At 37.6% G+C, this 62,587-nt stretch overlaps 1 protein-coding gene across 1 annotated transcript; it reads right to left on the reverse strand.

Moving 5' to 3' along the window:
• Window positions 1-8,302: 8,302 nt before the first annotated feature.
• On the reverse strand, window positions 8,303-39,008 carry LOC110452789. The gene is made up of 3 exons (XM_021501465.1): window positions 38,942-39,008; window positions 12,845-13,260; window positions 8,303-11,953 (listed from the first exon to the last, which is right to left on the reverse strand). The coding sequence occupies exons 2-3, from the start codon at window positions 13,071-13,073 to the stop codon at window positions 11,238-11,240; spliced, it is 945 nt and encodes a 314-aa protein (XP_021357140.1). The 5' UTR covers window positions 13,074-13,260; window positions 38,942-39,008; the 3' UTR covers window positions 8,303-11,237.
• Between the last annotated feature and the right edge of the window lie 23,579 nt (window positions 39,009-62,587).

Consider the following 62,587-nt stretch of genomic DNA (forward strand, 5'->3'; position numbering starts at 1 on the left):
GTGATACCAGAATATAGGGAATGACAGCAATGACTGAAGGATACCAGAATATAGTGTCGACAACAGAGACAGGAGAGTACCAGAATATAGGGAACGACAACAGAGACAGGAGAGATACCAGAATATAGGGAACGACAACAGTGACAGAAGAGTACCAGAATATAGGGAACGCCAACAGAGACAGGAGTGATACCAGAATATAGGGAACGACAACAGTGACAGAAGAGTACCATAATATAGGGAACGCCAACAGAGACAGGAGTGATACCAGAATATAGGGAACGCCAACAGTGACAGAAGAGATACAAGAATATAGGGAACGACAACAGGGACAGAAGAGATACCAGAATAAAGGGACGACAACAGTGACAGAAGAGAACCAGAATATAGGGAACGCCAACAGTGACAGAAGAGATACCAGAAGAGAGGGACGACAACAGTGACAGAAGAGTACCATAATATAGGGAACGCCAACAGAGACAGAAGAGATACAAGAATATAGGGACGACAACAGAGACAGAAGAGATACGAGAATATAGGGAACGACAACAGAGACAGGAGATACCAGAATATAGGGAATGACAGCAATGACTGAAGGATACCAGAATATAGTGTCGACAACAGAGACAGGAGAGAACCAGAATATAGGGAACGCCAACAGAGACAGGAGTGATACCAGAATATAGGGAATGACAACAGAGACAGAAGAGATACAAGAATATAGGGACGACAACAGAGACAGAAGAGATACGAGAATATAGGGAACGACAACAGAGACAGGAGAGGACCAGAATATAGGGAACGACACCAGTGACAGAAGAGATACCAGAAAAAAGGGACGACAACAGTGACAGAAGAGAACCAGAATATAGGGAACGCCAACAGTGACAGAAGAGATACAAGAATATAGGGACGACAACAGAGACAGAAGAGATCCAAGAATATAGGGACGACAACAGAGACAGGAGATACCAGAATATAGGGAATGACAGCAATGACTGAAGGATACCAGAATATAGTGTCGACAACAGAGACAGGAGAGAACCAGAATATAGGGAACGCCAACAGAGACAGGAGGGATACCAGAATATAGGGAACGTCAACAGTGACAGAAGAGATACCCAGAATATAGGGTGCGACAACAGAGACAGGAGAGAACCAGAATATAGGGAACGCCAACAGAGACAGGAGGGATACCAGAATATAGGGAACGTCAACAGTGACAGAAGAGATACCCAGAATATAGGGTGCGACAACAGAGACAGGAGAGAACCAGAATATAGGGAACGACATCAGTGACAGAAGAGATACCAGAAGAGAGGGACGACAACAGTGACAGAAGAGATGCCAGAATATAGGGAACGACAACAGTGACGGAAGAGATACCAGAATATAGGGTGCGACAACAGAGACAGGAGAGATACCAGAATATAGGGACGACAACAGTGACAGAAGAGATGCCAGAATATAGGGAACGACAACAATGACAGAAGAGATACCAGAATAAAGGGACGACAACAGTGACAGAAGAGAACCAGAATATAGGGAACGCCAACAGAGACAGAAGAGATACGAGAATATAGGGAACGACAACAGAGACAGTGTAAGTATGAGTAAATATCAAAACAAAAGGAAATGCGTCACGCACTCCTATAGTAACAATAGATAAATCGGATATTGTGAAAGCGTGTAAACATCCCTTGTCATACGTAAAAATCATCGTAGTGTCTCCTCTCAGATCTCTATAAAGATGTTTGTCACAGACTAACTGACAGTTAAAATGGCTAAAACTGTAAATATATTCCTGATGTAGACCTGATCAATTCTATTTATGGGCAAGCTATAGATTTGTTTTATATCTGGGAGGCGAAAATGGCTGAGATTTACGAACATAGAAGCCATATATTATGTTAGTTACAGAGACTAAAGAAAAACAAAAAACATAGTCAAACAATGGACATAGCGTTAGAAACATGTAAAAGTCTAAGGATCAAACGTTACAAGCAAATTGAACGCAGCCAGTCTAGGGACAAAGAGAGAAACACACGGATTGTAGTCAATCTAGTGATACAGAACTAGAAACATGGCAAGTCACTAGACAGGGAGTTAGAAATTTAGGGAACATATTTGCGTAGATCGACGTTGCTCTGGTAAAATACCCTGTATACCTAATGTATTGATCAACATGACGTATCGATCTAGCATACACAGTTAATACTAGTATATCCAACTGATGAGTCGGGTACACAACGTGATAACCAACGAAAATTTGGATAAAACTAATAGATTAATACAGTGCAATTAAAACATGTGATATGTCTGATATCCAGTTTTGTTATGTATACGGTTTTTCTATTTAACCGAATATAATTACATAAAATTGACTCCAATTACGCCTCAATTGTTAATCTAGCTGTGGTTATTTATATCACAAATGCTTTTATATAAAATGAAACGTGTGCAGAATTATTACATTAAATCACGATTTGATGATTAGCGAACTCCATTCGCTCGGAAAACACGTTTAACCTTGGACCTGCTATAAATACCATGTTGTTTGTATACATTGTAAACATATAGTGTGGCATCTATTTTCAGTTCATCGATCGATATTATATTTAAGCTTTAAAAGAAAACGTATAAAATAATAAAAGTAACATATGTATTGTTTTCCCTGAAAAGACTTTTTGAAAGCATCGTAAGGACTAGTATAATATTAGGATGGGTCTACCTTATACTGTTACCCGTGTACAGATTGTAGACTCCATGTCAATTTCGTTTCCTTTTATACACCTTTATCTTGACCTTTAGGATAAACAGTTGACATATAATCCTATGAGTGAAATACTGGTCAAATGTCCTCGAAGCTATCAGTCTGCGTGTTCGATGTGTTATGAATACCGGGATCACGATTTCCCACAATTCATCACAGCTTCAATACATGTTGCAAAATGCTGCCTTTATGCTCATTATACACTACACTCTTAATCCGATGACACCTAAGGTGTTCAGCCTAGTTTAGACTCCCAAGCTAGGAAATGCGAGGCCAGCAACAACCTGTCTAGTCGTTTGATTGTATCGTCTTTGATCGTGCTTGGTTCCCTACTGTTTCAGTGATTTTAGTATCGATATTGATACAAGGCTACTGCAGACTTCCATCATCATGTCAGTAACGGAATTAGTGTGTGGTATGTTATTTTCCCCCGTAGAACTACGTTTGCTGTATATTTGCATGATGTACATGAGGAAACAATAACGTAATATTGACTGGCACAAATACATGTATGTAGAGATGTTGGGCTGCTTAAAAGGCGTATATACAAGATGACATCTGAACAATAATGAACGCCATTATTCAATGACATTATAAACATCGTGACGTCGTTTCATTGCCTTAATGAACGATTCGAATTATGGGGGAAAACTTTAGTACAATAGGATTTATTTCTGGTCAAATCTAAAATGTATAATAAAGCCGTTGTCGAATGAGTATACGTAATATTAATACTATTAATGCTAAATTTGACAGGGAACGTACTATCTTCACTATTTGGTTTCCCCAGTAGTTGACTGTCCGCAATGACTTCTCTGGTACCGCTGTGGTTTATTTCTCTTGTTGATCTCTATTAAATATGACTAACATTGACTAAATAAAAACTGCCACATCAATAGATGAAGCAATATTATTTTGTTTTTGTTCTTATTTTCCAAATTCCAACTCAGTTGCTAAAAACTGTACCATAGCCAAATATTTCCTATGCATAGATACAAGATACGTTTTGAGCGACATATGTACATTAATGTGTATTATAATACGCATGTAAGTACATATGTAATGGAGTTGCCAGGTGTGACAGGTGAAAGGTCATGACTTTAACATGACCTCCCATTGTAGACTCATGCTATCAGCTTTCATTCGTTATCCTGTGTGTTTGACATCACTGATGGTATGCAGTATGGATATTTCTTAATTTTTACACTGGCAAAATATCCAGGCTCCGGTTACACAAAGGTTGGCTGACATTAACAAGGCGTTAGTAAAATCAGGAAATGGTATCTTATGTTCTTGATTTTGTTGTTATCTTATTTGAAACTTATTAACTCTTACCAATTGGGGTCAGATATGATTCCTTTCCCACAGTGAACTTTTGTCGAAAATTAACAAATGCCGTAGCAATAAGTGTCTCGGAAGTTATCTTATTTTCCTAACACTCTTTAATTATTGCATTTAAGCAATATAAATCAAATTATTTAGCCAATTCACAGTTTTGACCTATACAGGAAACGCTAACTCTAACTGGTGCTCCGAGGATCATGAAATAACTCATCATAAGTCCAAATTTAAATGTTGCTTGATATCATCTTCCATGTCAAATTGTGATTTTATGTGTTTTGTAATTATATATATTGTCAATATAGACATTTACACCAAATTAAAAACGATTTCCATAAGAAAAACGTTGTACATTGATGAAAGATTGTGCTGTGATCCTGGGGCTAGTTCCAACCCTGTTATATAGGAATTCATGATGGATTTTTTATTGGTTTGCTGTCTCCTCGTTTCTGTTGTTGTCCTGGAATTTGGTTGTTGCCTCTGTCTTTAACCAAATGTGTTTTTTGTCTTGATAACCCCTGCTTGCACCACACAAACACATGTATTTCCTTTGAATCGTTCCGTATATAAAACCACGTGTTCTGTGATAAACAATCTGCTCACATCATGTGTGGCAAAATAACATTGTTATTCGTGATAAAAGCCTACACTCCCGTACCAAAGAGGGATATAATGAAGAACTTCAACACAAAAATCAATTTCATTTTTTTTATTAATATTTTAATAATGATGTCTTTTTATTTACATCATTATAAACGCCACGTACTTAGCTCTCCTTTCAATAATTTATAACTCGGTTCAATTTTAATTTACAATAAATAACTTCAACATGTATTCATAAATCTCGTGACTCGACTCGCAAATATCGTGACTCTGACACTCTCTTCCATACAATATTGGCCCTTAAATGAGCAATTCGGTCTCTTATATTAACAAAAGGTGCATGATAATAATAACATATATATAAACACGGCGTGCAATGGTTGGTCGGAAATCTCATTCAGCGTGAGTTCAATTAGACACTAGCGATACTGTAACCTAATCTTCTACTAACGACCTCGTAAAGTTGTATTTAAACACTTGATAGCAAAATCAATACATTAAAAGAAACATAGTCTATTTTGTAGATTTAACATCGAAATGTCATTCAGTTATAGCTGTATATATCTGTAAAGACTGTGTGCCGATTTAAGTTTCAGGTCTGAGGTAAAAAAAAAAAAAAATGATTAAAATTACAATATATTTAAAATATTCTAGTTCTTAGCATCAGACAAGTTTCTCTTTGTACTATTTGAGTTAAAGAGAATTTAAAAACAACTAAGAAACAGAGACTATATCATGTGGTGTTGCATGTCATTCTGGCAGGTACACGTAACAATAAAACATGGTCGATGACTTCTGTCCTCGATGTAGAAAGCTTTTAAATTATTTTACAATTAATATATTATAAATTACATTGTCCATACCAGGAGAGGGCTTGTATGGGAATTACGCATGTTGCTCAATTTCTTTTGAATTTGTATAAGCTTCAATACTTAATAAAATCTTTGTGAAATGAAACAATAAAACATGAAAATGTAACTAAATCGCATGTACACAAAACGAGTTATTTCATTATCAATTCATCTTTCTTTTCTCTCTTACTTTTGATATGTTTTTTTATTAATATTGTTTGCTTATAAATATATTTTCACTAACGTTGATACGCAGGAGTCCATCCTACATTATTATTCTTTCTCTAATCTTACATCCCAGAAAACGGTCCCACAAAAAATAGTTTAAGATATAATTAGTTTAAAGAAACATTTTATGACAAAGGCCAATTCATAACGAGACGTGTAAATAACACCGCTGCTATGTAGACAAAAGAGCACTAACCGTGTCGAGATCCAACATAACGTACTCTAACAGGAAAACACTGCTGAAAACACAGTGCTGTGCGTCTCTGTTTATCATCAGTAATCTCACTAACTACAAGCTTGGTTACAAGGCTCTACGTTACACCAGTGTCTTTGTACTGACAAAATGCATGACACGCCAGTTGTTTAAGTTGTAGAAACAAAATATCTGTTAGCAATCCTACTAAACAAATGCATACTCCAATAATACAGTTTTATTACACGTTCACGTGCTGTCTGTCTCTGTATATAAAGCAGCAACATGTTGCATACTAAGCACACGGACCGTGATGAAATCGATGCATATATTCTACGCTAAGTATTAAAAGTAACAAAGATGTAATCCCATCTGTGTATACGACAGAGACCACAGTGTCGACTATTGTGAAACAGTGTGTATAAATGACTTGCCACATGTTCGCTTACTGATCATCACTGGAATACTCCATGTAGGGAAGTCATGTAACTATTAATACAGATTTATTAACGTAAAACATGTTACAGAATCGGTACCTTAAACAAAAAATAAATCGGCCCAACAAAATAATCCTTCCCTACTAAAATTATCTGTTTATAAACTATTAAGATGTCATGATTTCAGCTAGAACCTGATATTGATAGAAATGTCATACACCGATCACTTCAAAACGTAATATTTCTTGCCATTATGTAATAATTAACGTTTATAAATGTTAAGATAAATTACACAAGCACTTGAAGGTCAATGTCTACATCTCTAAACGTGATAAATCCAAAGCCAATGGTCCCGGGTTGTATGTTTTGTTTTCGCCAAAAAAAAAAGATCAATAATATCTTACTAACTCATTTTCCGTGGGACCCAGTGCTTATTTTTATGCTTCTCGACAAAAGAGTGGTAAGGTAAGAGCGCATATATTTGTAACCGATGTGAGAAGGTATATGATACAGTCCTAGAGGCAATACACGGTGTGGGTAACAGATGCCGGGCCAATCCATCAGCATGTTCAGCTACGTGTATACATACGGGGCAATGACTTGTGAAATATACTATAAGTGAAACTCGTGTGAAAGCTAGAGGATATTTTATCGCCGATGTGGCAGTCATTTTTAAAGCAAGAGATCGGTAATGTGATCCTGTGAGAATTACCACCCATAACTACGTGATCGATATAGCGTTACCTCGACAAAGGATTCCTAAGCATTTGTGTAGTAAGAATTGTACAAAAAAAAAATCTTAATGAAGTTATTATTAGATTAATATTGTACTTCCACGGTTTTATGTCTTCTAGTCAAATATTTATAAACATGTGGAACACAAAGCATTCTAATTGAAAACAGTTTCACTAATATTCGCAACAAAAAATCACGTAATTGTAAAGGTTGTTACATCATGATGTTTCGCTATGTCAGTCTGGAACGGAAGGGCGGTTGATATTTAATGGTTTAGAATAATCTTCCGAAAAACACAGAATCCATTTTACATCAGAACTGTTTTGATGTTATCGATGTTCGCAAGTGTATCCCGTAAATGTGTTATCATAATATGTGAAGGGTCAGGTCTAATAGGAAACTCGTCATAACCAATTAATACTAACAAGTGCAATAAGGAAAACGGTTATGTTAATTATCACGGAGTGCAATTGTACGGTTGGAGTCGGCACGATCCCTGACAATTACAGAAATTAATCAGCTAAGCACGTGCTACCGTTAGTGGCGACACCGGCAATAATTCATTGAATACAGAGAGTTGGACATGCGTCGGGTTACTGTTCGTGTTCACACGGTACCACAGCCAGGGGCTATACTTATTCTCACTTTCTCCGGCTCACTCAGACGGACAAGTACGGGTTGTCGCCCCTAGGCCTGTGAACTTAACGTATCTAGCAATATCGAGTCTGGTCGTTGTGTCTTTTCGTTTAGATTAAAGAAACGCCATTTAATGGATTTATCCCACACAGAATAGTGCTTGTATTTACCTAGGAATCAAAGAAGTCTGATAGAAATTATTAACGTAAAATCAAAGCAATATACGGCCTATTGTAGTATTATTTCATTACCCTTTTAAGTATAGCATCTCTACTTTACATGTATATGGACATAACTATACCAAGAGAAAGAATACAGATCAATATTACAATGCCTTTCATAATGCTGGCTAGGCAGGCAAAGATAATGCAATGCGCGTGTAAAGCATGATATTGTAACAGAGGAAAGTTAAGCCGCTTTAACACATAGCTACTCTTATCAGGGTCTAGTGGATGGTTGACAGCGGTCTAGCCGTAATCTATTGTACACCGGTGATCGTTAGCTGTTGTCGCACAATTTAGTAACCTTCAGAGTGCTTCCTTTCTTCGCTCTATACACCTAATGTTACCTGTATGGTACACCTGTATAGACGGTAATGGCACTAGCTGAACTTTGAAGGCACCTATTACACATACAACTTAACAAAGTATGGCCATTTTCACATGATCCACGTGTTTTACGACAGCCAAGTACGGCCTTCTTTGAAACGTCAATACATACCTAAGTACGGAACAATGCGATCACGTTCCAATAATATAATACTACCTGTAGTGTCAATCATATCTTTATCATATACAAAGAACAGTTAAAATAACAAATTACATTTTAACTAAAAATATCATTTCCGTTTAAACAAAAAATTAGGACCGTGATTTATTGATTAGAATCTACGTTAAGTGTGTTTTACAAGCGCTCTGTACTACGGTATAAATATCGTTAATGGGGCGACACACTTTAGCATACATCTCTCTGATTGAATTGTTTGGTAGACTGTTTGTAGTCGCTATCAGTTTTAGATCTAACTATTTATAACTAATTATATGTATCCTTTACCGATCCAGTAACCATGCTTCTGTTTCCCGTCGGGTTGTAATCTTAACTCACATTTCCCCCTAGGTAATACTCCATATCCACAATCACCCCCTTGCGTTCTAGTGTAGAAATGGCTACACTGCTGTTTTATAGCTGCTTATCAGACTAAAAAAGGAAACCGTGATGAAATTGTTTTTATACAACTGTAAGTCTGTTGCAATAGCTGCATCTAAAAAGGGGCATCAGACCTCTAAAACACATGCATATGTGTTTTAATCTAAACCATTTATTGGCATATATAACGCTGTCATTTTTTCACTAAAATCCCGCTGTATATATTACACGGTCTCCAGTCGCTGTTCAAACGTTAATTGTAGTTGATACCTGTTAAGAAATATTCAGTTACAAGTCTAAAAACCTGCATTGAAAGCAGAAGTCTCCTAACCCCCGCTATAAAGGTAACCCCGCATTTGAACCTTTACAAATAGCTGTAAAGACCAGCTGTCGGGAGGGGTGTCACGCATGTCTTGTTATTGGTGTTTAATTATTAGATCCACAACTCAATAGGGTGAACTCGCGACGCCTCGGCTACCTAGGGCTAGTCTGTAGTTGTTATTGTTTAAAATAACGCGCACCCATACACAGAATGTAAACGGCAATATTTAATTTAATTTTATACATGTAAACAGTTAGTATTTAAATAGATCCCCTTATAACATTTTACTTGTGTGTTCTTGGTTTGTCACATTTGTCGCATTAACAATCAGTTTAATCACCTGTATTTAATTCTAATGCGTGCGTCGGAGTGTGGACTGGGTCATACCATGACAGTCCAGTACATCATTCGCACGCACAGCACACTTCAATACCTAGGTATAGTACGTAATACCTGGTTATGACGTACCCAACTCTATTCTGGGTGACTTGTAACATAGACGCGAAACCTATTTCATTTAGAACGATGTTAGTCTGTTTGCATAATTAACATGTACATATAATATTTGTTTTGTATATTGATGTCCGTGTCTTACACAGATAGGGAATACATTGACTGACCCGGCATCAGTTCGCCAGAAAGGAAAGATATTGTGTGACGGATCACAGAACACGGAATGCGTTCCTATAATCAATTATATCGATCATCAAGGGAATTATAACAATACGTTAAAGACAGAATCAGCCTACACATTAGATATTAATAGGATGCTAACAGAATATTTAACAGCACAGTAAAATATGGCAACTGCAAATAAAGAAATCGTGTATGCGGCAATAGCTCTGTATTAAAGTGTATTAACGTTAAATGACAGACAGAGCCGAAACATAACTACACTTACATTAAAACCCGATGTTAAGTACACAGCGAGCGACGGTAGGGTATATCCCGACATCCAAGTGTTGTCAATTGCAAGCAAAATCAAGTGATTAATGGCCGAGACCAGGGCTGTCTTACATCAGCCGCAGGCCACTTAGTGATAGTAGAACGACATTTGGGCTACTACTACGGGGATAATGAATTCAACTGTCGCTAGCCCCCCACTCGGCAAGATAAAAAAAGTTAATTTTAATTAATCTATTTGCAGAATTAAAGTGGATATCAACAATAATGCATACAAAATAACAAATAATGACACATGTTGAAAAGAAATGATATTTTTGTTTCCTAGAGTATCTTGCCCTGTCTTGATTCAATTTGTCTAGTATTTTAAATTATATCTAAAATACAACTTATAAATAGAAAAGGGAAAACATACCCATTAAATAACATTAACTTAAAATAATTTATTTTGTTTTCATATCACATTTTAAATATTTTGAGAATAAGACCGTAGCATTTTCATTTACAAGTTTAAAATGCCTAGATTTTATCATTTTTAACAGATGCCTCTGACAGTTTGATAATTTAGGTCATGTGTCGACAGAAATATATCTCATATCATATGCGTAAATATATTTATATAAATATTATTGTTTCACATAATTTAGCATTTGTGTTTTCATTGCAAGTCAACATATAATAAATATAAATATCACTGCTGAATTAGCCCACCAATGTTAGTGTCACTACCGTACCGTGGCAAATAAAATCCAAGTTCGATTTGTTCCACTACTATAATAACGTAGAAGCTGAGTAGTAAGTATAATCCCACCATTTAATTAACAAGTACTCCGAGCAGATGATTTTCCTTTCGGACATTTCTTTGCACACATGAATATGCACTCATCCTCGAGAGATAATAAATTCCAGATTCATATAATGGCATATTGTGTTTTTGTCTTTGCATCCAGTGATAAAATTAGCATACATCCAACATGTTGAATACAATAAGGGGCACCACATCCACTTGTCCTACGTGGTATAGTACACACTTTCTCACACACAGTGCTGTCTCGGCAGTGTTCCGCCGCTATGTTTCCCCGAGAGCACGTATCAGATTATTAAAGACTGCGTCCATGTCATTACATATCTGTTTCTCTCTGTGACTTTCACTGGTGGAAATGTCAATTTCTGTCCTATCGTCCATATTAATCCCGTGGGATTCCGTCTGCCTCGAGAGCAGAGGTGAAGACGAGTTGGTGGAAATGTTGTCTTTAATTGCTGAGGTCTCCTCTAAACTCTTCACAAGAGTGTCAGTAATTTCGTCTTGGAATTTTTCCGACTCGTCAGGGTTGGAATATTGACCCTCGAACATACTCATATATCCATTGGGAGAGGCCTGTAAGTAACTATTGTTTAACACATCATAGCTGTAATGAGGGCGAAGTCTGTAGATACAGCTTTTATATCCTTGATAACTTTTCTGTTTTTCCTCCCGAATTTCTTTCTGCACTTTCTTTAACGTGTTATTGATCAAGACAGAACGCCGTAGAAAATGCTCGGGGTCCTCCATCTGTCTTAATTTTTGAATAGATATTTTCAAAACTCTCCTCCTTTCTTCCTTGCGTTCTTTGGGTGTATTGAGAAAAGGCGAGATACGCTTAGGCGGTATCCTGTCTATCAAGTCCTCTGTGTTGGAATCTAATTTCCTTTTAACCCCGATAGTCCTCCTTTCATCCACTTTCATTTCTATCTCATGTGTATCATTCTTGCAACAATTATTTGTGGATTCCTCTTTCCGCAGGCCTATATAGATAAAGAAATACAAGTGTTTTGTTTAAACATGTTACATGATGTACATAAGAGATAATACTAATGTTTACCTGTGCCCCGAACAATGAGAAAAAATTGTACAGGTGATTTCCACGAAGTAATGTCTTACCACGATTAAACTTAATAAAGATAATAATATGGATCCTATAATTGATATTGTTGTATGTTTGTATATCGATAGTACCTATATACACACATATATACGTACTTAGCCGGGCCGGTTACGGCTCGATAAGCACTGCAAGAAACCTGAGTAGATCGCTAACAGACGTACTGCCGAACAGTACAGCAAACAAACAAAGCCTTGACTTAAAAAATCTCGTGTTGTTTGTACTGAAAGTCCGAACCAACCCGGCTTTACAAAGATATTCATCTGAAGATCAATAAAGTGGCGTTACCGGTCTAACCCTGGAGGTACAAGAAAACAGTAATTGTATCCTTATTTAATATATAATAGATAGATGCAGGTCGAAGACTAAGGTAGAAAAGGCTGTGGGGATTGATGGTAATTATGATAATAAAAAGGGTAGATTGTGAATCGATCTAACGCCTCTCCCATGTTATTGACCGTAAGGTGTCCCCACTCCTGTCAGGGCTATCCACAACACACTGGTATACATATCTGTCTGCACTGATCTGCTTTATGTAGCAACTCATCATACACTGTCACAACGCTACAATTCATACCCTACGTCAATATTGGATAACTTTAAAAAGATAATAGATTCAGATTTTACCGATGAGGAAGAGAAAAAATATTTGAGAAAATTAATTTAAAACATCGATAAAAGTAATTGTTTATTGTTTGTGTATACACATTAAACATTACTGAATGTCGATAACGAATAGGTACAGTTAACTTACCTGGACGTTCTAGTTTGGCCGGAGTTCGACTCAATGTGGTCTGCTTGTCAAATCGACAAGAGCATGTGGTTGTTCCCGTGTCTGTAGCTAGCCGGGGACTAGAGGAGTTAATCCAGTGATAATCAAAGTCTGTTTGGGAGGCTGTTTCGTCTGTTCCTCCTCCTCCTCCTCTGAATCCGCCACAACACGGATTGTTATACACCGCACTCATCGAAAGAACACAGGTCATGACTTACTGGTCTGTTCCGTTATATAGTATAAACAAGGCTGTAGAGACCAACTAGTGATATCTTCTTTTGTTCATGTAAAGTTACAATACAAAACGCAATCAATGAATCCTTGATGATTTTACAACTTCGTTTCCTCCATAAGAACAACTTACAGGGACCCGTTAGGTCGTCTTAGTCTTCTCTATCCTGTTGTAAATAAATAAAAAAAAGAACCACGTTACAAGCCATTGATTAAATGAGTGGACGGAGTGGTGGGTCTACCGTCGACGCTATGCTCTAGCGACTAAATGACTATAATCCTTACAGTATGTACACCACATCCAGTGCCTCCGCTATCTTGTAACGCACTGAGAGTGAACTGCGCCTGTATCGTATATAGTACCCCACAGTGGGCTGGCCCTGACTCGCTACGCTATACAGGCAGGCGATGGCAGTAGACGACTCTCCGCTCATAGGCATAATACAACCTAGTCACAACTAACGTAAGTGTTCGGGCGTAGATTTTCAGACCTGCGATAAACTTGTAAATGGAAATGATAGATAACCTATGTTGGATGATATACGTCCCGGGCTTAGTTCGGATAAAACGTGACAGTTGGGGTATTTAACCAACAGCGCTCGTCACCGTACAACTTTAAACCAAAGACATGAGCGTTACGGCCACACAATGTATTATTGTATACTTTACACAAATGAAGAAGTGAACCGTATCAATAAAGAAGTAAGTTTTAAACAGTTCAAAGAAACAACACCTGAACTTTAAAGCTGTTAGCTAATTACCTATGGCAAATGCACACAATGAGGGGAAATAAGACCAACGTTGAAAGAGAAAGCAAACACTTGTCTGGGGAACCTAGTCATGTAGCATTTATATCTGGTTAGGGGTGATAATTTCCTGGTATAAGAGATAGCTATCTCTAAATATGTTTTAAGCGTGGAAAGGAAATGGAAGTTGTATACACGCAGTAATTAATAGAGGCTACGAACACTGCGGGGCTTTTAAACGAGCGTCTGATATGTTAAACATTTGGCATAAAAAGGTTGCGGTAATCTATAGCTAGTGGCATTCAAGTGAAACGTGAATAGGGTTGTTTTAGATAGGTATATTATAGAAAAACAGTACAATATACAAGCAAATCTGTAAAATTAATATGTTATCTGAACGTGGTATCATATTATTGTAAAATCGACAAGGCGAGTACAAAAGATTAAAAGTGTTTTTCCAGCCTTCCCCTATGAATAAGGTTGGTGGGTAAAAATGTGTATTACACAAATACATAGAAGGTAGATAAATCACAGCGTCATTTCACAAGGACAAACGCGGAAAGCAGGGTTGTCACACAAGGAACGTAGACATCAAAACAGTAGGGAAAACATTATAAACTGTCATTAAAAGGAATCAAAAAGCTAGCACTGACTATCGTAATCACAGAGACCGGACAAGGAAATACACACATCCGTCATTATATACATCATACAATCATATCGATTGTGTTTTAATTCGGCGTGTATAATTCGGCACAGGGCTAAACTCGGCGGCTGCTGGCGGTGTGTACTGTATACGGGTGTCGTGGCTTATCTGTTAACAGTTTGATGACGTCGATAAATGAACACATCAATAGGAATAAATCCTGTTTAACTGTGTCAACTACCGTCTACACACACGTGGTCAACACTGATCGGGTTGTGTATCCAATACGCCGTTCACGGCTGGTAGATGTTTTATACTATTTCAGGTTTTGTGTAACATGAAACCATAATAACCTATTTTTTAAAAGACAATAGTTAAATAATAACTTGACGAGGAAGCATATTACAAATAGGCAAATAATAAAAACAGAACCCTAGAAAATAATAACATCAAATTTTCCTTATAAAGTCAAAAGGCAAATTTTAAAAACTTTCTTATCAACAGTTTATCCGAATTTCATAAAAAATCCAGTTAAAAACTATACAAATTTAAATCTTTCACCTGCCAATGCGCTAGGACAGATCATCAGAGTGTACCTGTAGCCGTGATGACGCGATGTTTGTCCCTACACGACATGCAGCTGTTGGTTCGTTTTACAGCCCCTAACACGTCGCGCACAGGTTAAGACGGCACGCGTCCATCTAGTACTCAATGTGTAGGCTGTTCCGGTAAGTTATGGCTTTCCCTATTATCACACCACTTTTGTATCGCCAATTGTCATCTTCCCTTGTCGGCTGATCCGAATAGTTCTACTGACTGTATTGGCCACCCGTATTGTTGAGCCTTTAAAGTATCTAATATAATGTACGACAAACTATTTTTTCTGTAAATATCGATAAAACTTGTCGAAAGAAGGATCCGTTGGTGTGTGGTTGACATTTCAGGAATGAGTACACATATGGTCTGTGAGATTCATTAAGAAACGGTCGGTGCATTAAGGTAAAATTATACTGGTGGAAAATTATCGGGTGAAGTTTACGCCATTGCTTTCTAATTTGTAGAGGGAGAGAATTAGCAGAACGCTATGAGGTAATCTCCGATTATTGACGCGGAGGAAGGTTTTGTTGGGTTATTTTGTTGCTGAGAAACATGAAACTAAAGAGAAAACTTGTGATAATCAAGAGCAGCAGTCTATTCCATCTCCCCATCTTGGACCACTCCATCTTACTACATACAATACTACACAATTAGGTTTTCAATTGCACTTGGGGATATTGTATATAACTATACCGGTAGTTGCTGGAGGCTGGCGGTGGTAACAAGTAATCATCTAATGCTGTTTGAATGAAGTGGCAATAGGAAGTGCCATTCGTGTCCTTTAAAACATGCAAAGGCGACTAGCAGTGAAAGTTGCTTTCATGCCAGGAATAAATCAGTTATCAATGCAAGTCTCTCTATTAACGTATTGTTCCTGCTTAACCGGAGGCTAATCAGAGAAAGTGGCTTACTTTAGATGATATTTTTTGTTAAAATTTGAGTTATTTATGATATCGATCTGGTAAATGTAGACCTCGTCATGCATTGTAAACACGAATATCGGCTCTCAGAGGGCGGTGATTAAGACCTGAAGCTTCAGGCAAAACGAAAATTGAAAAAGGCTTTAACAAGGACAAGCATGCAAAACCTTTGTCCTCAAATGTTACAGCAATATTCATAACAATTAATTCCACGTGAGAATCTTAAATTAGTGCAGACCTTAGCAAGCCTATACCGTTGAACATCTGGTATTGTTTTTTCAACTTCGGTTTTGTTTTAATTAGGGCTTGTATTTCAATTGATTACATCAGGATACATCTATAAACTACAGGGTAAACATAAAAGGACAACACCGAAACAGGTGTTTATCAAGAAAAGACAACAGGAAATGAAACACTAAAACAAAAGGAAAGACAACAACAGGAACCGAGAAGACACTAAAACAAAAGGAAAGACAACACCAGGAACTGCGGACACAAAAATAAAAAAGAATAACACCGAAGACACTAAACCAAAAGGAAAGACAACAACAGGAACTGAAGAGACACCAAAAACAAAGGGAGAAACAACAGAAACTGAGGAGACACCAAAACAAAAGGAGAAACAACAGGAACTGAGGAGACAATAAAACAAAAGGAGAAACCACAGGATCTGAGGAGACACCAAAACAAAAGGAGAAACCACAGGATCTGAGGAGACACCAAAACAAAAGGAGAAACCACAGGATCTGAGGAGACACCAAAACAAAAGGAGAAACCACAGGATCTGAGGAGACACCAAAACAAAAGGAGAAACCACAGGATCTGAGGAGACACCAAAACAAAAGGAGAAACCACAGGATCTGAGGAGACACCAAAACAAAAGGAGAAACCACAGGATCTGAGGAGACACCAAAACAAAAGGAGAAACCACAGGATCTGAGGAGACACCAAAACAAAAGGAGAAACCACAGGATCTGAGGAGACACCAGAACAAAAGGAGAAACAAGAGGATCTGAGGAGACACCAAAACAAAAGGAGAAACAAGAGGATCTGAGGAGACACTAAAACAAATAGAAAGACAACAGGAACTGAGGAGACACCAAAACAGAAGGAATGACAACAACAGGAATTGAGAAGGCACCAAACAAAAAAACATTATCAACATTATATTAACAAAAACGAACCATGTGTTTTTAAAGAGCAAGTGATTCCTGCACCTGGCGTTGAATCTGGCATGACCTCATCCATCAAACAATCATTCTTGATAATCATACGGTTTAATATATATATTACACGTTACAAATCTTACAACTTAAGGGAAACCATGAGGTACTTTTTTTTAACTTCAATCTGGTATACAAAAACTCCCAAGACGATCGAGGGAAGTACATGATTCCGTTTCAAATTCGAAGTTGGTTAGAAGTGATTATCTGTGATGTTGCTTTAATACAATTTTACCATTTCTTAATTGTTTGATCCATTTATGATTCGAGAAATATTTTTTTCGATAACGATAATAAATTACCTATCATGTCGACTGTCACATGTGTTTTCATATACATTCGTACATAAAGTGAAACACTTCTGAAAGTCCCTCCGGGGGTTTTGTATAAAAGACGGATAACTGATATAGAATCGATCACAACCCGATCGACAAAAAATGATCGATTGTGTTACACCTGTCAGTGTTAACAAAATATTACCTTACAGCAGGCAAACAACTTACCTGTGTTGACGAACTCGGTCCGCTAAATCAAGCAGCCATATGTTTTGAATCACTTGCGATCTAACAAAGCGATTTATTAGGCTGGTGACTTTGAAGTGATTTTATACACGCCAATATGTGTATGTGCATTTCTCAAAATGATTAATATTGATATAAAGCCATAGACTAGTGTGGCTTCAGGTAGATGTTCATGTGAGGTAGTGCCACTACAATTAACGGGAGACATACAGAAGAGATACGTCAAGGAGATAAAATTAAGTAACTGTTGGTGTACTTGAGTTTAAATATTTTCTATTAAAAGTATGTTACTCAGGGCAAATAAACTTCGAGGAAAAATGCCTCTTTATGTTTCATAATGGAAAATGCCAAACAAGTTTAAAATTAAAAGATGTCCAATATTGTAAAAAAAAATGTCCCACATGAAATAGCTATTCTTAAAAAACGTGAAATTTATATTGCAACAAAAAATAAAGGATTTCACAGTTTTAATAACAAAATTAAAACTAACTCACGTTTTCTGTCGATATCAATGTATCATTGCATTCATACAGCATTTTAGAAAAAAAAAATGTATTGATTAAAAATACATTCACTATTATATTAACATCAGTTCTATAACTTTTTCCTCCCCGCGCTATAATAAATGACGTTATCATGTCTTCGTTAAAAATAATTCACTCGATGATAATACCTCCAAGAGACATATCGTATCATGTACATATTGATGGTACTTTGATGGAGCATCTGTAAGATGTTTTGCTAGACAAATGGTTGGGGAAATGGTTGAATGTTTTCAAATGGTTACATGCTTAACACTGTTTTCATGTACAAGTCCTAACAAGCATTGGTGAAAATCTGAGGGATATCAAAGTAGATCTATTTCAGACATAACAATAAAAACAAAATGCTGTATTTCATCTAATAAGTGCTGCTCACAATTTACTTTCGTATAAAAATACCACTCGTCCTGACGTATTTGCATGTTCTCCAAAACAAACCCATAAGGATCGCGTCATTAAATATTAAAACTACAATCCTAAATGTATTGCAATGTATTAATGATGTCCCCTGGCTGACAGTTTCGCTGTACATGTCATATGACTGTAAACTACAGGGCCAGGAACGCGGAACACACTCTCTCTCTCTCCCTAATACAACGTGTGACTGCATGCTCCCCGGAGGCATGGCTGTCACTGAAGACATCTGACATAAATGGACAATACTAATATGCCCCGTCTGCTTTTAGATGATATCTGATATCAAGTACAGTTATTTGTAGTTAAGAGCCCAGTATCATCACTCTTAAATGACAATATTATAAAATATTAGATAACGATAATAACTGCTTTTGGTTTTAAATGTCCTGATTAATACATACTATATAGTTTATACATTATTTTAGTATATGCTACAACAATATACTGTTTATTTAATATTTAAACTATATTTTTGAAAATACAACAGTTAATATTTATACTTTATATTTTTATATACTACATATTATACCGTTATTCAAGTATTTATTCCTTTTATTTCAACATATACAACATGTAATATTTATTATAGACTAATTATTTAAAATACATATTTTGACAAACTACATATTATATTGTACTATAGATAATAGTCCATTACGAAATGTTACAAGAAAGTTTTAAACGTAAAATTAAAATAGTTACTCAAAATTAATTTCCTTTTGACCAAATCTTAATTTGAGCATGACTGTATAGCAGTAAAGCTATCTGTAACTCATAAAATATATCAACTATTCTTACACCTTTAAAACAAACATATTCCCCCGAGTTGCACAAAGACAGGCATACTCACGACACACTATCCTACTATAGGCTTAAATGTAATTAATCGATTTATATTCTTCATAATAATATACGTACGCTTCACAGCAAAGTTTACACAACCACAAACAAGTACAATACACTAGGTCTTCTGCTACAGGAAAACTGTTATTTAATTCTATTATTAACATTAGATGCCAATGCTAGGGAAATATGTACATCTATTGTTGATGGATGTATCGTCGAGAGCTAACTTTTTAACAAAATACAATTCTCGACCGACTATACACTAAAGCCAGTGATAAATAAAGCTCGGGGTCTTCAGCTAGACACTGCCGCACTCCGCGCTATCGCTGTCTTTGTTAGTGGCCGAGATTACAAGCCAGGGCCGATTATTCCCTGGTGTCGACACAACGACAGGAGACCAAGGCGATGCGGTGTCGATGCGACCCCACAAATAGGCCCTATGTATAACAGTCGTGACAACATTATATAGGAATTTGTTACTGTTGATTTTGATTTCATCAATGACGGTTTGATCTCCTTGCAGGCATTAATGCCACTGGAATCAAAATAAATAACAATTTCGCCTGTACAGACGTCGTCCAGATCTTAGCGTTATTTTAATGAACATTTTTAAAAACTTTATATTCTGTATATCAGTTTGTCTCGAGACATGCCTCTTGATTTTAAAATCTATTTTTAAATGCTACTTCCAATATACGACACGTTCATTGTGTAGTACCTAGCCTACCTTTCCAGCTTTCTAAATATGTGAATTGTACTGTATAATTTATAAGATACTTAATCTGAAATTAATGACTTCGTTCTTTGAGATATTGAGCACAGTAGTTATGATTAAATAGTCACAAAATCAGCACAATGGCGTTACCGGACAGTGCATCGGGTGCTTTATTGATCGACATGTGTAACGATAAGATCCGTGTAACGATAAGATCCGTGTAACACACGTGAAAACACGATTGAACGCAATTATTGTAATATCTTTATTCTATATGTATTTTTTTTAACAAACAAGCTATATCACTTTGTAGGTTTTATTTGATGGTGATGGAAAGCCGCGGTGCTCACTGGATCGTGAAAAAGGGTGAAACAATTTCGTTAAATAATCCTTTAGCTAGAACTGAACACACCGACATTGTTAAAAGTTATCAGTTGATGTAATCGTATACTTAACTAAGAATGCGTTATGTTCTAAGGGCTATCGTAGTTACACAAGAACTTCTCACTGCTGTGTGTACCGCATGTATGTGACTGGCTCATTGACCAATACTACTAGGCTGAATGAAAGGTGGGCGGCCGGCCAAACGTCAACTCGTTCACCAGTATCCGGCTTAATTCTTCAAAGCTGATAACATGCTATTTATATAAATACTGTAATAATGACACGTTGTATTGAAAAGACACAATTAGAGATCTTAATAGCCATCTAGTACACACATTTAATTAATGATTTACAAGTAAACCTTACAAAAGGACAGGGAGCAAACATATATCAAAACAGTTGTAGAACATTTCTACATGATTAACGTTAAAAAGTCAAAACAGAATATATATTTGTGCATCAAATCTCGATAATTATTCAAAGTTATGTATAAATATGTAATGTATCAGAAATATATAATACGTTGCATTCGTATTGTCCTATATTTGCCAAAACAATAGTAACATCTAGAACATCCATCCTTGTCAATTACAATTACAGCATGCAATCATCGCCATTGTGAGGACTATTCCTACACCATCAGACCTGCCGCCGTAATTCCTGGTTCACTGGACAATCTGTCACAGAACCGATAGCGTAGTGCTAACATACAGTCTCATTTACAATTAAAAAGGGTCAAAAGAATTTCCATATGTTTATCTTTTTTTTGTCAGGACGCAAAATACATTCCGAAACTGTATCATTATTTATATCAGTATTGCCTCTATACTATCAAACATACACCTGTCGTACGAAATTTAGGAGACTTACGAACGAAGATGGGAAATCAGTATTTGGTTTGGTAAATATTTAAGCCCTGTGTGACATTCAAACGCAATCCGGTTAACTACACTACCGAGATTAACTAAAATATAAACACACAACCCTTCTCTTACGGAAAAGGAGGCACTTGATACGTCCCCCGGATATTACACCACACGGCCCTACAGCATACGCATTTCCTGTTCCTCATATGACGCTTTATACAAACTTTGAGAGAGAGAAAAAAGCGTTCTGTTAATTGTGTAATCCCCTTCGAAAATTATATAACAATAATAAAATGAACTACACGCACGAGGTAAGTTTCAAAGTGTGAATGATACTATGTCACAAGTTAACTGTAACCAGGTCACATCATATCAAATGACGCAAATAGCCATGCAATACATAAAACTAAAAAGATGAATGAATTAACACATTCCCAACAGAAAAGTTTAACTTATCATTATGAGTAACTCATTAATATCAGTCTTTGTCAATATCCCTTTATCGGGTTTATATGACATCATCTTGACCTCAACAAAAAGTTCATACATGTATAAAAGAAATAGAAAGGTACAGCCATATAGTTGGGTCAAGAATGAGCCATATGTTGATCAAGAATAGTACTCACCAACAGTTCTGTCTAATTTTAGATACAATGGTGCCAAAATGATGAATCCTGAACAAAACAAAAATGTTGCCAACATACCATAATATTATTCTATCAAGAAATACGTGAGAATAGTTCTAAAACGGTAAATGTCGCATATAAAATCATTATAGCAACACTGCTACGTCGCACTTGACCTTTATCACTGCAGAAAAACAACACATTGTTGTAATGGCTTCACGTGTCTCAAAACAGCGCCACCAGATATATGACAGGACCGGCCTATTTTCCTTATACAGTTTCAAACAAATACAATGTCGTGTATATAATACACGTGCTACACGTGTATTTACATATTGACCTTAAATAACGGAATAAAACTTGATAAGGAATACCAATAAGGAAACTAATCAGGAAAATAATAATTTAAGAAAAATTCCGTAGATTTGGAGCCATTGTTACATTTTTGACTAGATAGCTATTTGAATTATGTTCATTTTCACGAGATACAGCAATGATACATGTTCATTATAACGAGACAGGGCAATTATTTTAAGAACAATTTTACTATGTGTAGCAATTATTTTAACATTTTAGTAACGCGACACGACAATGATTTTTGTACATTTTAACAAGATAAAGCGAAGTTCTGTGCACATTTCAATGAGATACAGCTATCATAGGTGCACATTGTTAAGAGATAAAGCGAAGATTTGTGCACCTTTCAAAGAAACATGTCAATAATGTACGATTATTTTAACAATGAATTTTGTTGATTAATTCGAGGTTAAATTTGTTTTTTTAATTTACAAAAATAAAGTGAGTGTCTAATGTCTTGTATAAGCGTTGACAATATGTTCTTATTTTCACTTCTTCTATAGCACCAGACGTGTTCGTTAATTTCGTTTTAATCACAACAAATACTGAGAAAATAGTCCACAATAAACCCCCAGAACAATGATTTATTCTGACTGTCTATCAGCATTGGAGTCCTACATCAGCGCGGATGTGAAGTGCAGCCGAGGGACAGTATCCACAAACAACAAGTACACACAATACCGGGAATTAAACGAGTATTAAGATTAGGTGAATTTCCGTGCGCTCCTTATAAGCTGATGTAGTATCGATCTCCTCACAGTGTACGACCGAATAAATCTACGGAGGATGCCACTAATCTCCGTACAGTTTGCTCTTCCTATCGAACGAGATCGTAGAGTGATAGACATGGTGGTATTTGTATTTTATCTCTTGAGTGGAGATGTATTTCTATAACATATTTACTGTATAGGGTATGATATGGTAGCTTGTTGACAGACGTATAACTAAAACAGACTTATAACTAAGACAACAATCACATTCTTAGATGGAGATCGGTTGATAATGTACCAGGTAGGTTAAACGGTACTTAGATACAGATAGATAGATCGTGTACGTACAAGACAGGTTATGGCATGCTTAGTGGTTGCCATACTCGAAAGTCCAGGGGTAACGCTCACTAACGTTCCCTGCAAAGAAAGTAAGCGTAACCCCGTGAAAGACTAACGTACCACACACACGAGGATGGGTGGCTGTAACTAAACTCAGATCATCGGCATACTTGGTGGTTGTCTTCTTCGAAATTACGGGAGTTCCACTCACTAACGTTCTCTGTGTAGAAAGTGAGTGTAACCACTGGGATTTCGAGGATGAGTGGTGGTTGTATTTTAACTCCGATCGGTAGATCTTGTGCGTACCAGCAGGTTATGACATGATTGGTGGTTGTATTTAGATTCAGATCAGCAAGCCTTGTATAATGTAGGTTTTGGTATGTCTGGTGTCTTTAATTAGACACAAATTAGTAGATCTGGAAACTGTGGTCCATCAACAATGGATATATTTTTATTATTTATAATTTAAAGTATTTAACTTTTATCGTTTGACACTTGTCACATTAGCAATCGAATTCATCAAAATAAATGTTTATATACCAATGAATTTTTTTTAACGCATGTCATTAAAATGAATTTCTCAGAGTAATTGTTCAGATTTTATCTGATTATGCATGTTACAAAATCATTACATACAGTTTGTACATAATGACATAACGAATGTAAAATGGGAGAAGAAAATAAATGACTACGCCCGTATACAGTTACAAGGTTTGTCAATAGTACATACATTTGTCAGTTTACAACCAATACACCCCACCCAGCCACATACAGGGAGGGATTCAAAACAGGGTGCGTGCTATATGTACAGCATTAACCATCTTATCGGCTAGTACACTCCTCCCCGATAGTCTGTTATTAAATGTGGTGCCGCTATCCCACAACGACTGCCTGGATATTGGGTTACCTTGCATTTCGTTCCATTTCACTGGAGTCAAAGACAAAACGGGACAGATGTTTGCTATTTGTTGCCTCAGACAATCCTGATAGAGAGTGACTACGGGATTTGGTTTTATGCAAATAAGTAATTGTGAAGGAGTCCACCAGTCGCCTGCTGCCTATACCATACCATCATGTTCTCCTCCCTCGCGAGGCCTGCTCACGGGGACCGCGAAACAAGTGTGGGATATCTCGCCAAGGAGCTTTACTTGCTACTTCACAGTGTCAACGTTTCTCACAAGCCATGCCGTCCGATAGCTTCTCATACAGAACACAGGCTACCATGGTTTAATACGCGTGAGGCTAATTCGTCATAAGGGTTACTATTGTGTCATTAAAAACAATACCTCTGCTCCTCTCAGTTGGAGTGACATGCCTGTGACTCGACAGGGGTCGCCACCGGGACAATTATAGGCGATGACAGACACAATTATTTCCGTTCCATATCAGAAACTTTTTATTTAAATATTATTATCACCAAAGGTTTTACTCGTCGCCAAAACTGACGTCAGCTTTTCGTTACATGTCGGCGCTATAATTATGCTTACAGATAGTGTAATTTCCAGTCACGTTTGATATTATCGGGTCTACAACGTTCTAAAAGCACGTGTTTAGTTTCATAGACATAAGGCAGACGTGCAGTAATCTTACACCAGCAAACATAAAGACAAATATATATTTTTAAAATATAAATAAAATACTTACAGAGACAAATCTTACATAAAATCTGTATTTCCTTTGATTTAAAAACCATGCATGTTATACACGTTTGATAACTGAATAACATATCATTTTAATTACGATCTAAAACTGGGTTTCTTATCAAAAGCACTAATATTCCATTAAAACCGTATACACATTTCCTTTTATGAGCTTCAAAAAAGTTGTAATATCATTATGGACCTAAAATGTCTTGGACCCGGTTAATTAAACAGTGATATGTAGTATGTATATACTTAGCATCACACGTTAGCTATGCCTCTATGACGTAGACAGATACCTGTGTTCCTTGGAGAGACTACCTGTTATATTATCAGACAGTAGGCACTACCTAGCAAACAGGTGCTATTAAAATCATTTGTCTATCAGGAGGAAATCGATAGAATCGCCTAGCTTTGGTACTACAGGCCGTGTAAAGTTACATCACAGCTATCCACGTGAGTTAACCGATCTCATGTCTTTGTTATTATCTTCTCAACGTAATTACTCGTACACCGCACGTCTATTATGTTTACAAATAAATAAATCCTGATTTTTTTCCACATAATTGTCCTGCTGAACTCAACACAGAGGCTTTGTATTGGAATCGTTTTGTGGCATACACATCGAGTAACATTGGGAAGTATTTTAGATATTTATAATTTAAACGTTCATGAAAGAGCATTCTCAGCATTCTGTGAATACCACTGGAACCTGCTCGGTCGTAAAGGGTTGTATGTACACAATGTCTATACGATTTATCTACATGCTGTTATAACGAGACCGCACTAGCGCCAAGTACTATCAGCTTTAATCAGAAACAGTGCGCGTGTCAAATCACTTCATCCTTTCATAGAAATTTAAGTAACAGAATTCTGAAATTAAATTATCGTAATACTGCTCAATATATTAGAAATTTTGATATATGATAACGAAGAGGAATAATGTTAAGGTGTGAATTGTGATTTAAAGCACGTCATGCTTGAAATAAGATAATAATGGTATGATACAGAATACGGGATACCGTTAGTGTGCGCCACACACACACATGTAGACACACTCACTTTTATAACTTTAGACTTGTACATCTCACTACTATAAAATGTACGTTTGTATGGACTAGAGTCACCAACCATGACTCACAGTTTAAAAAAAAAACTTACGACTATCTCACTCAGATGTTAATTGGTAAAATCATACACGTCCGAGTACACTAGCTGTAATGACAGAAAGGTAAGGGGTGATACACACTAAGGGGCGGAAATCTCCGACACAAAGAACCCGTTATGGGTAGGACTTTACTTACTGGATTGAATTTCAAATGTCATAATTGAAATGTTAAGTCTACGTTATAATTATATATATACCTACTCACTGTCGCTTTGACATCCGTTATAGAACCCCAAATAAAATGTTTTTAGTTGCTCCTTTTAACATTGATCGTTACAAACAACTTCTGTATACAGTCTTCATTTATATATAAGTTAAGTGCCTGGCATACTTTAAAATATCTATTTTATAGAGAGGTTCATGTTTAAAAGACATAACCGCTAGGCCTTTCACACCCATTATACGTTAAACGAGCGTATTGATCCCCCTGTGTAGCTGCTGATGGTAATGGCATGCATACTATTTACATTCATGTCCACATATATCAAAGAACTTCCCTTTGAACGTTTAGCTTTCATAGATAAATTTTAGCTTTCAAACATAAAGACCGTTTTTCAAGGGCTCATTGTATTACAATGTAAGATTAAAGAAGATCCCGGGAAGTCAGTTTCCTTCTTATCTTGTAAGTCTGGGGTTCTCATTGTCGTGTTTGTAGGTAAGTGTATCAGTTAAAAGACTCGGATGATTTACTTACTATGTTAGTTATGAAACAGGTTGCTTACTGAATCGGTAGCTGAGCGCCATCCACATGCCTGTACGTGTAAATATGTCATAAAGCGACCCGTTATTGTTGATGGTTGGTTTCCCAAGCATAGCGTGGTACCGTTTGTTTGGAATATGTCTGAAAGTCAACAAGGTATTGAAGGCGGAAGGCCTGATGGAAACAAAACAGTTTCTGTAGGAGGGTGTTTATTATTGTTAGCGCTTTAACAATACAGATGATGCTTATCTGGGAATAGCAACACTTTTTCGGTGATGCACCGTTACAGAGGGAGAGTGATGTAAAACGTGAGAGGTGGAGGGAGTGAAGAAATGAGATAAAAGGAACGGCGGGAAGGCACCAAAAAAAAAGAGGAAAAATTGAGAGAAATTGAAATAAGGAAACTGAAGAGATATCGCGAGATTGTAGCAGGCGGTAAAAGATATGAGGATATGAAAATAGGGAGCCGACATGTATACGGGACATAAAAGTGGGTAGGGAAAGAAAGAAAAAGGAAGTTGGAGAGTGGAAGGAGATATTCAGTGAGAAAATTAGGTGAAATAAATAAGTGAAGAACGGAGAATTAATGGTGTTAGAAAGTTAGGAAAAAAAGGAAGGGATAAGTTTGGAAAATAAAGAGAGAATAGGAGTTGGTGAGAGAAACAAGGGGTAAACGTCGACAGAACAAACATAGAAGGAGAGGATGATAGGTGAAAGAAAGAACAGAAGGAGATGGGAAAGGAAGAAGAAGGAAGGGTGAGCGAAGAAAATCATAGAGGAGAGATTGAGTAAGAGAGAACACATGGTGAAGTAAAATGATAAGACAGAACGTTGATGGAAGATGTGAAAGAGCGAGACGATGAAAATCAACAGGCGATGGAGAGCTGGAAGCTAATGAATGGGTGAAAATTAATTGAATGAAACTATGTGTTTTCACAAGACTTCCTTTGTGCACACATAGCGATGTAAATGACAATGAAAGAAAAACAATCCAGGGTGAGGAATATGGTAGGAAACAGAACGGTAAAACGTCACGTAAACAAAATTTTGATTTAGCGCAGTTCTAGTGTCGAATGCCAATCGACAAGCTGGACTAACGGCGACATAGCAGACATTGCCTTTCACTAATATAATTCTAACATCACTACAATAGTTCCTTGGGCAAGTTATACCCTGTGGTATTCTGAGAATTGTTTTATCGACAATGCAATCGGCTATCATAACGAGGTCGTTGGTCGCAAACCCGGAAGCTTCTATTAGCAGTATCTTCCTAATATTCACATTGGCTACACATTTTTATTTCATCTTCTGTAACGTAGTTGGGGTTATGTTTTTACACATATACATCTTTCATACATTTTCAATAAAGATCCATCATTAAATGACTGGGGAAGAATTGATTTACATTTTTTAAGACAGTGAAATGATTTGCGGTAATTGCCACGAGCTGATGGTGTTAATTGAGAAGATGGAAAACTGTTGTTTAAGTGTATATATCAGTCAAATAGGCGGTGCTTTATATCACCCGATCGCTTATAGAGAAGAGATATTTATTCACTCTATTGTTAACTATAATCAATGGTTTATGTCGCTCGGTCGATTCTAAACAACAGAAACATTTAATCACGTGGGGGTTAATTACAATCAAACATTGCTTCACTTTGTATGCACAGGTTCAAACGTTGCTCCGTTAACATTGTCACACATGGAACACCTCGCGCTGGTGTCAATATTTGACAGTGAAGACGCCAACATCAGGTAATTGAAATAATTAAAACAATGTTAATTCAAACAGCCATATAACTGGGAATGTTATCGATCCCAGTAAGGCGTCATACGTCCGCCAAAACCGAGTAGTTCCGCACGTTGCATTTTCACGAGTAATTCGGTTAGAAAGGAGACCAACATAGTTTATATTACCGCACAGTGTCGCAAACCATAGACGTTAGGTTTCCTGTCAGAGTGAGCTGAACAAAGACATGTAACCGACCAATAAGCCATTCCATAGACGGTAGGTTTCCTGTCAGAGTGAGCTGAACAAAGAGACGTCACCGACCAATAAGTCATACCATAGACATTAGGTTTCCTGTCAGAGTGAGCTGAACAACGTGACGTTACCAACCAATAAGTCATTCCATAGACGTAATGTTTCCTGTCAGAGTGAGCTGAACAAAGATGTGTCACCAACCAACAGATCATACCATAGACGTTAGGTTTCCTGTCAGAGTGAGCTGAACAAAGAGATGTCACCGACCAATAAGCCATTCAATAGACGTTAGGTTTCCTGTCAGAGTGAGCTGAACAAAGAGCGTCACCAACCAATAAGTCATACCATAGACGTTAGGTTTCCTGTCAGAGCGAGCTGAACAAAGAGACGTCACCGACCAATAAGTCATACCATTGACGTTAGGTTTCCTGTCAGAGTGAGCTGAACAAACATTGTCACCGACCAATAAGTCATTCCATAGACGTTAGGTTTCCTGTCAGACTGAGCTGAACAAAGACATGTCACCGACTTATAAGTCATACCATAGACGTTAGGTTTCCTGTCAGAGTGAGCCGAACAAAGAGACGTCACGACCAATAAGTCATACCATAGACGTTAGGTTTCCTGTCAGAGGGAGCTGAACAAAGAGACGTCACGACCAATAAGTCATTCCATAGACGTTAGGTTTCCTGTCAGACTGAGCTGAACAAAGACATGTCACCGACTTATAAGTCATACCATAGACGTTAGGTTTCCTGTCAGAGGGAGCTGAACAAAGAGACGTCACGACCAATAAGTCATTCCATAGACGTTAGGTTTCCTGTCAGACTGAGCTGAACAAAGACATGTCACCGACTTATAAGTCATACCATAGACGTTAGGTTTCCTGTCAGAGTGAGCTGAACAAACATTGTCACCGACCAATAAGTCATTCCATAGACGTTAGGTTTCCTGTCAGACTGAGCTGAACAAAGACATGTCACCGACTTATAAGTCATACCATAGACGTTAGGTTTCCTGTCAGAGTGAGCTGAACAAAGAGACGTCACCGACCAATAAGTCATACCATAGTCTTTAGGTTACCTGTCAGAGTGAGCTGAACAAAGAGACGTCACCGACCAATAAGTCATACCATAAACGTTAGGTTTCCTGTCAGAGTGAGCTGAACAAAGATTGTCACCGACCAATAGGTCATACCATAGACGTTAGGTTTCCTGTCAGAGTGAGCTGAACAAAGTGACGCCACCGACCAATAAGTCATACCATAGACGTTAGGTTTCCTGTCAGAGTGAGCTGAACAAAGTGACGCCACCGACCAATAAGTCATACCATAGACGTTAGGTTTCCTGTCAGAGTGAGCTGAGCAAAGATTGTCACCGACCAATAAGTCAGTCAATAAAAGCACTGAAATAACCATGCTTCTAAGAATGATAACAAAGTATTAAGAAATCGTACAGTTCAAGTATATATTCCTTGAATATTGTTTGCGTATTATACTGTACAATAGATATATAGTTAAGTTCCGCTATGCATTTTCTCTATATCAATGGATCTGTGCTACAATATGATACGGTAATAGGTCTGCTATAGTGATGGTCTGATATAAGCTGTTGTAATAATTCGTCCGTTATGTTAGTGGTTACAGTCTGCCATGTTGTTAACGCATTTCATTTCATAGATTAATGCGACCATTCTGGATTCGCATGAATCTATCATATTTTCCAATGATTTGATGTAAAATACATTATTTAGCTTAAGTAACATCTGACCACGTGACAAAAGGTTCTTCTCAAATAAAAACGTCCCCAGATGTCGTACGGAGCATTATTTGAAATAGATAAAAGCATTATCTGAGGTAAATAGCACACAGAGGCAGGCATACCTGTCTCGGTAGAGTATCGTACTGAGTCGATGATACCCTGCTACGGGATCACCTAGACACTTGTACAGCCCGTGCGAATATACAGGAACGGGGATTTAATTACATCGATGTATCTGCGTCTTGATAACCACGATGGGATCGGTGTTATCATTCTCCACCATCGTTTACCCCCGCACAGAGAATGTTACGTAACCAACCCTCGCAGAATGAGAGTGCGCGAAGATGTGCTGCTGCAACATTCTACAGGACAAATCTTCAAGTTTAATCATTGCTATCTATAGTATGTCGAGCACTTGTTAATAATTCTGACCGGGTATAGCGAGAGGTTAAAGTGACGTGGAACACGATTACTTTGATAGAGCAAAGGTCTTCACGTGTCCCAGCGGTAGCTTTGCTAGTCGATACCGATTGGTTGTATATAGCTTGTCGCGGCAATATTAGACAATATTCCATGATATAGATCGCGTGTTTGGTTGTTGAACCCGGATAGCACGAAGCGACGGCACCGTAAGTACGCGAATAGAAAGTTTGGAACACATATACCAGGTTACATCACGTAACCGCATCAGTGCTTACCTCTAACACTATTAATACTAACTCTTTTCAAATACACGTACGAGCATGTTGTGTTGTAAGTGAGAATCGTGTGTAGTATTAACTTAGATGAATTTAGATCTTTCACAGTAGTAGATTGACATAAAAGGATTAAACGTTATGCCCTATTACGGTGAAAATATTTCCGACAGTCGACTTGTGACATCTGAGCCCGATACTGACCATGTGCCAAGCTTACCTTGTAACATCCGCTTACTTCTTCAGCATTACACTTCATTAGTCTCGACTGGGAATTAGACCGCAACCTTCCACACATGAAACGAATGATCTAATACAAGGCCATCGCGATGCGTCGGTAGTCACCCGCGAAGAAATGAAATATAAACTTAAAGATGGTCTCTATTGCCCCTTGCTAGTCGTATACATTCATCTCGTACTGTAATAAATTCAATAGCAAAGAACACGCCCCCCGTTTTACATTGTTCTTTATTTGACACCGTTTATAATGTGTTTATCTGGGTATTGTGTGAGAAATAAGGAACCGATATCTGTACTCAATCGAAATCCCCGACAGTGGGGCGCGTTCTAATACCGCATAGTATTACACAAACACGCTCATGTCGTAGCTACATACATGTACTAACAATTGTAAAATAACGGACTGCCTTGGTTCCTGGTTTGGCATTATTACGTGTTTAAAAAATGTCAGCATCAATAACCAATGCTGGTGATAAATGGGAAACCGTATTCAATTAATTGGACGACGGAAGTAATTGGATCCATGCATGGCTTATTGGTCAAGTTTATTTACGCCGTAATATTTACCCCATTCATGTCTCAAATTCCACATTCGGGAATAGAAAAGACCTGTCTGACGTGGCTCTCATACACATGCCCAGTATACTACATTAGCTGGAATCTGTTATTGAAGAAACATCGAAACAAAATTATAGATACTGAAACATTCTTCTCGCGTGTGATTCATGAGTATAACAGAGGATTATACATGGGGAGAAGACATGATCGGTATTTAAAGATTTGGAGATCAAACGATCTGGTTTTTTTCCTTTTCAGAAACAGTGTCTTTGAATTGTTGGTGAGAGGAGTGTAAGTATAATAGAACGGTACGGTGAACGGACCAGCATTGCGGATCACCATCCATCAAGATGACAAAAATATTCCAATAGCGACGGCAGCATTACATCACAGCCCTTAATGGGTTCCTTCTCACCTATGCCAACATTAACTTACATGGTATTCTGCTTGACCCCTAGATGTCACCGACACCTGTAGTGGTGGCCAGAGGGGATGGTGGAAGAAGCGCCATGCTGGGCGTCATCTTGTCATTAGCGTTACCCGTGTCGGAACAAGTCTCTCCCTGCTCAATAGGACAACAGTCATCAAGCGTTTGGCCTAAATCCGTCTGAGGTAACTAAAAACCGTGACGACTACATTTAACAGTTCGTCCTGGGGATATATGTTAACGATAATGATATCAATTTTAAACTCGTGTTGAGAAGAAAGACCGTGGTCTCGTAAATTAAAAAGGATAAATTTATCATTTCTAACATAATTTCCTCACCAGGTTTTCACTTTCCTCCTTTATTAGCATTGCTGCTCTGTGTATGTGTGTAAATGTGTGGAGGCCAGCCCCTGGCTGTGCTATGAGAGCACTGTCATCAATCAGTAGCATTTGTAAACTAAAGGGGGTGAATAACACGGTTTGTAGCGTGTTGGCCATCAATAAACGTATCACACGCTTGGGCCGATACAGATACCCCAAGTCAGTATAGTGCTACCTGTACGGGAGATGTATGCTCGCCAAATGTCCACACAGCGTCCCTGGAATATTCATCCTTATGATTGATCACAATAAGTAACCAGAAATAGTTCTCCTAAGAAAGGGCAAGCACCAAATCCCTAAAACGGTAACCCTCAACAAGCACCAAATCCCTAAAACGAAAACCCTCAACAAGTGGAAATTCCTAAAACGGTAACCCTGAACAAGCAACAAATCCCTAAAAAGGTAACCCTCAACAAGTGGAAAGCACGAGATTATAAGAGGGTTTTATACGAGACGAGCACCAATCCTTAAAATGGTTCCACCAATAAGTGGCGAGCACTACCTCTAACAATCAGTGGCGAGCACTACCTCTAACAATCAGTGGCGAGCACTACCTCAAAAAACAATTGGCGAGCACTACCTCTAACAATAAGTGGCGATAACTACCTCTAACAAAAAGTGGCGAGCACTACCTCCAACAACAATTGGCGAGCACTACCTCTAACAATAAGCGGCGAGAACTTCCTCTAACAATAAGTGGCGAGAACCACCTCTAACAATCAGTGCGAGCACTACCTCTAACAATCAGTGGCGAAAACCACCTCTAACAATCAGTGGCGAGCACTACCTCTAACAATCAGTGAAGAGCACAATAAGTGGCGAGCACTACCGCCAACAATAAGTGGCGAGCACTACCTTTAATATTAAATGGCGAGAACTACCTCCAACAATAAGTGGCGAGCACTATCTCTAACAATAGGTGGCGAAAACTACCTCCAACAATAAGTGGCGAGCACTACATCCAACAATAAGTGGCGAGCACTACCTCCAACAAAAGGTGGCGAGCACTACCTCTAACAATAAGTGGCGATAACTACCTCTAACAATCAGTGGCGAGCACTACCACCAAGATAAGGTGGCGAGGAGTACATCTAACATAAAGTGGGGATAAGTGCCACTAACAATAAGTGGCGATAACTACCTCTAACAATAAGTGGCGAGCACTACCTCGAACAAAAAGGGGCGAGCACTACCTCTAACAATAAGTGGTGAGCACTACCTCTAACAATCAGTGGCGAGCACTACCTTTCACAGTAAGTGGCGAGCACTGCCTCCACCAATCAGTGGCGAGCACTGCCTCTAATTATAATTGGCGAGCACTACCTCCAACAATCAGTGGCGAGCACTGCCTCTAACAATCAGTGGCGAGCACTACCTCTAACAATAAGTGGCGAGATCTACCTCTTACAATAAGTGGCGAGCACTACCTCTAACAAAAAGTGGCGAGCACTACCTCTAACAATAAGTGGCGAGCACTACCTCTAACAATAAGTAGCGAGCACTACCTCTAATAAAAAGTGGCGAGCACTACCTCTAACAATAAGTGGCGAGAACCAGCTCTAACAATAAGTGGCGAGCACTACCTCTAACAATAAGTGGCGATAACTACCTCTAACAAAAAGTGGCGAGCACTACCTCCAACAATAAGTGGCGAGCACTACCTCTAACAAAAAGCGGCGAACACTACCTCTAACAAAAAGTGGCGAGCACTACCTCTAACAGTAAATGGCGAGAACTACCTCCAACAATAAGTGGCGAGCACTATCTCTAACGGTAAGTGGCGATAACTACCTCTAGCAATAGGTGGCGAAAACCACCTCAAACAATAAATGGCGAGAACTACCTCTAACAAAAAGCGGCGAGCACTACCTCTAACAAAAAGTGGCGAGCACTACCTCTAACAGTAAATGGCGAGAACTACCTCCAACAAAAAGTGGCGAAAACTATCTCCAACAATAAGTGGCGAGAACTACATCTAACAATAAGTGGCGAGCACTACCTCCAACAAAAGGTGGCGAGCACTACCTCTAACAATAAGTGGCGAGAACTACCTCTAACAATAAGTGGCGAGAACACCTCTAACAATAAGTGGCGAGCATTACCTCTAACAATCAGTGGCGAGAACCACCTCTAACAATCAGTGGCGAGAACCATCTCTAACAATCAGTGGCGAGCACTACCTCTAACAATAAGTGGCGAGCACTACATCCAACAATAAGTGGCGAGCACTACCTCCAACAATAAGTGGCGAGCACTACCTCCAACTATAAGTGGCGAGCATTACCTCCAACAATAAGTGGCGAGCACTACCTCCAATAATAAGTGGCGAGCACTTTCTCTAACAATAAGTGGCGAGCACTTTCTCTAGCAATAAGTGGCGAGCAATACCTCCAATAAGAAGTGGCGAAAACTACGCACCGCTGGTTGATTATGCCATTATAATCGACGCAGAAAAATCATATTATATCAAGGAGCAGGTGTTTTAATTTTTTCCATGTATTTGATTACATTTAAATGTATACAATATGTTTTATAAAGGGAATATTCATTACAAATGTTATTAATGCATGCATAAGCATTATTCCATTTCTCATCAAAGCAGCAGAACTAGATAATGTTTAACAATTCTGTATTTACATCCTAAAGCACTAATTGAAGAGCAGATCATTAATTTCTCATTAAAATAGGCTGTTAACATAAAACAAAAGTTCGAACATTGCAGTTTCGAGCGCTATCACCAATTCAAGCTCTTCGGGGATGGAGGGGTGCAGTCGCCCATTTACACTTCTTTTGGTGAGAGGGGAATTGCAGCCCAGAGTGCTTTCGCGTGTTCTGACCTACTGATAGCTTGACGGTGTTAGAAATAATTTAATAGATTTGAATATGCTGTGTACTACAAACACTCAAATATAACTTGAATTTGTAGTCTAGCTTTTTGACGTTTTCAGCAATGTATTTTGTAGATAATTTGAGTTATAGTATATAACCATTAGCATGGTATCGTATGTCCCGACGCCCGACGTGTATCAAGTTCTCGGGGCTGATACGTTAACTCTAGCTTTGCTCGTCGATGAAACACAACTGTTCAGCTTTAAATACTAAGAGAATAAGCAGAAGTCTAAGACCGGTCGTCTGTACCGGTATACAGAGTCTAATTTAGTCCAACAAGTATTCATAAATTATCTGAAAAATCACATTAAATTAACAATGGTATTTATTTGCATACTAATTCAAATTCAAATAGATAATCATATCATATGGGCATTGTATTGGTTAAATCCAATAAAGTATGACATAAAACAGCCCATGTTACAAGTTTTAATCTAATTTCCATAAGGTTGGTCCTAGATGTGTCCAAGACAGCAGGACCTCAAAACCTCAAGACCACGGGGGGGGGGGGGGGGGGGGGGAATATATTTTAGTGGGTATTTTTCCAAAATAGCCCGGTTATTTAAAGTGTTGGTGCCAACACAATTTCAGAAAATTGTTTTAGAAAATAAGATTGATTTTATCTATACATCTTTAATTGCTTACGGCTGAACATGATCAAGTTATAGCTTATGACACAGCTATAACGTATATACAGATGCCATAAACTCGTTGCCTTCACAATCTTTACATGTGTATCATATTCTTATTTTTACTCAAAATAAACCCGGACATTTGATGCTCCGATATAGTATTCGTTATGTTGTCTGTTGCAAAAAACAAAACGGTAAAGTTAACTGCAACACTGATGCACGCAGTGTTAGATATATATTTAACCATTCAGCCGAATTCCATCTCGGACAAGATGCAAATGTCTGCCATTTCATTTAACGAGGGAGAAATAACAGGTGTTACACGTATCTCGTACTAAAAAGCCTGGTCAGCTTACTCAACACATGCAGTTGGGTACTGTACCACACAACGCCGTTATGTGCCGCACTGTACTTCGTTGTACCACACAGCGCCGTTATGTACCGCACTGCACTATAATGTACTTAACTGTACTATAGTGCACCACACTGTACCGCACTGTACCGTAATGTACCGCACTATACTGCACTGTACCTCACTGCACCGTTATATACCACACTGAACTACATTGTATCACACTGCATAATATAGGATAATGAATAGCACAGCATCTTACCGTACTGTACCATAATACCCCACTGTACATCATTGTATCTCAAAGTCCCAACTGAACTACACTGTTGTCTGGTACTATTTCGTGTATTTACCGTGCGGTTAAATCGGGTGCGGGTTGGTACAGTGTAGTTCAGTAGGGACTCTGAGATACGATGCTGTACAGTGGGGTAGTATGGTACAGTACGGTAGGATGCTGTGCAGTGGGGTAGTATGGTACAGTACGGTATGATGCTGTACAATGGGGTAGTATGGTACAGTACGTTACAATGCTGTACAGTGGGGTAGTATGGTACAGTACGGTATGATGCTGTACAGTGGGGTAGTATGTTACAGTACGGTAGGATGCTGTAAAGTGGGGTAGTATGGTACAGTACGGTATGATGCTGTACAGTGGGGTAGTATCGTACAGTACGGTATGATGCTGTACAGTGGGGTAGTATCGTACAGTACGGTATGATGCTGTACAGTGGGGTAGTATGGTACAGTACGGTAGGATGCTGTACAGTGGGGTAGTATGGTACAGTACGGTACGATGCTTTGATGAGACAACCACACTTGCACTGTAGCACATGTTAATGTATTATTACAAGGATGTCGTTTTATTATTATTATTTTTCAATTGTCACAAGTCATATAAAACGTTTTAGTCATATAAAAGCAAATTAAAACATGTTTACGTTACATTTGAGAAAAGTCTCAAAAAGATTTTCAAAAAAGATACTTCGTCCCAAATCTAGAACATTCAATTATTAAAGAAGACGTTGTTTGCAAGTTGATCAGACATGGCACACCTAACAAAGCGCGTACTGTACACAGATGTGCCCGGACGCTGGACGATATATCAGGCCCTGTCTACACACATGTATCAATAGAACGGTGGCTTATAAGTTCAGCCTCGGATGTCTGGCCGTAGATATTATCTACACAACAAATAGGTACATGGAAAACAACTTATTTTGTTACTTTGGCAGACAATGTAAATATCACACCTACTTCAAAATTCAACGCGTGACAGACATGTGTTCTTCCGGAAATACTCAAACCTAAATTCAACTCGTGATACACACACTATAATCTATTTCTCTTTGTCCAACACTTCATACACATATTATATTCTATTTCTCTAGGTCAACACTTCATACACATTTTATATTCTATTTCTCTAGGTCAACACTTCATACACATTTTATATTCTATTTCTCTAGGTTAACACTTCATACACATTTTATATTCCATTCCTCTTTTTCCAACATGTGATACATCGACACATATGCCATTTTTCTATTTCAAACACGTGATACACATTTTATATTCTATTTTTCTAAACCTCTGTTTTCAAAATGGGTTCAAACAATTGTGATGATTTTAGAATATATATATATATATATTTGGTAAGAAGTCATTACACTACTTCAAATCATTTTTTGACATGCCTGTTACGTAACAAACCTCTGGGCGTCTTGGTATGAAGTAATCGGCTAGGATTCAGACCCTCCACATCAGTTGGACATGTTCTGGGACTCTGGACATGCAGGGTCAGTAATAATAAAGGGCGGCAATGTGTCAGAAGGGCCCATTACATTTCCTGATATTTGTATACTGGTTATGTAATGGTATCCTGCCAATCTCTGGACAGAGTGTACACATACAGCTTACAGGTAAATATCTGATTAGGTTGACAAGTAGCCTACACATTGACTTACCTGTATACGTCGTGTGTACCAGTCGCGTACCGAACACTGTTGTCGTGTCTGTCTAAGTCGCTGTCCGCTTGATTTGGCCAGAGCACATTCTATTCTTAGGTTGCCCTAAAGGTCAGTCGTTACCAATATAAGGTCAGTGGCCTTATCCTAGTGGTCACGCCTGACGTGAACTGACCACCAGATCTGGAATGAAAATAAAAGGAAAACTTGCTTTTGAAATCAGATACGGCTTAGCGCTATGAGAAGGACCAGATGAAGAGGCAGCTTTAGTGAGAGAAGGTGGATGGGGAATTCTAGAGAAGCATGACTGGGAGGGGGTTATTTATTGATGATGAAGATATGGGTATGAAATATAAGGGCTGGGGAAGGGAGGTCTAGGGACTGGGAGGGCGAAGCTAGATCATCAACAGGAGGGTGTTACAATAAATAGCACTACTGTATGAAGGGAGGGTGTAAAAGGTACCGTGGGGATGGGGGAAGGGAGAAAGGCATCGAAGTAAGAAAGCCATATAAACCAGACATTATGTTATACGGCCTTGTTGCAATATACACAAATATCCCAACATATCTACTAACTCGCCGATAACAGCTCGCCCTGGGCTCTGGAGAGCACAGGCTTTACCGTGATTAATGACCGGCTGTACGAATCATAATGATGACCATTTCAAGATGGCTCCCGGTACCGACACTGTTGACTGCTGATTAATAAAACAGAGCGAGAAAAATAACATACTATGTAAGATAGCTAATTGCAGCATTCGGTGTACCGGATACTGGAGACATTCACTCCGGACGAAGATGTCGCGTGTTTACCTTCATGAATAATTTAGAGCAAAGAATATCTTCTGCAATGCACTCTGCTCAGAATTCTGAACTGGATTGTTGCAAACAAAAACACGCACGCGTTTTGAAAATTTGTCGGCGATGCTGTTCTGAATTATTTAAGCATTACACTGCTTAGAGTTGGCATTCATGGTCATTGCGAATGCCAACTGGAACGTGATAGCAAACGTTGAACTAGTATCGCCCAGCTGTTTTAACGGTATGTTTATTATGACGTCACTGCAATGCATCAAGCAAATGTAAATATTATATTATATAAACACTTTCAGTTTTGTAATTATATAACGCATATAAACCACCGAACCTTCCTAGGAGGGCGCGGTGTGGGCAAGGGTTTCAACAAGCACCACGAATTTCATTCTGAACAGTAACAAGTATCAGACAAAAAAGGAACGGTTACAAGTATCAGACAAAAAGAAACGGTTACAAGTAGCAGACAAAAAAAGGAACGGTTACAAGTATCAGTCAAAAAAAGGAACGGTTACAAGTATCAGACAAAAAGGACCGGCTACAAGTATCAGACAAAAAAAGGAACGACTCCAAGTATCAGACAAAAAAAGGAACGGTTACAAGTATCAGTCAAAAAAAGGAACGGTTACAAGTATCAGACAAAAAAAGGAACGGTTACAAGTATCAGACAAAAAGGAACGGCTACAAGTATCAGACAAAAAAAGGAACGACTACAAGTATCAGACAAAAAAAGGAACGGTTACAAGTATCAGACAAAAAAAGGAACGGTTACAAGTATCAGACAAAAAAAGGAACGGTTACAAGTATCAGACAAAAAAGGAACGGTTACAAGCATTAGACAAAAAGAAACGGTTACAAGTATCAGACAAAAAAAGGAACGGTTACAAGTATCAGACAAAAAAGGAACGGTTACAAGCATTAGACAAAAAGAAATGGTTACTAGTATCAGACAAAAAAAGGAACGGTTACAAGTATCAGACAAAAAAGAAATGGTTACTAGTATCAGACAAAAAAAGGAACGGTTACAAGTATCAGACAAAAAGGAACGGTTACAAGTATCAGACAAAAAAGGAACGGTTTCAAGTATCAGACAAAAAGAAACGGTTACAAGGATCAGACAAAAAGAAACGGTTACAAGTATCAGACATAAAAAGGAACGGCTACAAGTATCAGACAAAAAGGAACGGTTACAAGTATAAGACAAAAAGGAACGGTTACAAGTATCAGACAAAAAGAAACGGTTACAAATATCAGACATAAAAAGGAACGGCTACAAGTAGCAGACAAAAAGGAACGGTTACAAGTATCAGACAAAAAGGAACGGCTACAAGTATCAGACAAAAAGGAACGGTTACAAGTATCAGACACGTTAAAGAACTTTGATACATTATTAATTATCAATCTGTTTATCTGTGCTTTATCTGTGACGTTGCTAACAAAACTACAAATAGACCGTCACCTGTGTCAGTCGCGTTAATTAGTTTAGGACACAATGCCCGGATAATGACTAGGAAAGATGACGACCCATTATGTAGAAAGCACCAGAAGGCCAACAGTGGTATCACCGACCAACAACCGTCATTGGCTTCCTTGTTGTATGACCTACTGCTCGAGGTTAAATACGGTTGAGTAACCGGCGAATCTGTGTTGGGATCTATGACAATAAGGTTTATAAAGGACTCAGTTATATTCGACACACAATGCTAACAGGTCTCAGAAATATTTGCAACATTGTCGATACAATTATCAAGCATGTTTATAAAAATGCAAATTTACGACGTGTAATTTGTCATATATAAACGAGACAATTTGTAGGGAAAAGTAAATATATTATCCGGGGGGCCAAAGTATTCATCGTTATATATCTTTAATATATTATACGCAACAAAGGCAACGTCATTAATCATTGGGGGAATTAATAGCAAACACGGCTGTAGTTAGCATCATTGAGGTAAAATAAAACCGGCGATACTTCCGTAAATATTCAAACTTAAAAAACAATATACATGTTCTGGGATTAAAAATAATTAATACAAGATAATAAACACAAAAAAACTTATACATATTTTATATGTTTCCAAATGGATTTTAAAATTTGATTTAACGTAGACATATTCTAATTCAATGAAGCTAGACACTATATCCTGGTATGATGCTTTGCTACCTTCAAGGTCGCTATCGCTCTAATCCAATTAGCTGTGGATTTAGACCCGGTTTCTATTGAAGCGTTAACTCTGTGGTATGTAGCCTTCTGCTGTACAGACCTTCATTTAATTTCTAAAGTGTAAAATATGATAGATTTTATTCATTCTTAACATCATATGTATTTTAAATTGATTTGATTAGTGAATTTATCCTTGACAAGTACAGCCATTCAGTGTTGAATTGTTACGAGGGTTTAGGATAACGTAAGGCATTAATAGACAATTTGTGATTTACACTCTGCAAGTAAATGGTCATTATTAAAGTGAGCTGGGGGACCAAGTAACTCAATGAAGGTACACAGTTTTAAGCAAACATGGCAAATAATTTAAAAAAAGAGGATACAATTCGTTAACAATCAGTTTTAGTTGGGTTGATAAATGCTTAGCATTGTTTAGAGTTGATATTTTATGTGCTGCATTTCGGTTATTTTTTTTCACAAATTGTGTATATCGTACATTTAAAGCAAAAAAAATGTCTGGCCAATTGCTCGTTATAACTCACCGTTAAGGATTATCTGTGTATTTTGATTCCTGCACGGCTGGACCATGTGAGGCTATGACGTAGTGTCGTTAAGGTCTAGCACGGAATTAGATTATATCCCTGTTATCTAAGTCTAGTGACAGTCGCTGTAACTCCTACTTGCCACCTTCAATAAAACACAGTAAGACGAATGTCATCTTGGCTTGATTTGACCAAAGAAAATATATAGAAATAATAAAGACAAGTATATAAAGAAATGATATAACCAGAGATGCCATACCAAAGACATCGTTGCTAATACAACAGACCTTCGACCTTCAATGTTAAAGCTGTTGGTACACAATGTACCTTAAATGTTCATAATATCAACAAATAGTTAATTACGCAAGCAAATTGTTTTCGGAAGCAAATAGGTAAAACAATTCTTATTAATGTCTCGACATTTGTACAGTTTATATTACTTAGGGTACTTATAAACATATTAGTTCATGATTGAAGTGTTAGCGTATTTGAATTGTTTGCATTGATGAAATAATTGCTGAACATTAGATTTCATTTATTATAGTAAGTGACGAGCAACACAATAAGGTCACACATGGGGTCAACGGTTTTTAACCGGGTATCAAAAAAAGGCGTTAAATGAATTACAAAAGTAAATTGTAGCGTGCTTCTGTAAAAAGAGGTAGCTTTCGTCTCTATCGTTACCTAATAGTATATGGTGTTGTGAACTTTTCCCCATGAGGGTTGACTAAGTTAAACGGTTCCCTTTTCAATGAATTACTCCATGCGCAATAAATGTACGCTGATAATTTTCCGCTGTCGTCCTCGGGCAACTTTTTGACTGCTCCCGAAATAGTCACAAAACAACTGTATACTGCCAACATTGAGCGATTTATTGAGAGTGTAATGTTGGTTCACTAATTCCTTAAAAGAGTAAACAAACAGTTATATATAAAGTAATGCGACATTATATGGCTATTGACGAAATAATATAAACATCTTTTTGGGTAGCGGTTGTGATCGACGAGGCGATTGACACTGCCCAACGAGACGGGTTGATAAAGCTCTACCGATAAACGGCAGGTGTGTAGTAAACGTACAGGTAACTAACACGGGTCACCGTATCACCTGTCAGGTTAATTATCCAACACACAGGTAGTACAGAGATGCCGATAGAACGTAGTACTATACAAAGGGCCGGCTTAGAAAGGTCAACACGGGACCATCCCAGTCCAAACAACACAATCAGTGGCACTCGTTCACAGATACAGTTCTCTTCCTCAGATGAGTTTTCAACCGATGTACACACTTCACTTACTTTTTTTATTTGATACGGACCCATACAACTATATCAGTCAGCTCTTAGGTGATGTGACGAATCGTGAGTCACAGGCATTCCCTGCTCATATTTCATCGTCTACTCTAATAATACACTTTGAACAGTACATAAGATACCGATACAGATCAGTCCGTGAACGTTGTTTGAGGAAGTTGCGTTTCAGTTTCATGTAAAATACGCAGAAGTGTACACATTTCTAAAAATTAAACAATTTAAACAAAAACCAACATTAGTACGGACCTATCGAAACTGTGTACAGATTAGTGACGTGCTGGTTACGTAACAGGAAGTAATGACATGTGTATTGTTAACGGGACAACACCGGACAGACCACCACGAAAGCCGGATACAGAGACCAGTCACGCCAGCAATTTACAACATGTACATATATAGCGTGTGATATTTTTAGAGCAAAATTCCAAGGAAATCCTCACAAAATATATTTCAGAGTGTGCCTTTTATCCTAAAACTTCAGTTTAAAATATGTATGTGTAATAATGTCATGTTTCCGTTCTATAAATGTGTTCTGTTCACGATTGTGACCTCGGACTTCATTAATATAACGTTTCTTATCCTTGGTTCCTGATGTAATTGAAAAGTTTCTGCTCTCTCCTAGAATCCATTACGGGCAGCCTATACTAGTAGAGAATCAAAATGTCGCGTACTAGCTGACGCTTTAACTAGCATAGTTATAGTTTTCCTCCTTTACCAACTCACCTAAATACCCGACTACCCAAAACATTTTATTGGCATTCTCAAAAAAAAAAGTTTTATTACAAAATACCCAAAATACAATTCCATCTGAATTTGGTCTTTAAAACCTAAGACAATTCTATGTACTAGGATACGGGTTTCACCCCTAAACTACCGTTACATCGTAACAGACTTTAATCATTATAACAGGACACTATATCACGGCGTAACATGCAGATATTACGAAAATTTACATCTTATTATGAATAAACTTTTATTATTTTTGTAATAAAAATGATGTTCATGTTGGATTTATGAACTGTATTAGTTTCTGTCCTATAAAGATTTACCCCTATTACACATCACGACACGCCCATATTACTCACTGTAACATGCTAGCATTACAAATGATAACAGTCGTGATATTTGTTCTGTTCCGAAAAATAATTATTATTACCCGCCGAAACATGCTGTTATTATCATATGTAACAATAGAACAAAAAAACATGTTGTAACAGCTTTATAACACGTCGTAACGTACTATTATTACACATCGTAACAGACTATCATTACACATCGTAACATACTATCATTACACATCGTAACAGACTATCATTACCCATCGTAACAGACTATCATTACACATCGTAAGGGTCTATCATTACACATCGTAACAGACTATCATTACACGTCGTAATAGACTATCATTACACATAGTAACATACTATCATTTCACATCGTAACAGACAATCATTACACATCGTAACAGACCATCATTACACATCGTAACAGACTATCATTACACGTCGTAATAGACTATCATTACACATAGTAACATACTATCATTTCACATCGTAACAGACAATCATTACACATCGTAACAGACCATCATTACACGTCGTAACAGACTATCATTACACGTCGTAACGGACTATCATTGCACATCGTAACAGACTATCATTACACATCGTAAAAAACTATCATTACACGTCGTAACAGACTATCATAACACATCGTAACAGACTATCATTACACGTCGTAAAAGATTATCATTACACATCGTAACATACTATCATTACACATCGTAACAGACTATTATTACACATCGTAACAGACTATCATTACAAATCGTAACAGTCTATTATTACACATCGTAACAGCCTATCATTACACGTCGTAATAGACTATCATTACACATAGTAACATACTATCATTTCACATCGTAACAGACAATCATTACACATCGTAACAGACCATCATTACACATCGTAACAGACTATCATTACACGTCGTAATAGACTATCATTACACATAGTAACATACTATCATTTCACATCGTAACAGACAATCATTACACATCGTAACAGACCATCATTACACGTCGTAACAGACTATCATTACACGTCGTAACAGATTATCATTACACATCGTAACAGATTATCATTACACATCGTAACAGACTATCATTACAAATCGTAACAGTCTATTATTACACATCGTAACAGCCTATCATTACACGTCGTAATAGACTATCATTACACATAGTAACATACTATCATTTCACATCGTAACAGACAATCATTACACATCGTAACAGACCATCATTACACGTCGTAACAGACTATCATTACACATCGTAAGGGTCTATCATTACACGTCGTAACAGACTATCATTACACATAGTAACAGACTATCATTACACATCGTAACACACTATCATGACACATCGTAACAGACTATTACACATCGTAACAGACCATCATTACACGTCGTAACAGACTATCATTACACGTCGTAACGGACTATCATTGCACATCGTAACAGACTATCATTACACGTCGTAACAGATTATCATTACACGTCGTAACATACTATCATTACACATCGTAACAGACTATAATTACACATCGTAGCAGACTATCATTACACGTCGTAACAAACTATCATTACACGTCGTAACAGACTATCATAACACATCGTAACAGACTATCATTACACGTCGTAAAAGATTATCATTACACATCGTAACATACTATCATTACACATCGTAACAGACTATAATTACACATCGTAGCAGACTATCATTACACGTCGTAACAAACTATCATTACACGTCGTAACAGATTATCATTACACATCGTAACAGACTATCATTACACATCGTAAAAAACTATCATTACACGTCGTAACAGACTATCATTACACCTCGTAACAGACTATCATTACACGTCGTAACAGACTATCATGACACGTCGTAACAGACCATCATTACACATCGTAACAGACTATCATTACACGTCATAACAGACTATCATTACACATCGTAACAGACTAACATTACACATCGTAACAGACTATCATTGCACATCGTAACAGACTATCATTACACGTCGTAACAGACTAACATTACACATCGTAACAGACTATCATTGCACATCGTAACAGACTATCATTACACATCGTAATAGACTATCATTACACATCGTAACAGTCTATCATTACACATAGTAACAGACTATCATTACACATCGTAACACACTATCATGACACATCGTAACAGACTATTACACATCGTAACAGACCATCATTACACGTCGTAACAGACTATCATTACACCTCGTAACAGACTATCATTACACGTCGTAACAGACTATCATTGCACATCGTAACAGACTATCATTACACGTCGTAAAAGATTATCATTACACATCGTAACATACTATCATTACACATCGTAACAGACTATCATTAAACATCGTAACAGTCTATTATTACACATCGTAACAGCCTATCATTACACGTCGTAATAGACTATCATTACACATAGTAACATACTATCATTTCACATCGTAACAGACAATCATTACACATCGTAACAGACCATCATTACACATCGTAACAGACTATCATTACACGTCATAACAGACTATCATTACACATCGTAACAGACTATTACACATCGTAACAGACCATCATTACACGTCGTAACAGACTATCATTACACCTCGTAACAGACTATCATTACACGTCGTAACAGACCATCATTACACATCGTAACAGACTATCATTACACATCGTAACAGACTATCATTACACATCGTAACAAACAATCATTACACGGCGTAACACACTATCATTACACATCGTAACAGTCTATCATTACACATCGTAACAGACTATCATTACACATCGTAACAGACTATCATTACACATCGTAACAGTCTATCATTACACATCGTAACAGACTATCATTACACATCGTAACAGTCTATCATTACACAGTGATTGATTGATTGATTGCACATCGTAACAGTCTATCATTACACATCGTAACAGACTATTATTACACATCGTAATAGTCTATCATTACACATCGTAACAGACTATTATTACACATCGTAACAGACTATCATTACACGTCGTAACAGACTGTCATTACACGTCGTAACACACTATCATTACACGTCGTAACAGACTATTATTGCACGTCTTAACAGCTAATTATTACATGTCGTAACATGCCATTATAACACTCGTAACATTTCATTATTTCCCTTCATAGCAGGCTGTTATTGCCAGTTTCACGATGGAAGTTTCTTCAAAGACTTCTTACTTTCTGATTGGATATCAAAAATTGTTTAATAACCGTTATACCTAATAGGTGTTGCTTGAACAGCAGAGCACAGCGTACCCAACGCTCTGTATGGCGTGCAACTTACACTGTGATATATGATACATGGACTGTCGTGTTTCATGCATACAACACAGGTACGTTAACGAGAGCTTGTGCTGGGAGTCGGCCTTGGTGGTTCGACGACATGTGGTTCGATCTGATTGTGCGGTATGTTAGTACCACGTGTTGCTTATTTGATTCTATCCCATTGCTACGCTTTCTCTCACGGAAGCTGGCCGTCTGACAGATCCCGTACAAGTGTACGTCAGTAAAAACGTATGGTGAACACGTCACGCGACAGTCTTAACTGTAAGTGAGTGATACTGGTGATTGTTGTCTCTGATTGATTGATTGGTTGATTGATTGATTGATTGAGTGATTGAGTGATTGAGTGATTGATTGATTGATTGATTGATTGATTGATTTTACGTCCGCTTCACAACCGAGTAGTTCGGTTATCCAGCAGACGATTGTTGTCTCTGGTGATGACCGCTATTTAAATGGTTGTAATTGGTGACAATCGTTATTCTTGTGGGATTTGTTGTAATTGCCAATGGTTGTTATGGTGATGGTTGTTATTGACAATGGTTGTTATTGGTGACGGTCGTTCTTGGTGATAGTCGTTATTGGTGATGGTCGTTACTTGCGGTACTTGCAAGTGATGGTTAGGAGGGGCGGTACTTTCGCTGATAATTTGGGAGATGGGGTTAGCTTTAACGATGGTTTAGCGGAGACGGTTGTTTTAGAGATGGGTCAGCTTCGGCAGTACAGGTGTTGATGGTTAGCGATATATAATAAACACTACCTAAACAGTGTGTATGTTGATGACCTGGCGGGGACCGGAGACATACAGTCTATACATAGATATGGTCGGCGTTCTAATCCCCCTTACACAATCTGTCTTCCCGACAAATTGATTCTAATGAATTTTTACGTATGGTACTCTACCCATACAACAGACACCGAGTCTTCCTTATTTACATCTCCGGACAAAAAGGGGCATTTACAATAAGACGGATAGGATTATTAACCAATCAACTCATTTCGTTATCCAACTTCCTGTTAGACCCGGATCAAATGTCAAGAGGCAGCAGTTCCGGGATAATGGAAGGATACTTTGCTGCTACCTCAGTGAACAGGGCTTTGTATAGACCGATCGTATCGATAGTAACTCAAGGTAAAGCGATGGCAACACTCTCCGCTCTCTTAGCGTATGTGTATACATACATCTATACGCATCAAAGGAAATGCTCACGCTAAGTAAAACATACGAATACTTCTATAAACAACATTAGATCAACGGGGTTGTTCGCTCACTGTCCGCGAAACATAATACTGATACACATAAACATTATTATATAAGCAAGATTTATAACCATTGATTAGCATCCCGCGTGGAAAAAAACGTTCCGCGATTCGATTCATCTTACATTATTTTCGGTATGTGTATATAAAGGCGTTTTATCATTCAGAAACATGAAAAATGTTTATCAATGAACTTACCATTAATTGTTCTGATAACTGTCATTAATCATGTGTGTAAACACAACGTCAGTCTGATGTCAAAATCGCTAAATGACCGTTCAATGACGAAATGCCTAGAAACATTTATTTAACACTGCAAGTAATGTGCACGGATGTCTATCGATTTATAAGGCTCGTCACTTGTAATGTATAAGCCTGATCAGAATTCCTTGATCAGGAGTATTTAACAGGCTGATGTACACTGTCTTACGCCACGGTCAGTAGTTCATCATTATCTAATTGATTTGTCTGTTTAGTGGTAAACATGTTTACCGCTAGAGGTTTGTTGTTTGTTTATTATCTGTCGCGGGAACCAACTACACGTGTATTTAGTGCTGAACACTACGTGTCGTACGATCCGTTATATTATCTCTGTTGTAGCTAGTCCGGCCTTACACCTGGCCACTCAGGTGAAACCCAGCATTTTTATCGCCCGACTACAACGATTATTTGATTGATGGTCCTTGAGGTTTTGTATTAAAAGTATTCAACTCGTTACACGTAACTTAAGTCTAAACGGGATCGTTAGTTTGGGGAGAGCTGTGAAGCGAGATTTTTCACTTATCAAAAAATGGTTCTTAACAGTTCTTTATCAGAAATCATCTGGTTTAAAAAGACTGTCTAAATTCCTTCTTGACGCAGCTGATTTGTTTGGGGTTTTATGTTGTATTAAATGCTGACGACAGATCCGTCTTCGAGCTAAAGATATTTTACCAAGCACAGTACGAATAATACTGTAATAATATTTTCAATAGGAAGCTAAAGTAATACATGTGAAAGTAGTTTTGAAATTTAAAGAAATTGGACAATTCATAATTAAATATGTAAAGACGACACATTTCAAACTTTAAAAGATACCACAATATAATTTAATCTTGCTTGTAACAAGCATTTTCATTGGCTTAAAAATTTATGTTATCAGCCCATAACGTAAAAAAATGATGTCGCCGCTTGTAACGTCGCTTTTGATTGGCTGATACAGCAGCGCAATAATTTCTAAAAAAAAAGAGTCCATCAATTAAAGTGGATTTCCACAGGGATTGTGTATATTAGATTAAATTATAAGGATTAACTTTAATATTTTTCATGTTATGGAGCTATAACACAAAAAACCGGAGTGTACTCCGTTTTTTTGTGTTATATCTCCATTACATGAAAAATGTATTCAAGTTAATCCTTAAATAATGTATTTAACTTTAACATAATAAATATTATAATATAGATTATCGGGGTTTTTAATATCATTTACACAAATATTGTAACCGTTAAAGATTAAACAAATACATGTTCCAGATTTTTTTTATCTTAATTGAACATGAAATTATTTTTCAATTAAAGACCAATAATAAAAACTATTTGAAGCCCAGTTTGCCGATGAGTATGTTGAACAAGCTACTAATGCTTTGGGAGACATCACACCACCGAAAACTTACACGACTTACTACCGCGCACCTGTCCTTTAACCAAGATACTGCTTCCGGACTCGTCCCTGACCAAATACCAGAATATTTCGCGAAGTTGCAGGTCTTAAGATTTTCGCGGTTGGTCGCGAGGATAGCGCAAACCATTTAAATATTACACAGAAATTGATTCCTACGCATGCAAACAAGACGCATACTCCCCTTATTCAATTAAATCCTTTGACGCAAAAGCAATCGAAAAAATAACTCTAATCGATAGTTAAATGAACTAACGTGAATGTTTTACCACGTCATCACTACAAACGGGATTACACTATATAGCCTGAAGATTGTTAACCATAATCTTAGCAGCATATGATATCCTACAGCCGAGCCGTTATTGATTCCCTCCATACTTTGAACAACAATACTGTGATTATGATTTAACCTTCTCAATCAGTTTACGTTATTATATTAAAGAAGAGGATCGTGAACGAGACGTGCGCCAGGCCGAGAGTGCTTTGAACAGCCACAGGAGTCATATATCAAATACTTCATTTTACGGAAAGCGCAGGTGCCATGCAAGTAAAATTAGAATTTCAGAAAACCACCTGCCTCTTTCAAATAAATTCAATAGAAAATTCACCAAACGCTAATAACTCGTTTGAAGAGGTGTGTTTTAAATCATACCGGTGAATTTTTGCTCGGTGTCTGCCTGAAAATATAAAACTGTTTCCGGGATGATAAATGCGGAATAACATGGCATGTGTTTTGTAGTGTGCACGTGAGTACTAATGACGTCTATCACCACAGGGATAACGACGCAGGAACGCGATCTTTTATCACGTAATTAAACAGGGTCTACATTGTTTTGTAGCTAAGCAGAGCGTTGCACATCAGAGGATACAAAGTGGGGTTTTTAATAAGCCAACTACAAACGTATAGATACACAACATAACTTATTATGTGCACTGTAGAGTTAAACTATCAGAACTTCCTAAATGCGGTCGTGTTGTATATTGGAAAAAAGGTAATGGCCTGGTGATTAATCCAGATTATTGTCCTGCCACCAATTTGTACAGTGTATGTTAAATAGTTCACGGTATAGATAAAGAAAGCGTTATTTGTGTACTTATCCATCGCGTTAAATCACTTGAAGTTGTGGTAATTTCGTTTCTAGGAAATTAAAAAATACATTTTACCGAAAGTATTCCGCTGACCCAGTGTATGCACTCGGTGCGCCAAACTGTCTGTGGTCTCAAGTGAGGAAATCGTATAAAACAAAAACAAAACCCTAATGCAACGTTCATAACCTTATCTGAATTACCGATATGTCGTTTATTAATTATAATTTTCTATATACAATGACCATAGATATATTGAAATAATTAGTATACACTGTACTTTGTATAAAGGTTGGTAGCTTTTGTATTACATTTAAAAAAACTGGTTTGATATTTTCAACTTACATTTAAACGATAAAAATACCAGGAAGATGGATCCTAATGTAATTATATGTTTATATTAAGTAAATGAGATTATATTCTAAGAGAAGGTTGGCGACAAAAGAAAAGCTTGAAGCCTAAAGTTTTACAATGGGGGTAGCAGATCAATAATGGTTTCTTCAATATTCATTGAGCAGAGGATGTAGATCACAGATGAAGAAGAGAACCGCCAGGCAATTCTGAAGGGGGTCCACATCATACGATCATGTTGTGGGGGGATCATACAAACTAAAAGGTCACTCTGTTTCCAAGCTTTCGGGCTTAGCCCTTCGTCAGCGATTAATTGTCACCGGACCTGTTTGTCACACCCATCTTGACAAACAGGATGAGTAACTATGACCTGGACGGACAGAAGTTTAGAACAGAACGATCCACGTTTATTCACTAACCATCAAATATCATTATTTTTCACTCATGCAAATAAATGTATGCTTGCTCTGCATTCTCCTATATCATTGCACAGAGAATGCAATACCTGTGTGAGTCGATAGTGCCGAACATCGACTGACATGGCTGTTCCAGTACATCATTGGGGCAGTGCCGAACATCGACTGACATGGCTGTTCCAGTACATCATTGGGGAAGTGCCGAACATCGACTGGCCTGGCTGTTCCAGTACCTCATTGGGGCAGTGCCGTAAATCGACTGACATGGCTTTTCCAGTACATCATTGGGGGAGTGCCGAACATCGACTGGCCTGGCTGTTCCAGTACACCATTGGGGCAGTGCCGAACATCGACTGACATGGCTGTTCCAGTACATCATTGGGGCAGTGCCGAACATCGACTGACATGGCTGTTCCAGGACTTTTATGCAATGACATAAGTGAGCGTGAAATAACGAAATAAACCATTAAACTCATTAAAATTTGTCACTGTTCGTTAACACGCATTGCCATTACTGACAAACTTACATAAAGACATTGATACATTACATCTCTCTTCACTTTATTTACACCCACCTGTGCTTGTAAACATGTATGTTTATAAAATGTGACCTTGATCTGTCTGACTTCCAAACCGACGTCAGGGGTCCGATTCCTGACACGTGCGTTGACTTTAAGGAGCACTGCCTTTGAGGCACATTATTATATTCACCCATTGAGTATGACTCAAGGCTGTGGGGCGCGTGTCTCGATACACGTAAACAAGTCTTTTTAAGAAATCAAAATGAGATTGGCTATGGCCGATACTTTGATTGTGTAAAATACAACATAAATGTCTTATTTGTTATATCCTTCTTAGCTCTATGCTTTGTTAACGAGTTAGGACCATGGCCATACCTATAACACATCATTAGCCACTCTTGAGTTAACATATCGCGTTTGTTTTTTACCTGGCCATATAATCCGTAAACAAACACTACCGTCATCTTGTCGTAAGATTACATACACACGCGGATCTGGCGAGGCAATAAACAACAATCATAAAGTGGGGACATCGTGACGATGTAGAACATGTTTAAACAGTGCTCGATTATTTGTTTACTATTGGACCAACAAACACGGATCAATGTTCATTATACTTGGCACAGGTGTAAAATAGTTGTCGATAATTATGATGCTGGAACAGACGCGCCAAGACGGAAGACAGACACTTGAACGGACGCAACGCGATGGAGGAGTGACATATAAACCGGACGCGTCGAGATAGAGGACGGATACTTGAACCAGGGATGTGTAGTGGACTCGGAGTTGCAAATCCCTCCACTAAACATCCCTGCTTGAACAGACGCGCCAAGACGGGGGACAGACATTTGACTTAGGACAGACAAACTCCAGGCTAACATCGATAGCCTAAAAATAGGTAACGGCATATATCCGAATGCCGGTTACTTTTCATAGAAAGCTTTGGCACGTTTCATTTCCACTTAACAAAAAAGTAAAACAAAAATACCTCTTTAATAATACAGCACTTAGTTGTTGAAACCTGTATTAAGGCAATGAGTACTGTGAGTAAGATGTCTTGTAGCAATGTATGTACCTATTGACGGCATTGTCATTTACATGACGTCGTAACACCCCAAGCTTTGTCCTTTACAGGTGCACCATCAGTCATCACTGTGTGAGGTCTAGACCAGGGACGAGCAGTGTGACCTGCTCGAACAGTAACTGACGGAGTTATATGATAAAGATAAATCTCTGTATTACATGTACGTAAGGACGGATGGGAATATAGTTACACTTTTAACCGTCAGGTAGCGACTTAATAAAAATCTGAGGTTTCATGTAGATTAATTTAAAAGTCTACCTGTACTTGGGCCGTATCTACGATAAGGTACACACAGAACCACACACAAGCTATGTACTGAATTCCACACACAGCTATGTGGGGGAGGTTAACCCATTCTTACGATGCTGGGACGCGCTCCTCATTGTCTAGATTTTGTCCCCTTTTGATAAAAAAATCTAATGGACGTTGGGTTCCATGTTTATCTATTCTTACTCACTAATTTTTAAGATATTCTTCCTGTATAATCTTACTGAATATTTTTTATCAGTGAGCTTATAATCAGTAAAGTAATTCAAATTAAGCTTAATCGTCAAACTAACAAAACTTTCATAAAAACCGTCATATCTCTATCTAATTTCGGATCAAAAGAATGTCTATATGAAGTTTCTAATTGAAAAAAGCTGTGAGAACTTCATAATGGGATACGAAGTGCTTACTGCATTCACAAATAGATTATTATCGCAAGTTCAAGACAAATAATTTTGATGAAGGAATAAAAGCAAACATAGGAAGGTTAGCATATCAAGTAACTTGAGAGATGTCGAGATTTAGTCAAGAAAGCGAGTTAGCATAGTCAGGGTGAGTCAATACGGACCATATACAGAAACATAGCCAGGGTGAGTCAATACGGACCATATAACACAGCCAGGGTGAGTCAACACGGACCATATAACATAGTCAGTGTGAGTCATTGACAATACGGACAATATAACATAGTCAGGGTGAGTCAATGGACGGATTGGTCGAGTGGTTAACACTTCGGCCTTCCACGCAGGCGGCCGGGGTTCGATCCTCGAAGTCGTCGCACGCATGGAATATCAGAGAAACAACCCACGTGGAGTATAAAATGGTCTGGGGTGGCGTTGCGGTATATGTGCTGTAGCATTCAAGTGAGGTGGCACTATAAGAGATGCCATTGGAAGCACGGTCCCACTACAAAACAGAACTCAATACATCTCCAGCACACACACAGGCATACACACATAGAGAGATATTAGCCAGGTGGCATAGGACTAGTAGTTAGCGCCTGATAAGGCAGCTCCTACTAATTCCTCATTTTTTTTATTGATTAATGTATATGCTAATTGTACTAATTGTATATCTATGTACTGTAAAGCGCTTAAGAGTGGCTTATGTAAGCTAGATGGGGCGCTATATCAATTGTTGTATATTATTAATACGGATCATATAACATAGTCAGGATGAGTCAATACGGACAATATAACACAGTCAGGGTGAGTCAATACGGACCATGTAACATGGTCAGAGTGAGTCAATACGGACTATATAACATAGTCAGGATGAGTCAATACCGACAATATAACATAGTCAGGGTGAGTCAATACGGACCATATAACATAGTCAGAGTGAGTAAATACGGACCATATAACATAGTCAGAGTGAGTCAATACGGACTATATAACATAGTTAGGGTGAGCCAATACAGACCATATAGCATAGTCAGGGTGAGTCAATACGGACTATATAACATAGTCAGAGTGAGTCAATACGGACTATATAACATAGTTAGGGTGAGCCAATACAGACCATATAGCATAGTCAGGGTGAGTCAATACGGACCATATAACATAGTCATTGTGAGTCAATACGGACCATATAACGTAGTCAGAGTGAGTCAATACGGACCATATATCATAGTCAGTGTGAGTCAATACGGACCATATAACATAGTCAGGGTGAGTCAATACGGACCATATAACATAGTCAGTGTGAGTCAATACGGACCATATAACATAGTCAGAGTGAGTCAATACGGACTATATAACATAGTCAGTGTGAGTCGATACGAACCATATAACATAGTCACTGTGAGTCAATACGGACCAAATAACATAGTCAGAGTGAGTCAATACGGACTATATAACATAGTCAGGGTGAGTCAATACGGACCATAAAACATAGTCACTCTAAGTCAATACGGACCATATAACATAGTCAGGTTGAGTCAATACGGACCATATAACGTAGTCAGGGTGAGTCAATATGGACAATATAACATAATCAAGACATGTAGGACCATCAGTTGGTAGGGAAGTTAAATAACATAGTCACTGTGAATCAATACGGACCAAATAACATAGTCAGAGTGAGTCAATACGGACTATATAACAGAGTCAGGGGGAGTCAATACGGACCATATAACGTAGTCAGGGTGAGTCAATATGGACAATATAACATAATCAAGACATGTAGGACCATCAGTTGGTAGGGAAGTTAAATAACATAGTCACTGTGAATCAATACGGACCAAATAACATAGTCAGAGTGAGTCAATACGGACTATATAACATAGTCAGGGTGAGTCAATAAAGACCATAAAACATAGTCACTGTGAGTCAATATAGACCATATAACATAGTCAGGGAGAGTCAATACAGACCATATAGCATAGTCAGTGTGAGTCAATACCGACCATAAAACATAGTCACTGTGAGTCAATATAGACCATATAACATAGTCAGGGAGAGTCAATACAGACCATATAGCATAGTCAGTGTGAGTCAATACGGACCATATAACATAGTCAATGTGAATCAATACGGACCAAATAACATAGTCAGAGTGAGTCAATACGGACTATATATCAGAGTCAGGGTGAGTCAATACGGACCATATAACGTAGTCAGGGGGAGTCAATATGGACAATATAACATAGTCAGGGAGAGTTAATATGGACAATATAACATAACATAGTCAGGGTGAGTCAATACGGACCATAAAACATAGTCACTCTGAGTCAATACGGACCATGTAACATAGTCAGGGTGAGTCAATACGGACCATATAGCATAGTCAGGGTGAGTCAATACGGACCTTGTAACATAGTCAGGGTGAGTCAATACGGACCATATAACGTAGTCAGGGTGAGTCAATATGGACAATATAACATAATCAAGACATGTAGGACCATCAGTTGGTAGGGAAGTTAAATAACATAGTCACTGTGAATCAATACGGACCAAATAACATAGTCAGAGTGAGTCAATACGGACTATATAACATAGTCAGGGTGAGTCAATACGGACCATAAAACATAGTCACTCTGAGTCAATACGGACCATATAACATAGTCAGTGTGAGTCAATACGAACCATATAACATAGTCAGAGTGAGTCAATACGGACCATGTAGCATAGTCAGTGTGAGTCAATACCGACCATAAAACATAGTCACTGTGAGTCAATACAGACCATATAACATAGTCACTGTGAGTCAATACGGACCAAATAACATAGTCAGAGTGAGTCAATACGGACCATGTAGCATAGTCAGTGTGAGTCAATACCGACCATAAAACATAGTCACTGTGAGTCAATATAGACCATATAACATAGTCAGGGAGAGTCAATACAGACCATATAGCATAGTCAGTGTGAGTCAATACGGACCATATAACATAGTCTGTGTGAGTCAATACGGACCATATAACATAGTCAGGGTGAGTCAATACGGACCATATAACGTAGTCAGGGTGAGTCAATATGGACAATATAACATAGTCAGGGAGAGTTAATATGGACAATATAACATAGTCAGGGTGAGTCAATATGGACAATATAACATAATCAAGACATGTAGGACCATCAGTTGGTAGGGAAGTTAACAGATAAGATAGAGATAGAATGACAAGGTAAAGGCAGGTTAGACGAACAAATACAGGCAGGTAAAATTACAAAATATACTGACAGGTAAAATTATAAAATACAGACAGGTAAAATAGCAAAATACTGACAAATAAAATGACAAAACATAGACAGGTAAATTCACAAAGTATAGACAGGTAAAATGACACATGAAAGCAGCAAAAGATTAAAATATCAAGAGAAGTATTGAGGTTGGGTTCTCAATTAAGCCACGCGCTTGCGTTAAAAGAGCCACCCAATATCACGGAAAGCACATTACAAATACATGCAAAATCATTACCTGGTAATGGATCAAACCCGATCAGTTAGAGAGAAAAATGAACGGATCAAGTTGTGAAAAGTCGTGTACATTGTGGACCTGTCATGTTGTATGTATGTAATCACACAATGATGGACATTTGTATGTAATGTAATCACACAATGATGGACATTTGTATGTTTGTAATCACACAATGATGGACATTTGTATGTATGTAATCACACAATGATGGACATTTGTATGTATGTAATCACACAATGATGGACATTTGTATGTATGTAATCACACAATGATGGACATTTGTATGTATGTAATCACACAATGATGGACATTTGTATGTATGTAATCACACAATGATGGACATTTGTATGTATGTAATCACACAATGATGGACATTTGTATGTATGTAATCACACAATGATGGACATTTGTATGTATGTAATCACACAATGATGGACATTTGTATGTATGTAATCACACAATGATGGACATTTGTATGTATGTAATCACACAATGATGGACATTTGTATGTATGTAATCACACAATGATGGACATTTGTATGTATGTAATCACACAATGATGGACATTTGTATGTATGTAATCACACAATGATGGACATTTGTATGTATGTAATCACACAATGATGGACATTTGTATGTATGTAATCACACAATGATGGACATTTGTATGTATGTAATCACACAATGATGGACATTTGTATGTATGTAATCACACAATGATGGACATTTGTATGTATGTAATCACACAATGATGGACATTTGTATGTATGTAATCACACAATGATGGACATTTGTATGTATGTAATCACACAATGATGGACATTTGTATGTATGTAATCACACAATGATGGACATTTGTATGTATGTAATCACACAATGATGGACATTTGTATGTATGTAATCACACAATGATGGACATTTGTATGTATGTAATCACACAATGATGGACATTTGTATGTATGTAATCACACAATGATGGACATTTGTATGTATGTAATCACACAATGATGGACATTTGTATGTATGTAATCACACAATGATGGACATTTGTATGTATGTAATCACACAATGATGGACATTTGTATGTATGTAATCACACAATGATGGACATTTGTATGTATGTAATCACACAATGATGGACATTTGTATGTATGTAATCACACAATGATGGACATTTGTATGTATGTAATCACACAATGATGGACATTTGTATGTATGTAATCACACAATGATGGACATTTGTATGTATGTAATCACACAATGATGGACATTTGTATGTATGTAATCACACAATGATGGACATTTGTATGTATGTAATCACACAATGATGGACATTTGTATGTATGTAATCACACAATGATGGACATTTGTATGTATGTAATCACACAATGATGGACATTTGTATGTATGTAATCACACAATGATGGACATTTGTATGTATGTAATCACACAATGATGGACATTTGTATGTATGTAATCACACAATGATGGACATTTGTATGTATGTAATCACACAATGATGGACATTTGTATGTATGTAATCACACAATGATGGACATTTGTATGTATGTAATCACACAATGATGGACATTTGTATGTAATGTAATCACACAATGATGGACTTTTGTATGTATGTAATCACACAATGATGGACATTTGTATGTTTGTAATCACACAATGATGGACATTTGTATGTTTGTAATCACACAATGATGGACATTTGTATGTAATGTAATCACACAATGATGGTTATTTGTATGTTTGTAATCACACAATGATGGACATTTATATGTATGTAATCACACAATGATGGACATTTGTATGTTTGTGATCACACAATGATGGACATTTGTATGTTTGTAATCACGATGATGGACATTTGGATGTATGTCAATGACGCATAGACATGAATCTGAGCTTTAAGTTGATATCGTATATTTGTTACATTTGTATTGATAATAGTTAAAATACTATAAAATTATCGGGTTTATATAGGTATCTTAAAGAGCCCAAAGATGGGCGAAAGCGCTAGCCGATTATACTAGTCTTCGTGTTTTGTTTTATTTATATTTTTACCGTCACATGGACATTAAAACTATTGGTGAGTTAGGAATGTGGTTTACGAATATACATAATTAAGTACCCGTACCAGTGTACTCGGTAATCGGGCAGTCGTCACTCGTGGTTGTACCAATAGTCATATGATTAAAAAAATGTTCTATTTATTTATAGCAGTGAAATAAATATAATTTTATCGTTTAAACAATCATTTGAATGATAGATAGTTTATATACCCATATCAATAATGAAGATAAATTGCTTACTTAGAATTCCGTACACAGTTTTGTGTACACAAAGAAACACACACTAACACAGAGTACAGTGTGTTTCGGCTAATACACGGGAGATAGTATGAGAATGATATCAGCACATAATAATAAATATTTGTCAAATGAGATAAATAAACAGATATGACAAACATCGTTATTTAAGTGTCTGATGAAATGCAGGAAATAACTTTATCGACACACAGAGTCTTTTGTTCAACCCTTGATTGCCTTTACCATCACGTGAAAGAGGCGTTTGTGCTCTTCTATCTAACTCGTTTCTTTAATGTTCAATAATTAACTGAGATATCACGAAAAGACTACAAACTGTACAGTAGTCGTATTAGGCCAGCGGACAGTCTCCTGTTAACTCATTCACCTCTGAAGTCGCATTTAAACTCCTCCAATTCAAAGGCTGGAATAGTTCATTATGAAATTTCAAGGGTGAATGAGTTAATGTGACCACGGTACAATTTCCAATATTGGAACGATATCAACAATGACGATAGAAAAACAATGTCACAAAGATGGGACAATAGAAACAGCGCTAAAACGTAACAAGGCAATAAAGAGTCAACGGAAGAAATAATACGACGTCGAAACAACGGGGGAAATAATACGACGTCGAAACAACGGGGGAAATAATACGACGTCGAAAAAACAACGAGGAAAGCAACACGATAACGAAACAAGAATTGACGCTACAAACGCAAGGGTAACACTTATTGAAACAAATATAACAAAACGACAAGAAAAACTATTTCAAGATTTCGAGATTTGTATGTGCACTCAGCCACACTATGTATTAAACAACAAGTCCCATGTATACGATTCATTAATACAAACATTCATGGTGAAAAAACCTTGATAGCAAAAAAACATGAAAAAGAAACTACGGAAGAAAACATAATGTGATAACGGAACAGAAGAAACAGCAAAACAACAGGCAGCACGGTTCAAGGTGGGGTTGTTTTGTAAGCCTTGACATTTTGCTCATCAGCAAATCAATTCCATATGTGAAATCTCGATGCAGACAATATTGAATTTAACAAAGGCACAGGTTTATTAACCATTACATAAATCATTTAATTCCGTATTGTTCGGTACTCTTAATAACTGAGTCAACTTGAAAACTGATGGCCTACATCAGTACATTATAGTAGTACTTCTTAACGAGTTTAACTCATAACATTTGATATATAGGAAATATATCACAAAAAAATGGTATTCATCCACAGCCAAATTTAAATAACAATTTGTTTGTTAGGGGTTTAACGTCCTCGCAACAGCCAGGGTCATATGAGGATGGGTGCCTAGGGAGACATAACAGCCAGGGTCGTATGAGGATGGGTGCCTGGGGAGACACAACAGCCAGGGTCATATGAGTACGGGTGCCTAGGGAGACACAACAGCCAGGGTCATATGAGGACGGGTGCCTAGGGAGACACAACAGCCAGGGTCATATGAGGACGGGTGCCTAGGGAGACACAACAGCCAGGGTCATATGAGGA

This window comes from Mizuhopecten yessoensis, unplaced genomic scaffold (genome assembly GCF_002113885.1).
Source record: "Mizuhopecten yessoensis strain PY_sf001 unplaced genomic scaffold, ASM211388v2 scaffold6877, whole genome shotgun sequence".
Taxonomy (NCBI): Eukaryota; Metazoa; Mollusca; class Bivalvia; order Pectinida; family Pectinidae; genus Mizuhopecten; species Mizuhopecten yessoensis.

Coding starts and splice junctions, on each gene's coding strand:
- LOC110452789 (XM_021501465.1), bottom strand. CDS start 13,073: ATGACCTGTGTTCTTTCGATGAGTGCGGTGTATAACAATCCGTGTTGT. Junction 11,954..12,844: donor GGCCAAACTAGAACGTCCAG/GTAAGTTAACTG, acceptor TTATCTATATAG/GCCTGCGGAAAGAGGAATCC.